Below are 60,948 nucleotides of genomic sequence, written 5' to 3' on the forward strand. Positions count from 1 at the left end.
AAAATAGAAAGTGACTTGTAATTGAAGTTTCCAAAAATGGAAAGTTTTGGACCTCAAGGCCACGTGTCCAAGGAAGCTTCAAATGAAAATTTGTTCAACAGGAAAGTTGTAGATCTTGTTCTCACCTTTCCAAAAAGTCCAAGAACTTGAAAATCCAATGTATGGTTGGAAAGTTATGGCTCAGTGAAATTCAAAAATGACCCGTAATCAGGAGGCCATAACTTCCACATACTTTGTCCAAATTGCAAGTTCTTTATATGCACAAACTCCATTTGACATGTACTTCAAGGGTGCATCATTGGATTTTTCCAAAAATGGCCAAGGCAAAAAGTCACTTTTCAACTGGACAGCTGAATTGGACTAGGGGCAAAATGGTCCAACTCTCAAAATAATTGGAATTTTTGAATGGGACTTTTTTCTACACCTCATAATTGGCATTTTAAACTTGTTGGAATCATCATTTTATGGCTAAGGCATTTGGTTTGGAATTTGGTTTGAAAAGTGAAAATGCCAAAATTGGACAATTGCCATACACATGTGAATTTGAGATTTAAGCAACCAATGAAGTTGAAACAAGTTGCAATGGTTCACATATGATATTTAGAGGTTACATGAGCTGTCAAAACAGTTGGCAATGAGCTGTATATGGAAATTACACTTTTGCCCTCATTTGCAAAATTAGTCATTTCACTTACAATTGCATTTGGCTAATTAACATGATTAGTGGATGATTAAGGTACCATATAAATTCCAAAACACTTGTTAATCATAACAGAAATCACACACTCCAAGATTCAGATCTAGAAACCTCTCATTCTCTCAAATTCTCATCAAGAACTCAACACCTTCAACTTCACAATTCTTCCTCAATCTTGAACCAAAACACGAAATTCTTGTTGCATTCAACTCCAATCCCCTTCTTCTCCATCTGTTTGAGTTGCTTGGAAGGCATAGGGTGCTGCATCGTGACTGTTCCAAAACTCATCATCAATGGCAAATCCGAATTGTGGACACTAGGAGCAAAGGCAATTGAAGCTAGCATCTCTAATCACCTTCTCTATCCCTCTACTGTTGCTGTTTTAAAGAATTGAGCTCTAAAAGCACGTGAATCACTGCTGCCACTTCCAGGTTGGTCAAATTCGAATCTCAAGGAATGTTTAATGTTTATATGTGTTTAGAAGAGCGTGAAACGGTGATGATGATGATGTCCTTAGTTTTAGGAATGGATAACCGTAGCTCAAGAAATCTGGAAATGAAATTATGAACACAAACCCTAAGTGAGTCGATTCGGTTGATTTAGGAACTTCTAGTCAAAAATAGGATGATATTTGTGTTCCTCACATTGAGACGGTTCGAATGATACCATGCTTGTCCATTTTCATTAAGATTTGATGTTCTTCGAATTTTTTGGTTTTCTGGAAATCGCGTGCGAGAAGATGATGAAGCTTTGCGCAGAAGGCTGTTTGATCTTCCAAACCGTTTGAAAATTTGAATCCGGCGTTTCCCGCTCCCGCCACTTCTATTTACAATAATGCCATTATTCAACTTTAATTATTTTAATTAATTCTAAAAATATTTTAACACATGAAAAAATTCATAAAAAATAGTAGAAAATTCCTAAAAATATGGAAAAATTTTCTATGGTTTCCTTGTTGAGTGTAGAATTTTTTTGACCTATTGGTCAAAGTTGTGCTTGGTAGAAAAATCATTTGACCTAGGGTTTCTTCCACATGTGTATATTTTGATACCTTAGACCAATTTGTTCATGAAATGCACATAATGTAAAAGAAATTCTTGCCAATTTTTGTGATGATTCTTGACTGAATGATGTTTATTTCCATATAAATTTCATGCATTTTTTATGCCAAATTTTAGAATTTTAGAACTTAGGTGTGACAATTTGTGTCACACCTCTTGATGTCAAATTGCTGGAATTATTTGAGTGACCTATACATGTTGAAATTGATTGAAATTTTGCATGATGCTTAGTTAACATGTTAGGAAGCTATGAGAATTTTTGTGGAATTTTACATTGCATTTTCAATTTGATCATGATTTTTCATTTCTGGTGGTCATTTGTGCAAGCTTGTATGACATATGTTGGTAGATTGATTGGGAAATGCTCATATGGTATTGTATAATCATGAAATTTGGTATGAATGTTCTAGACATATTGTGTGACATCCCTGTTTTGGTCTCATCCATTTCTTTTTTGTTTTCATTGAGTTATGAATTTTTGAAGTGGAAGCATGTATTGATGTTGTGATTTGGAGCCTATAATTGTATCTGTTTTTGTTGATTTTCATTGACATGGTTCTATTTGCCCAATTAAGCTGAAATTTGGTGTGCCATACCTGGATTAGGCCCTGTTTATGTGTAATTTATTTGAGAATTTTTGGATGTGTTTTGATGTGGATTTGAATGCAATACTTCTGTTTGTGTGCTTGGTGGTTCATTTGAACTAGTTTGCCTTATTTTGTGCATAGCATGAGCATGATGGATGATATAAACATGAGACCAATGATGTTTGCTCTTGTTTGATGTTAATTTGAGATTGGTTGATGAATACCTTGCTGTTTTAAATTTTTTCTTGCTTTTGGACCCTAGGCTTAGCCTAGTGGTCTAGTTGCTAATGTTTGCTTGATTTTTCAGGATCAAAGGCATAATGCACATGAAGAATGATTCAAATCAATTTTAATTGATGTTGTTGATGTGTGTACACTAACATAACATTGTTTTGTAGGTGATGAAGCTTAGGCTTAAGCTTTGAGCTTGCCTTGTGTTGTGCATTGAGTTGTATATTCTGATTGATTGAACTTGCTGTTTATGGTTTGTCTGTCTGATTACTAACTGTGTTTGATTGTTTCCAGGTACTTTAGTTGCTCAGTTCCTTGTGAACTTTTGCTTTGCTTTGCTTAAGCAACTTGCATTGAGGTATAGTTTCTTGAACTTCATGTAGTCTGGAGACCCGGCTGTTACCGGGCCGGGCAAAATGTCTGAAGTCCTCCTTAAGAGGCAATGATTGTGGTTGTTTATTTTTAAGCCCAAGCAGGTGAAAGTCCTTTAAATAAGGCAATTGGTGGAAGGTAGGGGTATGCAGTCTACCCCCCACTATTCTGTGAGTCTTCTCCTTGCTCCCATTACATGGTTGTAGCATTGAGATCAAAAGCCCAAGATCTGTGCAGTGCACAATCGAGTCTGAGTCACTGAGTATAGAAGGGTTCCCCCATTCTGGACCCATGCTCATTTGTCAGAAGCTCTCCCTGGTTAGGGATAAGAGCTGTGAGGTCTCATCCTCACTTCACCCATCATCTGCTTCACCTTAGCCTCGTAATGGCAAGGTTAAGAGCAAACACAGCCCGTACAGACGACTTGCTTAGGCAGTCAAGCCTATTGTGTGAGCCCTCTTGTTTGGCTATAGTGCGTGCTATGTGGATATCTGATTGACATGCTTGTTTGAGATGCCTATTCTCATTTGATGTATGATATGATTGTGTGCTTGTGTGCTAGCTTCTTTCCTGGTTAGGATAGGCTTATGTATGCAAGTAGGATAGAAAACTGAACTTAGGGTTAACGATGCATGACAACATTAGGCTCGAGTCTCAGCTCCCTAGTTGTGTGTCTTTCCCCGGTTTCTGGTTAGCAATTTAGTCCCTTTCAGGGGAACTACATCGCCCTGATCCTCGTTCCAGACGAGGTATGTAGGCAGGTGGTCGTGCGAGACCACTCCGGGCAACCTTTTTCTTTTTTGCGTGTGTTTACTTGTTATCTGATTGTATGTTTGGGTTCGGATGCCGACGTAAGCCCAGTGATTGGCTGTCGGGCTCCACGTTTGCCCTTTCGAGTGTGTTTTGGTTCGGATGCCGACGTAATTCCATCCAGTGGTTGTTGGGCTCCATGTTTGCCACCCTTGCTTGTTCGCGTGTTTTGTGTTGTTTGGCGTGCGTAAGCCGAACTACAGTGGCTCTGATTCTTGTTCCAGACAAGATATGTAGGCATAAGGTGCGACGCCTTATCGAGCCCGTTTCTCTTAACCCCACCTGCGTTCCCTGTGTGTGTGTGTGATGTTTAGCAACCTTTTCTTTTCTTAGAACGTGGATCCCGTCGAGTACGACGGACGTGAGGGGTGCTAATACCTTCCCCTTGCGTAACCGACTCCCTTACCCTTTCTCTCTGGTCGCAAGACCATTTCCTTTCCAGGTTTCGCTGAGCGTTTCCTTTCCCTATCTTGGGATAAATAACGCGCAGTGGCGGCTCTGTGTGTGTTTTCTTTTGAGCCTCGCCGGTTGATTTTTCGCAGGATGCGACAGGTTGCTCGGCAAGGTAGTCTGACAGAATACTACCTTTGATGGCCTTCTGCGACGTGTACTGGATATCATACTCTGTTAGGATCATCTGCCAACGCGCAAGACGTCCGGTGAGAGTCGGCTTCTCAAAGATGTATTTTACTGGATCCATCTTAGAAATCAATAAAGTAGTATGGTTCAGCATATACTGCCTCAGTCGGCGAGCAGCCCAGGCCAAAGCACAACAAGTTTTCTCGAGCTGCGAATATTTGATTTCACAGTCGGTAAACTTTTTGCTAAGGTAGTATATGGCATGCTCTTTTCGACCAGACTCGTCATGCTGTCCCAATACACACCCCATCGAGTTCTCAGTCACTGAAAGGTACATTATCAGAGGTCTCCCAGGAACTGGAGGGATAAGGATTGGAGGTTTCTGCAAATACTCTTTTATCTTGTCAAAAGCTTTCTGACAATCATCATTCCACCTGATTGCTTGATTCTTTCTTAGCAATTTGAAAATTGGTTCACACGTGGCAGTTAGGTGAGATACAAACCTTGCAATGTAGTTCAATCTCCCTAAAAACCCACGAACCTGCTTTTCTGTTTTTGGTTCAGGCATTTCCTGAATAGCTTTTACTTTTGCTAGATCAACCTCAATCCCTTTCTCACTGACAATGAAACCCAACAGCTTCCCAGATCTCACCCCAAACGTACACTTGTTCGGATTCATCCTCAGTTTGAACTTTCTCAGCCTGTCAAACAATTTCTGCAAGTTCACCAGGTGCTCCTCTTCTGTCTGAGACTTCGCAATCATATCATCCATGTACACTTCAATCTCTTTGTGCATCATGTCATGAAAGAGAGTCGTCATAGCCCTCTGATAGGTAGCACCGGCGTTCTTCAGCCCAAATGGCATCACCTTATAGCAGAACGTGCCCCAAGGTGTAATGAATGTCGTCTTTTCCATGTCCTCTGGCGCCATCTTAATCTGATTATAACCAGAGAATCCATCCATGAAAGAGAAAACCGAGGATTGAGCCGTGTTATCAACCAATACATCAATGTGAGGTAATGGGAAATCATCTTTCGGACTCGCCCTATTTAAATCCCGGTAATCGACACACATTCTGACTTTACCATCCTTCTTCGGCACGGGAACGATGTTGGCCACCCACGGGGGATAAGTAGTTACTGTATCACCTCAAATTTGCACCCACCTTTTGTACATTCATTTCATAATAAGTCATTAACATTACATAGTCCACTGCATAGCATTGCATTGTCCTTTGCCCAAGTGCAAGTCATCAGACAAGATTAGGTCAACTGGTCAGGAGATCTAGTCAAGCAAGCAAGCAGGTGCATTTTTCAAGAAAGTAAAGCCCTAAGGTTGGTTCATTGAGTTCACATGACCTAGGGATCATTTTGAAGTGGTTTAGCCAAGGATTGGATGATCAAAGCTCAACAGTCAAGCTGAATTTCATCTGAAACCCTAGAAAGTCAACTGTGCATGAATTCATGGATTTGAAGGTGGGAGATGGTTTGAAAGGCCTCATTCATGTCCATGCAAGTCTCATTTGACATGTCAAAGATCAACAATGAAGAATTTGAGGTCAGATGAAAAGTTTCCAAAAATAGTAAGTGACCTGTAATTTCAAACTGCCAAAAATGGAAAGGTCTTCTCCTCAAATTTACATTATCATACAAGCTTCAAATGAAATTTTGTCCAACATAAAAGTTGAAGATCTTGCTCTCACCTTTCCAAAAAGTCCAAGAACATCCATTTCTCATTTGTGGTTGGCAAATTATGATCAAATCATTGTCCATGGATTTTGAACTTCAAACTTGGATAACTTTCACACCAATTGGCCAAATCATGTGGGGTTTTTTGCCACATTCTCCTTTTAACATGTTCTATCCAAATCATTCATTACATTTCACCAAAAATCATCACACAAAAATGGCATTTTTCACTTGATTTAAATTTGAATTTGGGGGGAAAAGGTGATTTTCAAAAATATGCATTTTCCACACATGATTTCACTTGAATTTGATCTAAAACAATATTTGGAGGGTGTTTGGCTAATAACTCGTGCATTGTAGCAGGTTCCATGCACATGAGGGGTGTTTGATCAATTTGCACATAAACTTGCATTTTCCTTAGTCCTTGCATTTTTGGCTAAGTGAGATTAGGAAGTTGATTAACAGCACATATATAAGGATAATGCTAACAGAATTTCTGATTAACATTCATTCATCTCAGATCTAGATTGAAAATTGCAAATTCTCTCAACTTTTTCTCTCCATTTTTTTTGCAAATCTTTTCATAGAACTGGCATTGTGCTTCACTGATCCAGCATCTACAAGCATCATTGAGCTTTCTGCAAGCAAGGATTCATCAATTTCGTGTTGTTTCTTGGACTGTTACATCGAGCATCATCAATGGCAGCTTGAATTTAGAGCATCATCAAGCATAATTGAGCTTCGAATCTCCATTCATTCATCTACTGGAGCACCATAGAACTTCTGTTTTCATCTTGCAAGGCTTAAAAACTCCAAATCCAGCTCTGCAATCTCTTGAAGGTTGGAATTCGAACCTTATAATTGTTGAAATTAGGCTATGCATTTGATAGATCTTTGATCCAGGAGCATGCTGCACTTTATAGTTTTGATTTTCATTAAGAATTGAGTGAGATATTGTGAATCTAAGTTTGAGATGCAAAACTTATCTTGCTCGATCTGGACATGTTAGCTTGAATTAGGTGAAATGGATTTGAGAATGTTGTTGTACGTGGAAGGACGAGTGTATTGATGTATTCATTTTTGATTTTGGTGAAAAATGTTCATGACCTGGGATTTTCATGATGAACACGCGAAGAACCCTAACAATTTTGCTCCCAGACTGCTATTTGATCCGTTTCCTGCGTGTGTTGCATGTTTTTGGTGTTTGCGTGCCATGAAGCCATTCACACATCGCCACCTGTATTAGTGAAACGACGCGTCTCACTTGAAACGCGCCAGGTTTGAATGTGAACGCAGCTCGAATCCCGGCTCCAGCGTTTCTCATATTGGCTTTGCATTTTTTCTTCATCATGTCATACATGTTTCACATGCCTTGTTCATCATTTTTTCATTTTTTCTTTACATTGAAAAAATTCATATCTCAATGAGTATTTGTCCAATTAACATGAGGTTTTTTCCATTGTGTTCCTTGTGATCTCTAGTATTTTTTGATGATTTTTATGAAAATTGTGCACGTGTGGAATCTGTTTGGGCTTAGGGAATGTTCATACATGTCATTTGTTGCACCTTGCTTGCTATTTTGATCATGAAATGATGATGCTTAATCCAATGGAGCTGAAATTTTACATGTGTAAACTAGACACCTTTAGGAGACTTTTGGTATAGAGTTTGTGATTTTTGCATTTCTGGTTTGTGAGATATGCTCTGATCATTGGAGGTGTGACAATGTGTGTCACACCATTTCTTGTCCAACTTGTGGATTTTCATTACCATGCCATATGAACTTGAATTGATCTGAATTTTTGCATGTTGACTCTTCTGGATAATAAGTTTGCTTGTGACTTTTTGTGGATTTTTTGAGTGCATTTCTAATTTGTTTGAGATTTTCTCCCCTGTTTGACCAATTGTGGACCTTTTGTGAGTCATGATTTTATATGATTTGTGAAATTCTGGATGTTTATTGGATGGACTTGAAATTTGTCATGTGTGTTATAGACATCTTGAAGTTTGCCATGGCTTTGGTTTGATTCATTTATCATGTTTGGTTTCTGTTTTGTGCTTGCTTGAAGTGGATGCATGATTTGGTGCCTTGTATGAGCTTGTTTGAGCATGCTTTGACTTATGGATTTTAATTGACTTGCTTCCCTTGGTCCAATTGACTTGAAATTTGGTGTGATGATATTTTGGTGTGTTCTGTTTAGACATGAATATTTTGGAAATTTATTGAATTGTTTTTAAGTTGATATGGATTGAATCATTCTGTTTGGTTCTATGAGCTTCAAATTGCATGCTTTGCCTTCTATGCTTCATGAAATGATATTGGTTGATGATATGAATATGAGACCACTTGGATTTGTTTCTTATTTGATTGATCTTGGTTCTTGAGAATTTTCATGTTCTGTTTTGGTTTATTGCTCCCATTTTTGACCCTAGGCCATGTCCTAGTGGTTAGTGCTTAATGTTTGAGCTTTGTTTCAGGTCAAAGAGCACAATTGCTTATGCTTGATGATGTGCACTCAATTGGAGTTGGTCCATTGCTTGTTTATGACTAACCTTGAGTTTGTTTTGTAGGTTTTGAGACTTGTACTTAGGCCTTGTGGCTTGCACCTTTGTGCATTGCTTTGTTTGATTGTTGTTCGACTGTGTATAGTTAACTGTTGACCACTGTCTGTTTGACTCTTATTTGAGTTGTGTACTGATTATGTTAGATTGTTTTCAGGTACCTTAGTTGCTATAGTTCCTTTGTGAAATTGCTTTTGCTTTGCTTGCTAGCTTGAGCATTGAGGTATAATGTCTCTAACTCCATGTAGTCTGGAAGACCTTGCCTGTTACTTGGCCAGGCACTTGTCTGAAGTCCTCCTTAAGAGGCAATGTTTGTGCTTGTTTATTTTTGTCCCCAAGCAGGAAAAGACCTTTGATAAGGCAATTGGCAGACACAAGAGATGTGCAATCCATCTCCTGTTATTCTGTTGAGTCATCCCTTTGCTCACATAACTGGTGTTGATGCATTGTGGATATTAACCCAAGATCCTTGTACAGTTGTACAGTTGAGTCAGTGTCATAAGTGTAGAAGGGTTCCCACTTCCTGAACCCACACTTCATTGTCTGAAGCTCTCCCAGGCCAGGGATAAGAGCTGTGAAGTCTCATCTTCACTTCCTATTTCATCTGCTTCACCCTAACTCTCAATGTTAGGGTTAAGAGCTAACATCACCCTGATACAGTGGGCTTGCTCTTGCAGCCTAACCCTTTGTTTGAGCCCCACTTTGTGTGTATATAGTGTGTGCTATTTGTGTGATTGTTTTGCTTTGCCTGTGCTGAATAGGATAGCTTGCTCCCCGTGCAAGTTAGATAGCAACCTTAACTTAGGGATGATTTTGCATGATAACATCTAGGCTCGAGTCGTAGTCTCCCTAGTTGTGTCTCCCTTTGTTATCTGGTTAGGCTAGTCCTTTGTCCCTGCGTAGGGGAACTACGTCGCCCTGATCCTCATACCAGATGAGGTACGTAGGCAGGAGATGAGCTGATCTCTCTGGGCGCCCTTTTTGTTTTGTCTTTGTGTGTGTTAGGAGATGGATGTAAGCCCAGCGATTGGCATTCCGTATCCTCTTGTTGTGTGCTTGGAGTCCGATGTAAGTCCAGCGATTGGCATTTGGTTTCCAGTGTGCGTGAGTTTGGTTCGGAGTCTGATGTAAGTCCAGCGATTGGCATTCGGATTCCATGTTTGCCCGTTTTGTGTGTGGAGCTTGACGTAAGTCCAGCGATTGGCAGTCGATTTCCTGTGTTGTTTTGTCGTGCGTGCGTTAGCCGAGCTACGAGTGCTCTGATTCTTCTTTAGAAATCCAAGAGGATACGTATGCATAGGATGCGACATCCTAGCGAGCACGTTTTCCCTGGTCCGAACTACGTCGACTCTGATGTCTATGCTTGATAGACTACGTAGGCCCAGGATGCGATATCCTGCCGAGTCAGTTTCTTTTGTTTTCTTGTGTCTCTTTCAGCCAGTGTGTTTGTTTGAGCAGTGTTTAGCAACCATATTCCCTCCTTTTGTGCGTAGATCCCGTCGAGTACGACGGATGCGTAGGGGTGCTAATACCTTCCCTTCGCATAACCGACTCCCGATCCCATTCTCTTTGGTCGCGAGACCATGTTCTTTCCAGGTTTACTTCGAGCGTTTCCTTTCCCTCTTTTGGGATAAATAACGCAAGGTGGCGGCTCTGTTGTTTTCGTTTCCCGCCGGTTTTTTCGCGTAATGCGATAGTTACTGACAAGAAACCCGCGTCCAACTGCTTCTGAACCTCTTCCTTGATCTTAACCGCCATATCAGGACTCGTTCTCCGAAGCTTCTACTTGACTGAAGGACAATCTTCTCTGAGAGGTAGCCTATGCACCACAATATCGGTATCCAACCCAGGCATATCTTGATACGACCAGGCGAATATCAACCACATACTCTCTCAGCATCTCAATCAACCTTCTCTTGACATCTTCTTTCAAAGCAGCCCCGATCTTAATATCCTTTCTGGCGTCCTCAGTACCCATGTTAATAATCTCCAACTCCTCCTGATGAGGTTGGGTGACCCTTTCCTCCTGCTTCAATAATCTGACCAGTTCTTTAGGGAGTTCACAGTCTTCCTCACTCTCCTCTTCAGCTTGGTAGATGGGATTATTGAAATCATACTGAGCCATAACAGAACTGTTCATAGTGGAGTCCGTAAGATCACTTCTGCATGTTTAATGCTTTATTTTAGAAAAAAGAGTTCAAGAAAGTCACAAAAAACAAAAACATTGCCATTTTTATTTTTGAAAAATGAAAAAACAAAAAGACAGGGATCACAAAATTGTTTGCAAAACGTCCTTTATTAATGATATCATTGAAAAACATGATGAGGCCCTACAATGAACCACTACGCCTTGGGCAGAACGTAGGGTTTTGTGCAAAATGAAAAACAAAAGAAAATTACTCTGTTTGAAGAGTAACTTGGACCACTTCTTCTGTTGTCCAATTGTTGATTGACTCCCCTGGTGCACACGGGCGAACCCAGTTGTCCAGATCACAATCACTGTCACAGTCTTCACCACCGGTTGCAAAGACGTCACCATGATTCATCAGCCCAACGCTGGTGAAGGAACTCGGCCCTCTCTGCTCAATCTGCTCCGCCTGCAGAGGTTGATAACCAATACCGAACTTGTCTTCTTTGACGGGCAGGTCCACCATCTTGCCCCAGCCTTCGGCATTGCCCGAGTTGACAACCTTCATGGCCTGTTTGTAGGATGCAATTGAGGCACTTGGCTTCTTCTGCTCAGCAAAATCCACCCTCTCAAGAGCAACGGTCTCAAACGTCTGGCATAAAGTTTCATGGATCTCACCATCCACCTCCACATACTTGAAAGAGGATAGGTGACTCACCAGAATGTCCTCCTCGCCGCACATAGTCACAATCTGACCATTCCAGACATATTTCAGCTTCTGATGGAGAGTTGACGAAACTGCCCCAGCCCCATGTATCCAGGGACGCCCTAATAAACAACTATATGCTAGTTGGATGTCCATCACATAGAAAATAATTCTGAACACCTCCGGGCCAATCTTCATTGGCAATGTGACTTCACCAAAAACAGACCGTTTGGATCCATCAAATGCACGAACGATTAGATCGCTGGGAGTGAGGATAACCCCTTCAACATCTATCTTGCTCAAAGTCTTCTTGGGCAACACGTTCAAAGAAGAGCCATTATCCACCAACACATGTGACAATACTGCGCCTTTGCACTCCATAGTGATATGCAGGGCTTTGTTATGGTTGCGACCTTCAAGCGTCAGATCCAAGTCTGTGAACCCCAAACCGTGTCTGGTACTGACATTAGCAATGACCCCCTCCAACTGGTTGACAGAAATCTCTTGAGGCACGTAAGCCAGATTCAACATTTTCAGCAAGGCATTACGGTGTCTCATGTCTACCTCCCTCTTCAATCGGATGTCTTTATCTCTGAGTTGCTTTTCCAGGTCTCGTATCTTCTTCTGGTAAGTAGCTTCAGCTCTCTGCAACCTCAAGCACTCCCGGTGTTCTTCATTCAACAAGGTCTCCATCTCCTCATAGGACCTCTTCTTGCTCTTCAATCTACTAGCATCTTCACCCCGCATGCCTTTGAGTTGATGAGCCAAGTTCAACTTATCAGCTTTGGCTTTATAAAGCTCCATCTGGGTATCTTGTTCCTTCTCTTTCAACCGACGATTCTCCATCAAGGCTTGCTTATACTGCTCAGCAAGGATCAAAGGTGGTTGCACTTGCAGAGACTCCATCCTATCATAGGGTAACAACAAAGTCTTCACTCTCTTCTGGACCCAATCAATGTAATCAGGCATAGCAACGGCAAACTTCCTCCCCAGGACAGATCCATCCTTGACACCAATGGTCTTCCAAGCTCTTCCTACTTGCTCCAATCTAGCAGGGTCATTCCGCTTCTCAAAATACACACTCTCTGCTATCTCAGCATCAAGTGGTCTTCCATTCATCACAAACCCCAACTGGCGAAGAGAAAGAACCGGATTGTAACTGATGCAACCCTTAGTCCCTACAAGTGGCACATTACGAAACTCTCCACAACTCATGATGACATTACGCACATCCATCCGGTAAGATTGCCACCTGATATCATAAGAGGTAAGAGACATAACCCTCTGAGTCCACTTATGAGTGCTCTGAGCGTCCATAAAAGGTCCACTGACTGGCAGAAGAGACAAGAACCATCTGAGCAACAAAGGGAGACAGCATCTGATAGCTCCACCCTTACCATGCCTACTGTGAATAGCATAGTAAGTGTCAGCTAACAAAGTAGGAACTGGGTTTCCTCCAAGGAAAATAGTGACAACAGTATAGTCCACAAAATTGGGCATACTCGGGAACAAGACGACTCCATAGATCATAATAGCTAACTGAGCATGAAAAGCTTCCCAATTTCCCTTCTTTGCTTCTTCTTTAGCCATCCTCAACAAGTACTTCAAAGGCAACCCCACGACGTCACCACTGGATTTCCAATTGTCACTCACTTCTTTGACACTCAGATGAAGAGCTCTGGCAACAACCCTGAAATCAACCTCCTTTGGAACATCCAAGAAAGGAACCTGGTATCTGATCGGGACATTCATCAGAATGGAGTACTCCTCAAGAGCGGGTGCTAACTGATAATCCTGGAAAGTGAAACAAGGAGCTCTGGGTCATAGAACTGTAGAAGAGTCTGCAACGGTACTGGATCTACCACCATCTTCAACAGTGTCAACAAATCCCCATACTGATCAACAAACCCCTTCTGATTACCGCCGGTCACAAGGTTGCTCAACTCTATCAAAGATGTCAATGGCTCACGGTGAAAACTATAGTTGCAGGTCTTCCTCTTCAACTCTGGAACGGTTTCCATCTCTCACAGTGAATAGACTCCTGAATGAACCTGAGAAATGATATGCATGAGGAGATTAGCTTTTTTTCTTTCCTTTTTCTTTTCTTTTTTCATTCTTTTTTTTTGCATTATTTTTTCGAAAATAAATATGCTATGATGCAAATGATGCAGACACGACTGGCTGGCTGTGTATCTCGGAGCACAGGTTCAAAGCTTCGGTTTGAATTCGGAACCACAAAGTCATCTGAGACCCAAAGTCATATGAGACCCCAAACTGCAGAACCAAGTCACCAACAGGAACCAAGAGTCACCAACAAGTCACCAACGGTACCTGTAATAATGATCATTCCCTCCCCACTCACGGATGTCATCTAGGCCAGGGTAAAGATAAGAGAAACGCAGGATAAACAACCCTTTCATAGAATATCATCATGTACACACCCGATGTATGCACCGATAATACCCCATCAGGATCTGAACTGCTCGTGATATCAAGTTCCGCTAAGTGGCGCAATACCACCCGCTTCCCAAGAATCACTCTATTCCTAGGTGTCCTAGAGTTCACTCATAGCCTGGGTATTGGGCCTTTTACCTCTTGTAACTCCCACCCCAACAGAGAGACAAACACAACACAACCAGCACAGATGAATATATGATGAATGCAAACATAAATGCAAACATAAATGCAATCATAAACAAATAAATGCAATAAATGAAACAGCAAAAGCAACCAAACCCTATCCTAAAGAGCGCTAGGAGAGACTCGCTTAGGGAAGATGGACCAGCAAGAGGTCAACTTCTCTATATCCCCAGCAGAGTCGCCAGTTGTCGCATTACGCGAAAAAGCCGGCGGGAAAACGAAACAACAGAGCCGCCACCGTGCGTTATTTATCCCAAAAGAGGGAAAGGAAACGCTCGAAGTAAACCTAGAAAGAACATGGTCTCGCGACCAGAGAAAGATGGGATCGGGAGTCGGTTATGCGAAGGGAAGGTATTATCACCCCTACGCATCCGTCGTACTCGACGGGATCCACGCACAAAAGAAAGGAAAAGGTTGCTAGAAACTGATCAAACACTGCACAAGGCTGGAAGGAAACACAAAAAAACGAAAGAAACTAACTCGGCAAGATATCGCATCCTGGGCCTACGTAGTCTGTCAAGCACAGACATCAGAGTTGACGTAGTTCGGGGACAGGGGAAACGTGCTCGCTAGGATGTCGCATCCTATGCATACGTATCTTCTCTGACCGGAGAAGAATCAGAGCACTCGTAGCTCGGCTAACGCACGCCAAACAAAACCAACACAGGAAACCGACTGCCAATCGCTGGACTTACGTCAGACTCCACACAAACAGACAAACATGGAAATCGAATGCCAATCGTTGGACTTACATCAGACTCCGAACCAACAAAACACACACAGGAAACCAACTGCCAATCGCTGGACTTATGTTAGACTCCAACACACACAAAGGGTTGAAAAAGGAAAAAGGCGCCGAAGAGATCTGCTCATCTCCTGCCTACGTACCTCATCTGGTATGAGGATCAGGGCGACGTAGTTCCCCTACGCAGGGAAAGAACTTCTAACCTAACCAGAGACTGGGAAGTGACAAACTAGAAGGGAGCCTGACTCGAGCCTAATAGTTATCATGTAATCCACAATGGCCCTAGTTTGAGGTTTCTATCTAACTTGCACAGGGAGCAAGCTATCCTAAAGATCACAGCCAAACAAACACAAGCACAATAAATAATCACACACACTATATGCAAGCAATTGGGCTCATACAAGGCTAGGCTGCAAAAGCAAGCCAACTGGAATGGGGTTTGGTTAGCTCTTAACCCTAACATTGAGAGTTAGGGTGAAGTAGATGAAATGGGAAGTGAGGGTAAGACCTCACAGCTCTTATCCCTGGCCTGGGAGAGCTTGACTCAAATAGAAAATGTGGGAATTCAGAATGTAGGAACTCTTCTCCACAGGTGACTGACACAACATAATCTTGGGTTATTATCCACAATGCATCAACACAAGGTGTGTGAGCAAAGTGAATGACACACTGAGTAGCAGGAGATGGGTTACACATCTCTTTTATCTGCCAATTGCCTCTAAAGAGGTCTTTTCCTGCTTGGCACAAAATTAAACATTCACAAGCATTGCCTCTTAAGGAGGACTTCAGACAGGTGCCTGCCCACATAACAGGACAGGTCTTCCAGACTACATGAAGTCAGAAGAGTTATACCTCAATGGTTAAGCAACCAAGCAAAGCAAAAGCAAGTTCAAAAGAACTCAAAGCCACTTAAGTACCTGTTGAAAAATCTAAACCAATCAGTTCAACTGTACAGACAAACAATCAACAAGCAATATCAAACAGACAGACAATGTTCACAATGTGCAAGCCACAAGGCAAACTCAAATGAGTTAACATCAACCTACAAAACACACAAGTGTTAGTAATCAAGAGCAAACATCAATGCTCAAATGAGGAAGCATCATCAACTATGGACTTGGATGTTTAAACCTGAAATCAAAACCCACATGTAAGCCACAAACCACTAGGTCAAAGCCTAGGGTCAAAGATGGAGAAAAAAGTCAAAACAGAACCTCAAATTTAACATGAATCAACCTTATCCAATCAAGAATAAATCTCAGAAAGTCCCATATCAAAATCATTAATCATATTCATTTCATGAGCAAAACATGGCAAGGCATGCAAATGGTAATCACATTGAGACATCAGAAGAAACAAATGCACATCAAATCAAAAATGACTCAAATAATCTTGACAAAATTCATGAGTAAACAAGACACATAACATGATCATCACACAAAAAATCAGAGGCATTGGACATCATTAGGCATGGCAATCACTTTGATCAATCAAGACAAGCACATGTGTGACACAAATTGTCACACCAAGTTAGCATGAGCATAAAACAGAGTGGGAGCATGGAAAAAATCTCAAACCAAAGCCAAAATATCATTCAACATGTCTAGAATCCACACACAAAATTTCAGAAGCATTGGATAAGAAACAAGCATTTTATGATCAAATGAATAAGGCAATAGCATGAATGGATACATGTTCAATCACCATAGGACAAATCAACTTTTTAATCAGGCACAACTTGCAATTCAATAATCATAAAAAACTAGACAAGATAAGGAACACATAGCAAAAAATTGGAGATTAATTGGAGCATTTTTCAATTTATGGTGATTTTTTGAAGTTTGGAGAAAATTTGAAAATTAAAATGGACATAGCATGGCATTTGTGGAGGGAAAGGAAGAAAATGCATTGCAAATTAAAAAACGTCTTCGCTCAGACTCGAACCATGCGCACTTTCAAAATTGGCGCGCTCCACAAAACGACTTCGTTTTGCCTTAAAACCCTAAGCGCAACAGGAATCCGTTGCTGGATCATGGAAAACCGTGACCTAAGCAATATTCGTAGCTAATTGGAATTACACATGCAAATTTCGTAGCTAAATGGAAGCAGAGTCCTAGCAATTCTGGAAACACCAATGTTCATGCAAGGACGATGAAGATCATGAAGATCTTCATCTGGAATTTCCAGAATTCCAAAAATATGTCCAGAAATTGGTAAAACCTACATCAATCGACTCATCTTGCTACATACATCAAGGATCAAGCAAGGATTCATGCAAAAACACCGTAACATGCTTGGATCGAAGGAATCAAAAATCAACATCAAAACTTGAAATGCATGGATCTTTGTGAATATTGCGCCAAATCACTCCAAATTTTCATCAGCATTATCACCAATCAATGAACTACAAGAATATCACGACTATTTGCAAAATAAAAGAGATCGAAAACTCACCTTCTTGATGAGCAGAACTGGAATTGGCTCGTTTCAATGCTTGTGAAGGTCCAGGAATCTTCTATGATGCTTGTGGATGTGATTGGTGATGAATTAGAAGCTCCAATGCACACGAATTCAGTTCAATCTTCAGCTGCCATGGATGCTTCAATATTTGCACATAGCTCAATATGCCACGATTTCCTCTGCTTCCACGTCCAAATCCTCTCAACAGTGCCTCAGGATGATGAATTGATCAATAGAAATTGCTTATGCTTGAAGAAATTTGGAAAAAGTTTGAGAGAAATTTTTTGAGATTTTTGTGATTCTAGATCTGAAATGTAACTTCTGATTAAAAACAGTTATGATTAAGTATATATACTCCATACTAATCCTGTTTTAATCATGTTTAAGCTTAATACCAATGTGATTAACCAATTTAAAAGTGTATGTGCAAAAATGATATTTCCACTTCATGCACCCCCATGCACGTGAACAATGCATATTCAAAGCCCAAAATGCCTTAAAATGAGTCCATGCACATATTAGAATTGGTTTGGTATGCTCATGATCAATTAAAATGATTTTATGCAATTTTCTTCTAAAAACTTCATGAATAAACCAAAGGCCATGCAAATGAAATTCATGTTAAATAATGATATGCTTGGAAAATACATGTTATAAGGATCAAAATGCCAAAAGAACCACTCATTTTGGAGTTTTGGTTTGAAAGTTATGCTCATTTGAATTTTTGAACACACTTTGCCATGATTGGACCATAACTCCTTAACCACACATGAGAAATCCATGATCTTGGATGTTTTGGAAATGGGAGAGAATGATCTTCAACTTTCATGTTGGACAAAATTTCATTTGAAGCATTCTTGATGATGTAATCTTGAGTTGAAGTTGGTCAAAAAGCTTTCTATTTTTGGAAATTTCAAATTACAGGTCACCTGCTATTTTTAGAAAGTCTTGATCTGACTTCAAATTCTTCAATATTGATGTTTGAAATGTCAAATGAGACTTGTTTGAACATGAATGAAGCATCTCTAACCACTTCCCACCTCCAAATCTACAGTTGACTTTCATGGGCCTCAGATGATTTGCACATGGACTGATGAGTTCAGAGCCTTCAACACTTGGCCAAATTGCATCAAAGTGAACCTTGAATCATGTGAACTCAATGGAACAACCCTAGGGCTTTGATCTCATGGAGAATGCTCTTGTTGCCTTGCACAGTTGAATCTCCTGACCAGTCTTGACTGATGAGATGTATCATGCTATGCAATGCTAATGCAATGTGAATGACTTAAAAAATGAAATGTATATACAAATGGGAGGTGCAAATTTGAGGTGCTACACATAATTACATAAAACAACATCCTCCTTGGGAGGTTTAGTTTCGTAGAAAGAAACATGCATAGATTCTTCAATAGTTAAAGTTCGTTTATTATAAATTCTATATGCTTTACTAGAGAGATAATAGCCAAGAAAAACACCTTCATCGAATTTTTCATCAAACTTATCAAGGTTGTCTTTGTCATTGTTTAAGACAAAGCATTTGCATCCGAAGATCTGAAAATGATCAATGTTTGGTTTCCTTTCTTTGAAAAGTTCATAAGGAGTCTTTTTCAAAATAGGTCTTATAATAACTCTCTTACTTACATAGCATGTCGTACTTACCGCATCCGCCCAAAAATATTTTGGAAGATTCAAGACGCTAAGCATTGTTCTTGCAAGTTCCATAAGTGACTTATTCTTTCTTTCCACCACTCCATTTTGTTGAGGAGTCCTTGGTGCCGAGAAATTGTGAAAGATCCCATGTTCTTCGCAAAATTCTTCGAAAGAGGCATTTTGGAATTCTCCGCCATGGTCGCTTCTTATGGAGGTAATTTTTAGTGATTTCTCATTTTGGATTTGCCTTGCATACTTCTTGAACGCCTTGAATGCATCACTTTTCTGCACTAAAAAGAATGTCTAAGTATATCTAGAGAAATCATCAACAATAACTAAAGCGTATACATTACCTCCGAAGCTTCTTATTCTTGATGGGCCAAATAAGTCCATATGCAACAATTGTATTGGCCTTGAAGTGGACACCACATTCATAGGTTTGAAAGTTGACTTGATTTCGTTTTCCTTTTGACATGCATCACATAATTTATCTTTGACAAACTTCATCTTAGGCAATCCAATGACAAGATCATGCTTGACTAGTTTATTCAAGTGTTCCATATGAATGTGAGCAATTCTCTTATGCCATAGCCATGCGTCATTGTTGCTCAGATAAGACATTTTACCTTCAAAGATAAATCATCAATGGAAATCATAAATATATTATTAAATCTCATACCTTTGAGTTTTACCTCATGTGTGACTTCATCTTCAATCAAGCACTCATCCTTGGTGAACTTGATTTTGAAGCCTTTGTTACAAAGTTGGCTAATACTTAGAAGATTGTGCTTTAGTCCTTCAACATAAAGGACATCTTCAATAGATGTGAAAGGTGGTGCTCCAACTTTTCCTATACCAAGAATTCTTCCTTTGTTGTTATCACCATAAGTAACATAACCCTTGGCCTTTAATGTTAGATTTGAAAATTTTTTAATGTCTCTCGTCATATGCTTGGAACAACCACTATCAAGATACCAAAGATTTGATGTGGTTTTCAAGCATACCTACAAAACAAATTAAATTTTGGTAGGTACCCAAATTGCTTTGGGTCCTTCATAATTAGTGCCTTTCTTTACCCACATGTAATACCCACTTGCTACGCTAAAATTTCTAACATAGCATGCATTAGGTGTATGGCTAACTATTCCACAATAAAAACAAGTAGGTTCAAAATTGCTTATATATCTAGGAACATAAGATTTCTTTTTAGCAAATATTTTCCTTTTAGGATAGTGATGAATAACTTTTGTTTTGGTCACTTTCTCTTTGGTAGATTGTTCACTAGCCTTGACAAAAATAGTTTGGTTATAGCTTGGTTTAGAAAATTTTGAGTAACCAAGACCACTTTTGTCATTTGAATATCTTTGAAGGCTAAGAACATCTTCCAATCCAACTTGTCCTTTCTCATATCTTTCTAAAACTCTTTTTAGTTGGAAAATTTGAAATGAAAGTGACTCACAATTTTTACATACAAAATCATGTTTTTCACTAATCATCTTTTGTTTTTCATCATTGACATCTTTTTCTATTGTCACGACTTTTTCTTCTATAGATGAAATTTGTTTCTTTTGAGATGATATTGTTTTATACATAATTTTGCATTCTTTAAGAAATTCATTTATAGCACCTTGTGCATCACTATCATAAAGAGAAAAATTGTTACTAACCTCATCTTCTTCATCATCAGAGTGGTGTGAAGCCATTAATGTTAGATTTACACATTCGTCGCTTTCCGATTCGGATGAAGAACTTATCTCATTATCTTTCCATGAAACATACACCATTTTATTCTTGAATTCCTTCTTGCCTTTAAAGCCACCTTTCTTGAATAGTTTCGGACAATCCGGCTTTATATGACCTTGTTTACCATATTCATAGCATGTGATATCTTGTGTAGATGTGGAAGCCTCCATTTTCCTGAAAGATTTATTTATATTTGCATAGTTAAATGATTTATCATTTTTACCAAAGAACGTACCAAGTCTTTTAACAAGAAGCATAAAATTCCCATCTTCTTCAGGATCATTATTTGTTTGTTCTTCTTTTGACTCGACCTTTAGAGCGATACCTTTAGACTTTTTCTCTTGATTTTCATGTTGTTCAAGTCTTTCAAGTTCCAATTCGTGTTCCTGAAGTTTTTTGAACAATGATGCGAATGTCATGGTCGAGAGACTCTTCTTCTCGGATATGATTGTTACTTTTGGTTGTCATTCTCTTATCAATGATCTAAGCACTTTAAGGTTGACATCATCATTTGTAAAGGCCTTTCCGAGTGCAGTCAAATGATTCATTAAATGGATGAATCTCTTCTGCAATGCAACAAAGGATTCTCCGGGCAGTATTTTGAACATTTCATATTCTTGATTCAGTGTGTCTAATCTGGATCTTTTAACTTCAACAGTTCCTTCGCGAGTCTCCACCAAAGTGTCCCATATTTCTTTAGCTGATTGACATTGAGATATGCGGAAGAACTCATCCATACTTAATGCACTTTGAAGAATATTGATAGCCTTCTTTTCATTAAGTATTATTTCTTATCGTCCTCATCATATAAGCTTTTAACCTTATGAGTGCCTACACCATTGACCACACGAGTAGGATTATGCGGACCATTTTCAACGGTTTCCCATATACCATCTCCTTGTGCTTCTAAATATGCTTTCATGCGGATTTTCCAGAAGTCGAAATATTCTCCCGAGAATATAGGGGGTTTGTTGCTACTACCACCATCTTCGAAAATCGGGAAGTCATCTTCTGGATATGAGGAGCAAGTTACCAATAACCCGCTCTGATTTCAAATATAAGTTTAGTATGCGCCTAAGAGGGGGGTGAATTAGGTTCTTTGAATTTTTTTCCGATTTTATGAAAACATGTTCTTTCTTTTCTGATTTGGTTATGCAATGATAGTAAAGTGCTGAAAGTAAAGAACACCAAGACGTATACTGATTCCCCTCACAATCCGAGAGTACTCCAGTCCCCTTACCACATGTAAGAGATTTTATTATAGTTAGATCTTATGGACAAGATAGCCTAGTCTTTCTATACAGACTCTAACAAGAATACCAAGAACAATCCTCTTGTATTTTTCACTAAGTCCACTAAGAGAACAATCCTTTCTTAATGACTCTCTTGTTTCCAACAGTCCTGGACAACAAGGATAATAAGGACAATATGAATTTTTTACAAGTTTTTTGATAGATGAAATAATATATCAATCTATTGATTGATCTTCTCCTTTTAAGTAATCAATTTTCTTTATGACATACAAGTACTCTAAGGATGATATGGATGAAACCATGTGAATGTATATGAAAAAATTGTGTAGAAAGTTTCACCAGAAAATTTAATCAAGAACACTTGAGAGAATTTGAAAAGATGAAGAGAAAGATTGTTTGAAATGTTTGTGTAAAGGAGGTGTGTTCAAAATATGAAAATATGTCTTATATATAACCCTTAGACACCTTTCTAAATGGTCATAATTCATGAATGGATGTCATGCTTCAAGAACACATTTTAGAAAAGGTTTTCATGAAGGAGTGCATTTCTTTCTGCCACTGGTTCAGTGATAATCGATTACCCAATATGGTGTAATCGGTTAAATCTGAGCCAACGTTAAAATTTTTGAAAATTTTAACTGTGTAATCGACTACCCATATCATGGTAACCGTTTACCTGCTGTAAAATTGGTCACAGGAGGCAGCACACACAACTGGTAATCGATTACCTCAAATCTGGTAACCGATTACCACCAAGACAGAAAGACAGAATGCAGTAAAAATGGAATGTAAGGCCAAATGAAAAATGTTTAAGAGGCCTAAATGAAACATGATATGCATGTATGAAAACCTTGAGCACTTGAATGAACATAGAGAGGTTGAGAACTTAATACCTTAATAATTTGATCAAATCAATAGAAATCTTCAAGACTTGAAATCTTTTATAAGTGAAGCTTGTGCATGAGCTTTAGTTTTGAACCATTCTTTTTGCGATGCATATTTGCTTGTAGAACATGTCTTCATCAAAACACTTTGAGAAACTTGTCTTCACATAAGCATGTCAGATGATCTAGGTTATTGCACTAGAATTGAACATGGGTGATGAAGATTTCACCTGGTCAAATAATCATTGAAAAAAGATATAAAATATGTGGGTTATATATTTAGATGGTTTCAATGTTATTTGTCATTCATCATTAGTTAATGAAGACTTTCATGACAAGAACATGTTATGGATTTGATGTCATGGCGTGGTAGATGCAGAGAGGTTGTTTTATATCACTTTAATAAGTTTTGTGGGTGATAAGGGATAAAAATGCATTTGATAATTTATGGTATGGTGCCAAGAGCTAATTTACCCGAGTATTTCTAAGGTAAGGCCATTGCCAAAGCAACTTATATGACCCACATATATCCATTCACAAGGATGCATTTTTAGAGTTTTGGTGAAGGAAACTTGTAGACAACTATATTTTGAAGGTCATTGCAACTTTCTTGTTTGCGTAAATCATGATACTCCAACTTTATGGTAAGGTTATTAATTGTGTCTTCAATGGCTATCCAAGAAGTGATAAGGGTTATGAGCCATTAGAAGTGGAACATGAATGATCAAAGTTCATTATAAACAGGTGTATTACTTTTAGTGAGATGTGCAAGAGGAGTAACAGTAAAGATTTGGAAATGAAAGTAGTAAAAACTATGGCGAAGAAGACTCAATTTAAGGTGGAGGTTCATGTGATGGATACTAGTAGTAGTGATGGAATATTTATAGTAGATCTGCAAACAAAGTGAGTCGAAGTTGATTAAATAACCATACATGTGCGCTTACTAGACTGCCCAATAGGAAAATGTGGTTGAGAGTAAGTGGCAGGATCAAGATTTTTGAATGAAGATTCAATTTGGAGACAACAAGGTAGTTTATAGGTAAACATGTTTAAAGTCAAAGTGGAGAATTGTAGAAGTATGTCTATAAACCTCAAGTGATGAAGAGAAGAAAAATATGTTTTGAGATTGTTAAAATCCAAAGGCGTCAGAGTTGTAAAAAAAGCTGTAAATATATAAATAGTAGAAGTCCGCAACGTTGGAGCCGAATGGGCAACAACGCCAACGGGGTTTCAGGTGGCGAAGCCCATTGTCCTTGTACAACGGAGTCGGATGGCGATCAGCGAAGGTGTGACGACAGTGGCAGTCCACATAGTGCGGTGACGATGATCTGCAGAAGGCGACGAACTGAGTTAATTCGGTGACGACTGTTAGTTGGCATGATGTGACGACTACCGCATCTGGCAGGCGGTGGCCCTTAGTAATGGGTTAGGTTCGAGCAGTTTATAGGTATCAAAACAGTTCAATTGTAGGATATTTTCGTTGATGAGCCGTGTTTTAAACTATTATGGATATATTGAGTTTCAAACTGTTTTGAATATGTATATTTGTCATTTTGTTATTAAGATTTCAAGAGTGAGTGAAAATATGGCAATCATAATTAGAGAGATAATAGTAGAAATTTCATGAAATTTTAGAAATTTAGGAAGTCTTTGCAGATGTTTAGGGAATTGATATAGTTTGCATAGTAAATTTGAAATTAAAAAAAAAAATGACAATTTTATTATAAACATGTATTGAAAAAATTGCGTAATATATTTTGATGAAAGAATGTCGACACTATAGCGCTTATTTATGGCATTTTACAAAAATGTCACCATGATGAAAGAATGTCGACACTATAGCGCTTATTTATGGCATTGCAAAAATGTTACCCCCGTAGCATCCTACTTGTCTTCTCACAGTTTCTCGGTAGCATCCAACTTGAGTTTCTCTTTCACGTTGTTTCATTTTCGTTTTTGTTCTTTGAACCGCTTCCAATGGTGGTACTAATTCACCATCATTGACGCTCGTTCTTTTTTGTTTATTTTATTTTATAACTAGGGAACTCTAGTCACGGCTTCAGTTCAGCACCTGGTTGGAACAACTCTCCTCTTCTCTGGTAACTATCAGAACCAAATTCTCATCCACTAGTATATTAGTATGTGTTGTTTTCTTAATCCCTATTTTATGAGATCAATGTCAAGATACTCCATTTTTTACTCTCTATTTTCTTCAATCATAATATTTTGAGAATATAAAGTCATTTATGTGATATTTAGGGGATCCAATTAATTTATATACGCTTCCAAAATCTTCAAAATTATACTGATAGGGAGGAAAACTTAGTGCGTCCTAATTTAAAGACTACCCCACTTTAAACTTGATCAACTATTTCACTGATTGCAGTGCTAGCATCATATTAGTATCTTGAAACGAGAAAGCAATGTTATATTATCATGGGTGTTCATATTCAAAATCGGTGTATAAAATTGCAAATCAATTAAAGAAGAACCAAAATCTGCAAGAAACAAACAAAAACCTATTTATTTATTATATACATATCATAAAAAATTGGGTTTTTTTATGATAAAAACAGTTGAAAATATACTAATATTAGTAATGCTCTACTATCACATTCACACCATTGGACTCTAGATATAAATATAATATAATATAATAATTTATGCAACATAACACATGATAAACTTCAACACAGTAGCTTATTAAGGTGGCGGGATGATGCATAATAAAAACCATGCCTCTTACATGCAGCAAAATCTTATTCCTAGCTCAAGCACAATCATAAGCACTTATAGCCTATATATTGGCATCGTGATCCATTGTCGTGACTCTACCGAGTTCAGAGTAAGAGAAAACACATACAACACCGATATTCAACAATCAGTCCTCAAACAGATAATCATAGAAAAACAATATAAGTTATGACCATAATCCATAACCTGTAATCCACTAGTATCTCCTACTAGGGTAGCGATCACCAGGGTACCGATCACTAGGGTAGCGATCCATAAAGCGACCTGAAGGACACTCATATGCCAAGTGACCACGGCCTCCACAATTGTGACAAATCATCAAGGGGCCCATGCAGTCACGGCTCATATGACCCAACTGTTGACAGTTCCTGCATACGACATCACGGTAACCACCACCACCCGCTCCACCAGCACCACGGAAGCTGCCTCTGCCACTGTGATCTCCAATAATGTTTGATTTTGGACATTGTCTAGCCACATGTCCAGAAACATTGCAGACATTGCAAATTGGGTCATTTGGACAATCACGTGCCAAGTGCCCTGTTTTCCTACAGTTATTGCAAGCCTTCTCATTCGTGCATTCAACAGCAATGTGGCCCTGCTTATAACAGTTATGGCACAACCTTAAGTCCCCTGGGGGCATTGCTGGAGCTGAGCACTCCCTGGCACGGTGGCCAGTTTTACCACAGGTGTGGCAAATGCCCTCATTTGGACAACTGCTGGCCATGTGGCCAGGTTCTTTGCAATTCCAGCACACTGATTTTGTGGAGCATTCAGAAGCAATGTGCCTGATTAAGCATAAAGGGAAGAAAATAAGAAAAACTAGCCAACCAAACCATGACACTTGTTAGTAAATATCAGATAGTTAACAATTTAACATAGCCGACTTCTAAAAGAAATCAAGTAGCATTTTTTTACTTCAAATTTGGATGTCATAAAAGCCATATATTTCAAATTTAATTTTATCCTAGAGCAAAGACTGAAACTGTAGAATGATCATGAAAAAGAAAATGGTATAAAGAGGCTTAGACATGATTACAACAGTCACACAAATTTTTTCCATTACATTTTAGTCAAACAAGGAATTAATATTTTCCATTAGATTCAATAAGGAAAATGGCCTTCATACATAAAATCAAAAATAAAATGGCATCATATAATCTAAGTATCAGTTCAGATAGATGTAACAACTGAAAGTATACGCAGATGAAGACTGTAGAGGTGCAATTATGTACTAAGCAGTGTTAAACAGCGGAATTTAAGCAAATCGCTATTGTTCCATGGTACAATTTTTAGTAAAAAATACTGTGAAATAGCAACGCTGTAGCACGGTTGGGTAGTGGAGTATAAACAAACTGTAGTTTTCTACAATCTGCATTTGACAACATTGGTATTAAGTGAATCAATGGAAATCATGAGCTCTTTTTCAATCGTTTCAGGCAACACATTGAAAGACCAGAAACTTCAATAGCATACCATATCAAGCTATTATTCAAGTACATCAGCATAAAGCTAAAGAAGAAGCTATAATCAATGACCTAGAAAGGTAAAAAAAATATAATGAGCAGAAGATAAATATAATATGAGAATTGCCTAAGTCAACCACAGTCCATAATGTGACACAAAAATGAATTGGCAGAAGATCCTAAGGTTGACATTATGGACATGAGAGCAAGGTTCATCAAGGGAAAGTTTCATCAGAAAAAATGTAAGTAAAGCATGTCAATGCTAACAGGTATCAAAATCTAAGAAAGAAAACGTAGCTGAAGTTCAAAATGAAATGTCCACAATGAATATGTTAAAAACTTAAATTATCAACTTTAATTATGCAAGGTCCAAATTAAAGATAAAGGAGGGTTTTGGAGAGAAGAGAAACGGACAAAATAGATAAATTTTGAATTTGGATCATTTATCAAAGCCCTCGAAAACCCTCTGTTAGACTCTTCAGTTACAAAACTGATATTAAATTATTAGGAGTTAAGTGGGACATTATTAGAATAATTATACTATTAATTAATAGTGTTTAGGTTTAGAATAAATAGGGGAAGACATTGGGGTGTTGATTATCTTGGAATTGGATAGGAAAAGGGGTCATTTTGGCATTGGGAGGTGCAGGCCCTCGAAGTTCTGCTGTACAATTGTGTAATTCAAAGGGATTTTCCCTATATGCTTTTATATATCAGTTGGTTTCTATCAACTGGTATCAGAGCACTTCTGATCCGGGAGAGGAAATTAAAAAAAAATGGAGTTGTCATCAAGAATAGAAGGAATATTTGATCTTGTTAATGAAGTGTTGAAAGAAGTTAGAGATTGGAGAAGAGAACTCAAAGAGTTACGACTAGAAATACCAACTTTTGAAGGACCCGATGTTGCTGGATGGATTATCAAGGTAGAGAAATATTTTAATAAAGGAGGTGTATGAAGCTGTCACATGGTACCAATTATGGATTTTGGTCAATCTAAGTTCCACTTGGGGAAATTTTAAAGAGGCGATTCTCAAGAAATTTTGGTCAGAATTTGATTTAGCATAGAATCGAGCAACGCAAATGAGAGAAATGAGATTCAGCGATGAACCAAATAAACGGCCACCGCCACAATGATTTGGCCAACAGCCGCTGTTGCTGAAACCTCGAAACGTCGAGTATCACATGGTGATTGTTGTTGTTCCTAAGATAAAGTCTAGGAAAGAGAAAGCTCCACTATTGGTGTCACCGTCATCCCTACAAACGATCATGAGAAAATTGACCGCAGTGAGCAGATCTGATCCAGGAGAAAATTATCCTATTTCTTGTATAACTCAATCTTTTTGCTTCAAGTTATGGGATCCGGGAGGATACATTCTTTCACCTTGAGGACAAGGTGAATCTTTAGGGGCGGAGTATTGTTAGACTCTTCAGTTACAAAACTGATATTAAATTATTAGGAGTTAAGTGGGACATTATTAGAATAATTATATTATTAATAGTGGTTAGGTTTAGAATAAATAGGGGAAGACATTGGGGTGTTGATCATCTTGGAATTGGATAGGAAAAGGGGCCATTTTGGCATTGGGAGGTGCAGGCCCTCGAAGTTCTGCGGTACTATTGCGTAATTCAAAGGGATTGTCCCTATATTCTTTTATATATCAGTTGGTTTCTATCACCATTTGATACAACTTTTGAGTTCCCCCATAATACGGGATTTTGTATTATAAGAATAAAAAACTCCTCAAGACCCTCCCTTCCAAAACCTTCAATTATTTCCATTTCATTCTTTCTTTTTTCAAAATTCCTCCCCTCCCCTTCTAAACTCCCAAATAAAACCTAAGGAAAGCAAACATCAAAGAACAGCATGCTAATAAATAAAAAAGGAGACTGAATTCCATACCCAGGAAGGCCACAATTGTGGCAAACTGCAACATTAGGGCACTCTCTAGCATAGTGACCAGGTCTCTTGCAGTTCTTGCACAAATTGTCTCGGCTGACAAAAAAAAAAGTTATGGTTACTGTGCTGAGAAAAGCACACGCATTCAAAATGTCAAATAGCTTGATAAAAAGAACTCATCAGAGCAGCAGGTAGAGTGTGAAAATATCATTTCATAAAAAAAGTATATAAATTGGCTCAAGGATTTTCAAACAGCACTATAAACATTTAAAGCCTCTTTTAGCACACAGCACAGTTTCATTCTTCTCCAACCTTACAACCAGAACATTTGAGTAGGAAAAGATAACAGCAAATAAATAGTTTGAAAAAAAACCTGAAACCCCGACTTGAATCTCTCCTGTAAGGAGCATCACGATAGGAATGTCGATCAGAGCGAATCTTACGGATCCCTGGGCTACGACTCCTACTCCTGCTTCGGCTTCGGCTGCGGCTGTCTGAACTCATTTTCACTTTCTTTCTTTCTTAACTTCTACCACAAGTGATCAGCAAAACCACCTCCACCACAACCTACACAATCAGCCACTGCCTCCTCCTGTCCACATCACAACCACATCCAAGATCATCCTTAAGCCTAGCCAAACCCCCACCTCCCCTTCAAAATATAAAAACCAAAATTCCAACAGTATAGAACATGAAATTTCAACAAGCAACCCATCTCGCATCAATCATGTCACCGTACTCAGCACCCAAAACTGGATAGCAAGTCTCTGTGTCACAATGTTCATAACATTTACGTACTTCTCAAAAACCAATAATATTCCCAATATAACATTAACTCTAGGTTTTGAAAAACATTAGAAAGTCAAACCACTCTTTGATCAATTAAGCTAACCAGGAAGACTGTATGCTTGGCGAAAGATACAATACAGATTCACATAGAAATTCATCTAGAGACATAACTTTTAGGAATCCTTTTCCTTTAGTGTTAGAAAGTTTGAGAAATATATGACATCATTTTTACATATTGCTTAGAAGTTAGACTATTTTAAACTATCCAAGATGATCTGATTTGTTTCCTTCTTTAATTAGGATCTTTGTAATTATTAGACATCATAACATGTAAATAGGAAAAAATCCCGTATATATATTTTGTATTTATCAATTTTAATTAAAACATGTAGGTGAACACCTATGTTTTAGCAAATATAAGGTTAAATAAAAAGAAAAATTGATTGTTTTTTTAAGTTAGTATAAGGCTATCTGCAGAGCAAAATCAAGATCGAGCAATATAGCAGCATCTACGATATGGAAACAACAACTGGGACATAAGACTGCATTGCATCCCCAGTCAATCCAAGACACATTCATTATTCTCATTTCCACAAACAATTGCAGATTAATGTGATACAAGATAAAAACCGACACAAAAACCATTACTGTTTTCTGGTGGTTCTTAACAACCCCCAGTAACCCCGCGAGGACTTAATCCAGGGAACTCCGTCGCAAATAACATAGAATTTAGGATAAATCCTACTTAACTGTCCTTGAATGTTTCTAGTATGGGTAGAAATAAACATTCATAGAATAGCATCCTGCAGTGGCGGATCTTTGTAGGGACATAGGAAAACAATGAGCCACGGCCTCTCCAAATTTTCATTTTTAATAGGTAAGTACACATCTTATAGGAACATGGGAGTATATATTAGAATTTGCGCACACCGCATTAGTTTAAAAGGAAACCCAGCAGAAAAGTAGCACTACTGCAACTATCGAACTGCGTGTTCGAATCCAGAAGGGTTCTTTTTTAAACATAAAAACTGTGAAATAATGGGATGTCATGCAAAATTAAATAAAACTAACCACTGAACCACTAACAAAACATCTAAAATAATCGAAAAAATATGTATACATTAGAATTATAGGGACATGGGAGTATATATTAGAATTTGCACACATTGCAATAGTTTAAAAGGAACCAGCGCTACTACAAGTATCAAGAAATAGGGTGATGTCACGGAATCGAACCTGCACATTGCAAGTTCAAATCCGGAAGGGATCTTTTTAAACATAAAAGTGTGAGAAATAGGGTGATGTCACGGGATCGACCAATAAAACATCTGCTAAAATAATCGAAAAATATGCATACATATTAAACAAATTAGCCCCCTCACAGATCTTCCATGGAGTTTCACTTACAATTCGACCTAATCCACTAGTGCTACAACTTATTCACATAAGTATTAATGAATACCAACATTTTAATTTTTACTAATTTAAATATGTTCCTTTAATAGATGTCATTAACCAATGGAGGAGAATTAAGACTTCACTCTTTTAGAACTCAAGTACTAAGCATTGCAATAATCAAACAATCAAACAAAAACTGCAGATTTGTTTTCATAAACGCAATGAAAATACGCAGATTACAAACCATTACGATATAGCTAAAATTGAAGTAAGATTTTGAATCGGAACCCTAAGAAGATCCAAAAACGTTTGAGTGAAAAATTAAGGGGAAAGTATACAACAGATACGATCTTAACCCTAACAGAGAATCGAATCGCATAGGAATGAAACAACGATTAATAGAAAATGAAGAAGAGAAAGGGTAAAAAGAAAGAACCTTGTTTTGAGTTCTACAGCTTCGGCGATTATGAACGGAGTTGAAAAGAGAATACAAAGGCAAATAGATATAGATCTAAGGTTCGATATTTTAAACTTTGTTTGGTTGAGTAGAATTTCAAAACAGAGAAATGAAAGGGCAGAGAAACTGGATGTTTCTATTGTTTGGAACAGAAAACACAGATATAATAACTAGTGTTTGTTTCACACGGGTTTCAAGGATTGAAATTATTTCTTGAAATGTGATATTGAAAATGCAACAACTTCATCTTTCTTTTAAATTTTTAAAAATTATTTTCAGATATTTTTTTTTTAAGAATATTGTTGCACATAAATTATTTCATAGTTAAAAAGTGGGAATTCAACATTTCCGTATAAAGTTTAATAATTATAATTTTTATTAATCACTAGAGGGATCAATTGACACCGATGTCAAAAAAAATATTAAAATCATAACTTATCCGTTAAATAATATTTGATCCAATGGTTTTTATTAACCCAATTAATCATTTATGTGTTAAATATTAATTTTAATATCATATCTTATCCCTTAAATATTATTTGATTCAATGGCTTTTATTACTCCAATTACCCATTCACCTCTCAAACCTTCTTACCATTTTCTTCTTCCGCATTATATTAATTTTTTCATTCTTTCTCAAACTAAACATATGAGACAAAATTCTAGATTATGAGAGTAAAAAATATTTATCTCCTTGGAAGACAACCTCGAACTCGATGACATCCCAAACAAAAAGAAAAACCATCAAGATTTTATCGCAGACCTCGCCAAAGAAATCTTTCCCATTGACGTGTAATCACAAGTAAAACTCTTAACCGCCAAACTAGCAATAACATCCTCATTACATTTCATGACTTTGAAGTGAATTTTTCTCTTGGAACAACAACTTCTAGATGATCTTTGAAGGGAATTAGTTTGCCACAAAAGATTATGTTGTCATGGGTTGTTGAAGCTGTGAGTTCTTCGCTGAAAAACTCAAACAAGTTATCATCATCATGATGGTGGTGATCCTTGTTATAATTGGGTTTTGAGATTTTCCCATCTTCTTTGGAGAAATCACCCCCATTAAGGTGAAATTGTAGAATTTGAAAGGTCACGAAGGGATAGAGTTTTATTATCATCGTCATAATGATAATCATATTGATCTTACAGCATATTACTTTCTCCATTCCCTACTTCTTGATCTGAGTATAACTCTTTAGCCATTATTGATACAAAAAAAATAAAAAAAGAATTTCCCATGTGGTGTCTTATTAATCAAGTTTTTGCAGGTGGAGATGACACTTCAATTAGGGATATGTCTGCTTGCTACAGGCTTGGTTTGAGGCATGAACTTTTGGAACAAGTGTTGTTTAAAGATGTTCTCGGTCCGAGTAATAGTTTTGTTGAGCTTTCTGCTCAGGCAGGGGCTCCTTTAGCGTATTCGAATTCAAGATATAGTTTTTTTGGAGAACCAAATTGTTTCTGGTGTGTCGAGCTCGCAGTTCGACCAAAGCTATGTGTTACTTGGTCATCACAATATGTATCATCAACATCCATATAGCAATTTCATTCATGACAATTACCAAGATCCTCTAGGTAAAGGCATTAAATTTTGGTTTGGTTCCAGGATATACATTTAGTGTTTTGACAGATGATTTTGAACACTTTACTTGTTAAGAGTTGAAAGGTCAAAATTCTGCACTTTAACTTGCGTTTGGGAGTAAAATCCTAAATTCATTTCCAATTGCTATGTAGGCACAATATCCACTATTATACTCAAAAAAAAAAATAGTTCTATATATTATGTGAAACCATGTGGTTCTAACTCTGGCGTTACGATGTCATGCATCATGCATTACATGGCTTATTATGGCTAGACCAATTCTCAGGTTGCCATGCCTCTAGAAAATGTCATCACAGCAAAAGGCATGCCATGTTATTGATCTTAATGAAATACCCCAAATAAAACCGAAAATAAGGAAGAACCACCCCAAGGTGATAAAAGAATGACAGCCGAAAAACCAGGAAGTCGGCCACTCCAAAGTCATATCAATCAAAAGAAAACTCAACTCAAAAGAAGAAGTATGTGAGAAAGAAATACTTAAACACAACTCCAACATAAGTGACATGGGAATGCACTAAACAATTAATACATGATGAGTCTGGCGGCCAAAAGGATGTGTAGAAGGTCCTTATACTTTGACATACCAGAACTACCAAGAGATGGAATTTTGCATGCATAGAAGAAAATACAACTACGCGTTTTGGTGGAGAAACTGGCATAGAGGTCCAGGAAACACAAGCTCTAAATATTAAGTGCTCTAATAGTTGTAGGATTTGTAATTTGTAATATTTGTGAAAAATATTGAGTGCTTGTGGAAAGAAATACATTACGGTTGTATCTTATTGAAATTATAGGTTAATGTTTTATATTCTTTTGTACTTTTCTTCTATCATTTACTAGTTAGCATCAATTTTTATATCAATAACAAATATGAAGGTTAAATATTCTCTCAATATAATCTGGATAAATATAATTTAATTATAATTTAATCATAATTGTCTACTACATAAAATATCAAAGTGTCTACTACATATTCTTTTTCCTATTGCATAAAAAAGAATTTTAAAAAGTGTTTATTGCATAAAAAAAGTGTTTGTTACATATTTCCTGTTACATACAAATGTGTCTGCTACATGTTGTATAATTCTTCTCATCTTCATTATCTAAAGTTACCTGTAATTCAAATTTGAAAAAACTAAATAAATATATAAGAAAAGTAATATGAAACTTCAAAAAAAGACATTTTAAAACATTTATCTCTGATTTAAGTAGGTAGATTAGCTACATCTTGACTTATTTTTGGCTTGCAACTTCTTCGATTATGATCATGTTCTCCACATAATTGACACGATCGTTGTTTTTTCAGAAGTCGATTCATTGACAACTCTAAGCTACTTTTAATTCGTTTTGATTGCGAGACTCGAAAGTCATCCTTTTGTCTTCCTTTAGTTTGTGATACTACAGGATCTCTAATAGTTGATTCAGGCCCATCATTTTCATGTCCACTAATCAGCACGCCAGAATAATTTGGCTCTTGATTACTAGTTTCAATATATGAATTCATCACTATGGCCTTTTTGTATATTTGTTCCAACTCTAATACTATAAATATGCATGTTTTCTCATATTTTGCAGCAAGATCGGGTAACAAGCTTGCTTGATTAAGAACATGCAGACTTCACAAAGTTGTTGGATTATCGTTGTCAGATACATAATGGTTTTCGCTAATATTAAATCCTAAGCTTTTATTAGCGTCCTTTGTCCAGCGGTGCAAAATATACTTATTTGGAATGTCTACAATATTTTTTGCTTGAAAAATCACAAGGATGTGCCTACATAATATTCCCAAAAATTCAAAAAGTTGACAACTACATTTGGCATCCATTTTATCAAGATTTACACTTACAGTAAGTCAGTCTTGAGAATTAAAACAATTGGATACCTTATATGTAGATTGAGATCCATTTTTATCAACTTTATTCTTTATTAACTGACTAACTTTTGCTAGCTCATCTTGAAACTTGTTAAATATGGTTCTGGTATAAATAGTTGCAGCATGCTCTTATATTTTAGAACCAACATTTAAGATGCATGATCGGTGTCTCGATTCAAAGTCTTCTTTTCTTTCATTCTCGTAGAGACATTCGACTGCTTTGTGAAATTTCACAATAAAATCTCGCAGTGTGGTTGAAGAATCAACAAAAGAATAAAAAAAAAGCATTTATGCTCTCACTTCTTTGAGTAGTGTTCATTCCGGCAAAAAAATGTATTTCTATTATAAATAGGAACCCACCATTTTTTCATACCGTATAAACCTTGAAGCCATTCATTATTTCCCAAATCATACTCAATCATTATACGATGCCAATCTTCTTCAAAATCTTTTACACATGATGAATCATGAATACACCTTTTCAGACCAAGCTTAAAAATCAAAGTTTTATGGTATATGTGTGAAAGTTTCTCTGGAAATATTTTCCTAATATGCCATAAACATAAACGATGTCGAGTATGTGGAAATACCTTGGATATAACAACTTTCATTGCCAAATCTTGATCAATAATTATTGACACTTGACTTTTTCCTCCCATTGCCTTTAGCCAATTTTTAAATAACCATGTAAATGATTTCTCTGTTTCATCTTGCAACAAAGCACAACCAAATAAAATAGATTGGTGATGAGGATTTAACCCTGTAAAAGATGCAAACGACATGCTATACTTGTTTGTCTTATATGTTGTATCAAATGTAACAACATCACCAAAAACTTTATAGGATAACCTTGATCTTGCGTCAACCAAAAAAAAAATCATTCGTGCATGGTTGTCACATTGTATTTTGCAAAAGAAATTTGGATTTCCAACCTATTTTTGCTTACAAAAGTTAAATACACTTTGAGCATCTCCAACATCTAAATTTCGAGATCGAAGATCCGTAAGATAATTCCAACAATCTCTATTAGAGAAGGTTGAATCCTGATTGTTAAATAATGCAACAACTTTTCCTGTTGGCAACCCCTCTTGATCAAACTTTTTAACAAGGTTCTTTGCAGCGCCACTTATTTTCTTATGACATCTAAGATATTTCGCACTCTTGTGTGCCTTTGAAGTAACAAGTGTAGTCTTACAACCAATCATCAAAGTCGAACACCTTTTCTCACGTTTACTTTTGATTGCAATACTTTCTTCATTACATATATTATTGATTATATGTTTTCCAACATTAGAGCACACAAGTATGCATGAATTGTGCTTACTTGAACGCGTACGAATTCCAAATCCTTCTTTCTTAGCGAATTCTCTGTAGAAATTTTTAACATCCTCGAGAGAGTCAAATTCCAATCCAACATACGGATAAGTGTTATGAGGCTCAATGGCAATATGATCATTGTGTGAAAAAATATTTGACACATTTTCATCACTATTTTGAACCTCATTGCCCTGAATGTAAAACAATAAAAGTTAAAAAACTTATACCAAATAGAAAACTTTCAAGTATTAAACTGTAAATATACTATTTATATAGATTACCTCATTGTTATCATTCATGTTTTTCAAAGAATTGGAAATTGACGTTTCTTCAAACTCAAACACAGAGGAGCTATGCAATTCAATAGTTGACTCTCTCCATGCTTTAATAATGATCAAAGCTTTGTTGCAGTTTGTATCAACAGTTTGAAGATCATAAATAATCCTCACCATATAATCAAGAACCACTTCTTCAGTTACCTTTGATAATGTAGTGTCATAGTTCTTAAAACATGTTTCTAATAAAACCATAGATAGATACTGAATTGAAGGACATTGAATCATAATTTGTTTCTTTATTTCACAGACCAATTCCATGGCGCTGACCTTCTCAGTGTTGACCCATTGGCAGATGGCGAGATTCATAGGCCAATTAGGTTCTTTAAGAACCTCAGAGGTTGCATCCTCCACAATCTTATGAATTTGGTTTGAATCTTGGAGAGACTTTTTATTGTTAAAGTTCATTCTCACACTCACCCGATAGTGATTTTATTGAAAAAATTGGGGGAGAAATCGATTTGATGATGAGAAAACTTCAGAGAATGTGCAAGGAGGATGAATGACTGAGTTCATACAAGTGATGTAACACGATTAATTTTTATCCTGGTCGTAGATCAAAAAAAGGAAAAGCACAAAAGGTTTAAGAAAGAAGAAAAAAAAATTCATGAGTGGAAAGGTTTGAGAGGTGAATGAGTAATTGGATTAATAAAAGTGATGGATCAAGTAATATTTAACGGATCAGATATGGTATAAAAATTAATATTTAACACATGAATGATTAATTGAGTTAATAAAAACCATTGGATCAAATATTATTTAACAGATAAGATATGGTATCAAAATTAATGTTTGACACCAATGTCAATTGATCCCCTCCCTATATATATATATATATATATATATATATATATATATATATATATATATATATATATATATATATATTATATATATATATATATATATATATATATATATATATATATATATATATATTGCACTAACCGTATAAATTATATTTATATTAATTAAAAACAATTATTATTCCATCTAAATTGGATTGTAAAATTACTTATATGAGTTGATATTTTAGAGTGTTTTGGATGAAGTAATTGCAAAATTTTAAGCAATTCAAATTATTCAATTGAAATACATTCATTTTTAAATTATTTTATTTTGATGGAGTATTAAATGATTCATTTTTAAAATTGTAGGATCATTTTCATAAATTTTTAAAAATTTTGGGCCAAATTTAAAATATGAAAAATAATGACCAATTTATAATTTTTGAAAATTTGAAGGCCCCAAGTAAAATTGGAAATATATTAGGGATTTATTTTTAAAAAAATAATTTTTTTTAAGATAAATGTGAAATTTTCATAAAACACGAAGACCATCTTGCAAAATTTTAAAAGTTAATAATAAATAATTTATTATTCACATTATATTATATGGAATGAATGAGCAATTTTAAATTCTTTACTTTTTGATGTCATTTGAAATTCTTTAATTTTAACTTGAATCAAATACTATATAGTTTTACATCATTTTAACAATTCTTCATATTTTTTATTCAAACAATGAATTTTGATTAAATCATTTTAAATTTCTTCAAAAATTGCTTTTCTTTATTAAAATGTTTCATTATACACACACACACACATATATATATATATATATATATATATATATATATATATATATATATATATATATATATATATATATATATATATATATATATATATATATATATATATATATATATATATATATATATACGCGCTTAATATTTTAGAGATGGTCGATGAATAATATGGATAAAATATTTTATTTTCCGATAATATCTATTTTATTTTAATTAATTATTATTTTTATTTAAAAGATTAAAAATTTACTTTTAAATGTCAAAATTCCCTTTTTTTTTTGTCCATGTCACAAATTATTTTGTTCTTTTTGTATGATTATTTAACACAATTCAATTTATACGATTGTTCATTTTACAATTAAGTAATTTATTTTAAATTTACATTTGCATTTTATATAATATCAAATAAATTTTTCTGTGCAGACGCACGAGTATCTTATTAGCTGATTTATAAATATCTGTGTGATTAATCTTTTAACCCCACGTGTAAGGAAGACAATAGATAAAGTTTGAACAGAATACTGGAGTACTCGTCCACGTACTTGTATCATGTCTCTTTATCCGCATTTATAATAAAAAATAATCGTTCAATTATAATTTATTATGGAATTTTAAAATTTTAACATAAAAAAATTCAATTATGGTATTATTAAATAAATAAATAAATATTTGTTTATACTAAAATATATACAGATTTATTATAATTTAATATATATATATATATATATATATATATATATATATATATATATATATATATATATATGGTAAATTAACACGTGTATATAATAATAATAAAATATATATAAATATATATTATAAGAGTATAGAATATAAAGTGGTTACTAAGATACTCATACTCACGTTACTCACGTTCATACCCGTTTATAATTCGTCCATATCCATTTTACGGATTTTTACTCTACGAATAATTTTTACAAGTAGCCACTAAGGATGAGTCCAATTTTCATCCCTATTTAAGGATAACAATTTAACACTCATCCCTAATGGATACCTACAAAAATACTTACCACGCGTAGTATAAAAATATGCAAAAATCGGACTCGAATAATTATTCACTTAAATAAATGAGGATTGATGCGAATATAAACACCTTAGTACCCATCATATCTCATACCCGCACAATATATATTTATATATTTTAATTTATATTATTATATAAAAATAAATATCTATTAATTTGTAAAAATATATCAATTTTAAATATCTAATATAAATGTGTGGTTTTCTCAAATCCCTATTTTATGAGGCCAAAAGCCCTACAATGTTTTCGCTAACTCATTGATAACAATTTCAAAAAATTACAATTAGCTTATGTTGACGTGACAGATACTCAAGTCAACTCTTGCGAGACACGCTAAAAAAACCGATAAACACAAATGAACTAATACTAAAATTAGTATCCTCTCACACCATTGGACTCTGGGAATAAATATGATATATCATATAATAATTTATGCAACATAACATAAACTTCAACATAGTAAGCTTATTAAGGTAGCAGAATGAAGCATGACAAATACCATGCCTCTTACAAGCACCAAAATCCTATTCCTAGCTCAAGCACAATCATAAGTACTTATAGCCGATAAATTGGCATCATGATTATTGTCACGACTCTACCGAGTTCAGTGTAAGAGCAAACACATACACCACCAATATTCAACAATCAGTTCTCAACCAGATAATCAGAGAAAAGCAATGATATAAGTTATAACCATAATCCATAATCCATAATCCATAACCAGTAATCCATTAGTACCTCCTACTAGGGTAGCGATCGCTAGGGTAGCGATCTACAAAGCGACCTGAAGGACACTCATATGCCAAGTGACCACGGCCTCCACAATTGTGACAAATCATCAATGGGCCCATGCAGTCACGGCTCATATGACCCAACTGTTGACAGTTCCTGCACACAACATCACGGTAACCACCACCACCCGCTCCACCAGCACCACGGAAGCTTCCTCTGCCACTGTGATCTCCAATAATGTTTGATTTTGGACATTGTCTAGCCACATGTCCAGAAACATTGCAGACATTGCAAATTGGGTCATTTGGACAATCACGTGCCAAGTGCCCTGTTTTCCTACAGTTATTGCAAGCCTTCTCATTCGTGCATTCAACAGCAATGTGGCCCTGCTTATAACAGTTATGGCACAACCTTAAGTCCCCTGGAGGCATTGCTGGAGCTGAGCACTCCCTGGCGCGGTGGCCAGTTTTACCACAGGTGTGGCAAATGCCCTCATTTGGACAACTGCTGGCCATGTGGCCAGGTTCTTTGCAATTCCAGCACACTGATTTTGTGGAGCATTCAGAAGCAATGTGCCTGATTAAGCATAAAGGGAAGAAAATAAGAAAAACTAGCCAACCAAACCATGACAATTGTTAGTAAATATCAGATAGTTAACAATTTATCATAGCAGACTTCTAAAAGAAATCAAGTAGCTTTTTTTAAAACTTCAAATTTGGAAGTTGTAAAAGTCAAACAACCTATATTTCAAATTTAAATTTATCCTAGAGCAAAGACTGAAACTGTAGAATGATCATGAAAGAGAAAATGGTATAAAGAGGTTTAGACATGATCACATCAGTGACAAATATTTTCCATTACATTTTAGTCAAACAAGGAATTGATATTTTCCATCTGATTCAATAAGGAAAATGGTCTTCATCCATAAAATCAAAAATAAAATGGCACCGATATAATCTCCGTATCAGTTCAGATAGATGTAACATCTGAAAGTAGAAGCAGATGAAGACTGTAGAGGTGCAATTATGTATTAACCAATGTTGGTTAAATAGCGGAATTTAAACAAATTGCTATAGTTCCACAGTACAATATTTAGTACAAAATATTGTGAAATAGCAACGCCATAGCACTGTAGTGTAGCGGAGTATAAACAAACTACAGTTTTCTACAATCTGCATCTGACAACACTGGTATCAAGTGAATCGAGGGAAATCATGAGCTTTCTTTTCAAAAGTGTGCTTATGTATAGACGTCATAAGTATATTTTAATATTTAGAAAATCATAACATAGTTTGAATTTGGATAGTTTATCAAAGCCCTCCAGAACTCTTCGACACAACTTTTGAGTTCCCTCATATTAGGGGGATTTTGTATTAGAAGAAAAATAAACTCCTTAAGAACCCTCCCTTCCCAAAACCTTCAATTATTTCCATTTCATTCTTCCTTTGTTTCAAAGTCCTCCCCTCCCCTTCTAAACTCACAAACAAAACCTAAAGAAAGAAATACATCAAAGAACAGCATGCTAAGTAAAATAAATAAAAAAAGGAGACTCAAATCCATACCCAGGAAGGCCACAGTTGTGGCAAACTGCAACATTAGGGCATTCTCTAGCATAGTGACCAGGCCTCTTGCAGTTCTTGCACAAATTGTCCCGGCTGCGGTGAGAAAAGCACACGTTCAAAATGTCAAACGGCTTGATAAAAATAACATATCAGAGCAGCAGGTAGAGTGTGAAGATATCATTTTATAAAAAGTAAATAAATTGGCTTAAGGATTTACAAACAGCACTATAAACATTTAAAGCCTCATTTAGCACACAGCACAGTTTCATTCTTCTCCAACCTTACAACCAGAACATTTGAGTAGGAAAAGATAAACAGCAAATAAATAGTTTGAAAAAAACCTGAAACCCCGACTCGAATCTCTCCTGTAAGGAGCATCACGATAGGAATGTCGATCAGAGCGAATCTTACGGATCCCTGGGCTACGACTCCTACTCCTGCTTCGGCTGTCTGAACTCATTTTCACTTTTTTTCTTTCTTAACTTGTACTACAAGTGATCAGCAAAACCACCTCCACCACAACCTACACAATCAGCCACTGCCTCCTCCTGTCCACATCACAACCACATCCAAGATCATCCTTAAGCCTATCCAAACCCCCACCTCCCCTTCAAAATATAAAAACCAAAATTCCAACAGTATAGAACATGAAATTTCAACAAGCAACCCATCTCGCATCAATCAGCACCCAAAACTGGATAGCAAGTCTCTGTGTCACAATGTTGATAATATTCACGTACTTCTCAAAAAACAAAAACATTCCCAATATAACATTAACTCTAGTACCCAGCAATAAGCAAACAAAAAGTGCATATTTGTTTTTCATAAACGCAATGAAAATCCTTGAAATCATTAATTACTATATAGCTGAAAATGAAGTAAGATTTTGAATCGGAACCCTAAGAAGACCCAAGAACAGAGAAAATCCAGACGTAATTAAGGGGAAAGTATGCAGATACGATCTAAACCCTAACAGAGAATCGAAGAGAAAGGGATAAAAGAAAGAACCTTAGTTTGAGTTGCACAGCTTCGGCGATTTTGAACGGAGTTGAAAAGCGAATAAACAAGGTGCGATCTAGAGCAGACGCACACGATTTCTCTTAAACTTTGTTTGTTTGAGCAGAATTTCAAAACAGAGAAATGAGATGAAGAGAAATTTGGTGTTTCTATTGTTTGGAAGAACATGGATTTATAAATATATCTATGAATGTGAGATTATAGGTCTAAAAATATGATATTGAAAATGCAATATTATCATATTTGTTTAAAAATTAACTTTAGGTATTTTTATTCTTTTATGTAATTATTTTTTTGTTTAAAGAGTGGGAATCTAAAGTTTAATTAATTATAACTTTGCAATACTAATCACATTTATTTTTATTTTATATTTTTTAAATTAAATAAATATTATAAATAGTTTTGAGAAATTTTCTTTTTGGCCAAATACTTGTATATTCATAGAAATAATACTAAAAATAGAATTCCAAAGAATAATATTTTATAACCTAAAACAAACGCATCCTATAAAATTATATTTTAAGTATATACAAGTTTTTGATCCAGACCTATTTTTAAGACTATTGTTTCGTTGTGAAATTAGAATTTATGTCGATCGATGACGTAAGACTCTGGAATTGGTGAAGTTAATCTCTGATACGATGGCGTGGGTAGATATGCAAGGTTATCACACTAAGTCAGTTCAGAGTCGAAGATGAGTATAGTAAAAAGTAGATATATAAAAGTGTACCTTGACTCTCACATGTGCATGTGCTCACTTTATATGTTGGCTAATCTTGATTGGACTTGTGTATGATTGGACATTTGTACTGAGCTTTTGGTCGGTCCAGAACAGTTGCTTCCAACGCTTGTCGGACGTGAACTAGCCGAGAAGTATTCAAATTCGTGGTCGGTCTTTATTGATGACGTCCGACCATAACGGAAAGAAGGAAATACATGGATCAGATACGAAAGCAACTTCATCATTAACCATCGGTCATTTATCATTAGCTAATGAAGACTTTCATGACAAAAACATGTTATGTAATTTGATGTCATGGTGTTGTAGATGCATGAAGGTTGTATTATAGCACTTTAATAAGTTTTATGGGCGACAAGTGATAAAAATCCATTTGACAGCTTCTAACATGGTACTAGGAGCTGATTTACTTGAGTATTTCTATAGTAAGGCTGGTGCCAAAACAACTTATATGATCGACAAATATATATTCACAATGATAACCTTCTAAAGATTTGGTGTAAGAAACTTATCAACAACTGTATTTTGATCATTAAAATTTTATCGTTTGTGCAAATCGTGTTACTCCAACTTGATGGTAAGGTTGTTAATTGTGTCTTCAATGGATATCCAAGAGATAAGAAAGGGATATGAAATGTGAAAAGTGGAATCTGAATGATTAAAGTTCGTCATAAGCAGATGTATTATTTCTAGTGAGTCGCGCAAGAGGAGTAAGAGTATATATTTGAAAATGGAGGTATTAGAAACTATGATGGAGAAGATTTAGTTTAAGATGGAGGTTCATGTAATGGATACTAGTAGTAGTTATGGAACATTTATAGTGGATTTGAAAATAAAAAAGTCAAAGATGGTTGAATAACTATATATGAATGCTTGCTAGATTACCCAAAAAGGAAAAGATGGTTGAATAACTATAAGTGCAAGTGACATGATCAGGATTTTTTCAAATAAAGATTCAATTTGGAGAGAGCAACAAAGTAGTTTATTAGCAAACATTTTTAAAGTTAATGTGGAGAATTATAGAAGTAGTTTTAAAATCTCAAGTGATAAAGAGAAGGAAAACATATTTCAAGACTGTCAAAAACCAAAGGCGTCAGAATCGTAGAAAAGCTTTAAAGATCTAAACGATAGAAGTCGACAACGTCAAATTCGAAGGGGTGGCAGCGCCAACGATCGGGTGGCGAATCTCATCGGCATCATACAACAGAGTCAGATGGCCATCGACAAAGGTGTGACGACTATGGTAGTCCACGTAGTACGGCAACACTCGGTAGTAGGCAAGGTCCAGACATTTTACATAATCGAGTGATCATCGACAAAAGTGTGAAGACAATGGTGATGCACATAGTGCGCGATCCTCGGAATAAGGTATTGATTTAGTATGCGTTATTTTCTTAATTCTTATTTTATAAAATTAAAGCCCCTGTTATATTAGTACATTATAAGACCACATGTGAAATCAATTTTTTACTCTTCCTTTTCTTCAATCCTAATATTTTTATAATATAAAATCTATTATGTGATGTTTAATGGATTTTCTTTTAATTTATATTAAAGTAATTAAAATCAGATCGAATAACTGGTCTATCTATAGATTAAAGATTTTAAGATTAGATTGGGATTGAATCCAGTTGAATCGTTTATAAATAAATAATATTTTTTGTTTATAGAAGAATAATGTACCAGAATAATTTTATTTTTTAAAATGATATAAAAATATATTAACAATTTCATAGTAATTAACATTTAATAATTTAATTAATTTTATATCCTAAAATTTTATATTTTATTATTTAGAAATATTTAAAAACTGTTAATAAATAAAATAACCCATGTATTTATAATGTCCCAAATCTCCGGTTTTTTGATTAAAAAATATATTTTACTCTTTAATAAATTAATTAATTTTAGTTAAATTGAAGAAGGAAGAATAAGGTTATACCGAAGAATATTTTTATTAAAAACGAAACACTTATGTTTTTATAAATTAAAAGCAAAATCCAATCCAACTTAAAACCTTTGATTTTCCAATTTTTGACCCGATCCTATCCGACCGACTGTTCCAATCCAATTTTCATTACGATGATTTATATACACTTTATAAATTCTATGTCCAGATTTAAAGTCTACCCCACTTTAAACTTGCTCATAATTATAGTGCAGTATAAAGAATAAATTACTATGCACTGTCAGTATAAAAAGTTTTACACGGTTGATTCATCACCATCATCCGTTTGCATTACTTTATAGATTTTTAAAATAAAAGTCAAAATTATTTCAATATCCAACGTGATTAACTGACACTATGTATATAATAATTTGTGCAACATAACATATACATATCATAAAAAATGTTTTTTTTATGATAAATACAATTGAAAAAATATTAAAATTAGTAATACTCTCACACCATTGGCCTCTAGGTATATAATAATTTATATAGCATATAATAAACTTCAACATAGTAGCTAAACTTCAACATAGTCGCTTATTAAGGTAGTAAGATGATTCAAAACAAAAATCATGCCTCATAAGCAGCAAAATCTTATTCCTAGTTCAAGCACAATCATAAGCACTTATAGCCGATATATTGGCATTATGATCATTGTCGTGACTCTACCGAACAATATTCAACAAACAGTCCTCAACCAGATAATCATAGAAAAACAACAATATAAGTTATAACATTAATCCATAACCTGTAATCCATTAGTATCTCCTACCAGGGTGGTAGCGATCACTCGGACAGCGATCCACAAAGCGACCTGAAGGACGCTCATATGCAAAGTGACCACGGCCTCCACAATTGTGACAAATCATCAAGGGGCCCATGCAGTCACGGCTCATATGACCCAACTGTTGACAGTTCCTGCATGCGACATCACAGTAACCACCACCTCGGAAGCTGCCTCTGCCACTGTGATCTCCAATAATGTGGGATTTTGGACATTGTTTACCTATGTCCAGAAACATTGCACACATTGCAAATGGGGTCATTTGGACAATCACGTGCCAAGTGTCCTGTTTTCCTACAGTTATTGCAAGCCTTCTCATTCATACATTCAACAGCAATGTGACCCAGCTTATAACAGTTGTGGCATAACCTTAAGTCCCCTGGAGGAATTGCTGGAGCTGAGCACGCCCTAGCACGGTGGCCAGTTTTACCACAGGTGTGGCAGATGCCCTCATTTGGACAACTGCTGGCCATGTGGCCGGGTTCTTTGCAATTCCAGCACATGGATTTTGTAGAGCATTCAGAAGCAATGTGTCTGATTAAGCATAAAGGAAAAAAAATAGCCAATCAAACCATGACACTTGTCAGTAAATATCAGATAGTTAACAATTTAACATAGCCAACTTCTAAAAGAAATCAAGTTGCTTTTTTTACTTCAAATTTATAAGTCGTAAAAGACAAACAACCTATATTTCAAATTTAAATTTATCCTAGAGCGAAGACTGAAACTGTAGAATGATCATAAAAGAGAAAATGGTATGAAGAAGCTTAGACATGATTATATCAGTCACAAATATTTTCCATTACATTTTAGTCAAACATGGAATTATTATTTTCCATCAGATTCAATAAGGAAAATGGTCTTCATCCATCAAATCAAAAATAAAAATGCACTGATATAATCTCGGTATCAGTTCAAAAAGATGCAACAGCTTAAAGTAGACGCATATGAAGACTGTAGAGGTGCAATTATGTATTCAGCAATGTTGTTAAATTGCGGAATTTAAACAGATCGCTATTGTTCCACGGTACAATATTTACTACAAAATATTGTGAAATAGCAGTGTTGTAGCACTGTTGCATAGCGGACTACCAAAACTGCAGTTTTCTACGATCTGCATTTGGCAACATTGGTATTAAGTGAATCGAGGAAAATCAAGAGCTTTTTTCAATCGTTTCAGACAACAAAACCGATGCCTCTTGAAAGACTGGAAACTTCAATAACATACCATATAGAGCAATTATTCAACAGCAACATAAAGCTAAAGAAGAAACTATAATCAAGGATTGAGAAAGGAAAAAAATAAATTGAGCAGAAGATGAATATAATACGTGAATTGCCAAAGTCAACCACAGTCCATAATGTAACACAAAAATGAATTGGTAGTAGATGCTAAGGTGACATTATGGACATGAGAGCAAGGTTCATCAAAATAAAGTTTCATCATAAAATATGTAAGTAAAGAAAGCATGCCAATGCTAACAGGTATCAAAATCTAAGAAAGAAGTTCAACATGTCCACAATTAACCTATTAAAAACTTCAATTATCAACTTTAATTATGCAAGGTCCAAATTAAAGAGAAAGCTCAAAGACCAACTTCTGTCCCTCTCCACAGTAATTTACTATGGCTCTTTTTGGGAGTTTGGAAAAACATTAAAGTCACACCAGTCTTTGATCAATTCAGCTAACCAGGAAAAGTGTGTGCTAGGCATAAGATACAATATAGATTCAAATAGAAATTCATCTAGAGACATAACTTTTAGGATTCATTTTTCTTTAGTGTTAGAAAATTTGAGAAATAATATGACATCACTTTTACATCTCGCTTAGACTATTTTAAACTATCAAAGATGATCTGATTTGAGAAATATCTTTTACTATAACTGCATTTATTTAATATGAAAGTTCTATTCTGTCAAATCGCTTCTGCGTCTCAAAATCTCAACACCTAAGTAATCAAGCGGGCCCGGAATTGCCACATGAGGCTTTCCAACCTTGACACGAACAGCAGATATGTCTTTGTGAATTTCCAAAGTGGAGATTGCAATTTTTTGGGCCACTGACTCCAGAAGATTTTGAGCTGGTCCTTCAATAACTTCCTTAGCTATACTGCATCAACCAAGAGTGTATGTTTAGTTTAGCATTGAAAAGCTTTACAAACCTATGTTTGACTCCAAATAATTACTCTTATTTTGAGAACAAAGGTTATATTCAGATACACGACTAAATAAAACATTGATCATATAAGAAAAGATAAAATAAAGTCAAAGTCTTTTAAAAAAGCTATAAGTTGTTTTCATAAGTTATCCTCAAGAGTTTATATAAACAAACTTGAAACAACTTATATGTGCCATAGCCTACTTGTATAAGGTCTCCTAAATAGTTTCATAAGTGCTTATGAGAGTATATATAAAATAAAACCAAATTAAGCACAAATTATTGATAAGATCACTCGAAATGGTGACTGACCGATATAACTCAACATAACTAAAAGAATCAGACAAGTTATCAGATTTTCCAGCTGGTTTGAGATCCATCCAAGCATCTATATCTACAAAAAACTTCTGCCCCAAAGTCCTTTCTTCCTTCAAAGCTCCATGAAAACCATAGAAACTTAGCCCCTTTAGAACCAGTTTATCTTCACCTATCAGTGCATCAACACCTTCCATTTTATGCTTCAATTAAACAAACTCCTACTTAACAAGCATATATAAAAAAATGTTGTGAGTGCAGAAAACAAGATAGACAGAAAAATAAACTCAATTAATAATAAAGTTCAAATGCAGTTTTAATTCCTCTATTTTGACTACATTAAAATTTGAGTCACTTGATTTCTAAAACTGAGTTTTTTTAGCTTCATCGTTCTCTTTTGTAACAACCAATAAGAACTCAAGTACCAAGCGCAGATTTGTTTTTCATAAACGCAATGAAAATCCTTGAAATCATTAATTACTATATAGCTGAAAATGAATCGGAACCCTAAAAAGACCCAAAAATTAATGGGAAAGTATACAGCAGCTACGACCTTAACCCTAACAGAGAATCAAATCGGAATGAGAAAACGATTAATAAAAGATGAACAAGAGAAATGGGTTAAAAGAAAGAACCTCCTTTTGAGTTCCACAGCTTCCGTGATTTTGAACGGAGTTGAAAAGCGAATAAACAAGAAAGAAAAAAAAAGTTCTTATCTCACCTAGGCAGGATGGGTTTGGTTTGAGAAAAAGCTCTGAAGAGACAAATAGATGAGAGAGCCTAAGAAAAGAGAAAAAAAAAAAAGAGAAATAGAGTTGATTTGAAGTATTGATTCGTTTAGGAGAAAGAGAAAAGAAAAAAAAGTGTTCCATAATTTAAAAATACTAAAATGCATCTTTGATAAATAAGTTTTTTTTAAAATAATCATAATTTAAAAATATCTATCAAAATAATCACTTTTCCAAAAATATCTAATATAGACGTCAGTTGCATTGGCACATCTAATGAAAATGTTATTCATTTGCGCCAAATGTACTGACGTCTCCATGGCCATGACGCCATTAAAAGTGGCGCATGCATGTGTAGGCGTAACATGCAATGGCGCATGCATAGTCCATTCTACGTGTACGGCAATGCATATGGCTACTGCTCCACCGCTCCATTTATAAATACACAACATCACTCTCCCACAATTTTTACACATCTTCTAACTATCCCATTCAATTTTCCTTCATTCTCCTTCCATTTTTCTTTAAAATGTATTCATATTCATACTTGTGTCCTTATATTCACAAGAGAAATGTTGATTTAATTTTTTCAGCAGTGCAACCTCTGATGAAGATCCGACTTTGGAATGTAGATACGTTCGAACATCTTAATAGGACCTTGAATCGTTGGTTAGATGGAGAAATTGCAGATGATGAAAGGATCGAAAAAATTCAATGGCTTGATACGAAGTTCCACCAAAATGGAGAAGTTCGTTTTTGGGTCAATGTTAAAACTGACAGACACGTTCACATGATGATGTATACTTCTCACAAAAGTGTTTTGATGGTTGTAATCGCATAATTATGTTGTTTATGTGTTGTATTTGTTTGTGATGTCATTTTATTTGTTGTAGTTACTTTTGTTGTTGTTTAATTATTGTATTTGTTCTGCTTATCATATGAAATGAATGTTGTTTTTAATATAAAGCAAAAGAGTTACAATTAAAATTATGTTGTTATGTTTGTTCCAACACTATGACAGTTTATACGATTATGATCGGGATGACGACATGAACTACATAATCTAACCATTTTATTCATCGTATCCATTTCGGTTCGAATACGGGTGTTGTTTAGGCAACCATTTTTCTTTCTTCGCAATATTTCATTGTGCCAAAGAATGCCTCATTGATATGCAGACTAGTAATCCTCTTTTGCTACCACCGAAAAGCTAATTTTGTAAAAATTGCAAAGGTTTATGACTTTGTAAAAGTCGGATAGTAAGTTGGAATAATCATGTTGAACCTTTGAACATGCCGCTATGACATGGGAGCAGGGCATACGAAAGGCTTGGAACTTTCCGCAGTCGCACCAACCTTTATTTAGTTCCACTCGATGGTGTCCCCTCGGCATGCCTTCATTGTGATCCATTGACTCAACAATATTGTATCAACCTTTAATACGGTCAAACACCATGACCACGTGTGTGTTAGCTTTGACAGCTTCCTCTTTAATGAATTTCATTGAGGCATCACTAAACAACTGCCCAAATTGTAACATTGAACTCTATTTGGAATGCATGATCTCAAACAGCGTCCCTAGTCTAAAATAGGTTGCTTGCACTAAAGAGGTTATTGGTAGGTTTCTGATGCCTTTAAAGACAAAGTTCATTGATCCACAAGATTTGTTGTCATGTGGCCTTATCGTTGACTGTTGTCGTAGGCCCTAGTCCACTTCTCCAATGGAATATTGTCGATCCACCTTACTGCATCCGCGTTTGACAATCTGATATCTTCCCGGTAGTGTTTGAAAGAAGGTTATGTTAATGCATACCCTGCTTTGACAATCTTCTTCCGCAACATTCTGTCTTTGATCTCCCGCATGAAAATTTGAGCGATATGTCTAATGCAGTAGACATGCATCGAAGGAGGATCTTACCAGTCATTATTAATGTTTTTATAGGCACTCACAATTGAAGGGTGTCTGTCTGAGATCAAACATAAGTTAGGCTGAGGAGCAACGTGCAATCGGCGATTTTTCAGGAAAAAACTTCATCCCTCTGTAATCTCCCCTTCAACTAGTGCAAAGGCAATTGGAAAAATGTTGATGTTGTCATTTTGTGTCACTTCCATCAGTAGTTTTCCTTTATATTTATCGTACAACCATGTACTATCAATTTATATAATAGGTTTACAGAAAGCAAAACCTTTGATGCATGGTTGATACGCCCATAAGATTCGACGGAATACGCCATTACCATTAACACAAGTCCCGTCTGGGGTATACGTTGGCAACATTTCCAAATTGACAATAGTCTCTAGAGCATAATGCTTAAGTGCCACTGAGTTTTTTGGAAGTTCTTTGTATTACTTATTCTTATTTCCTAACAAAAAATTTATATTGTTTATTACTTATTTCTTAATTATCTTTTGTTAAGATCCAAAAAGATTTCGATGTCGTGTACATGAATATGTACCACACGACTCTTTGATAGAACCATATATACGAGGATGCAGTTTTGGTAATCTACTCAACATAGTCTCATATTCACTTGACTATAAATTTATTCTTGCTTTGTTAGAAAGATGGAGACCTGAAACCCACACAATTCACCTTCCTTTCGGTGAGTGTACCGTCACATTTGAGGATGTCTACATGTTATTAGGTCTACCTATCTATGATAAGATTGCAATGGTATAGTTAATTAAGATAACTCTATATGCGAGGAATTGTTGGGTGCCCCTTTGTGTGAAGACACAACTACGGGACAGACTTCTGGTCAACCTAGGGGTCAATGTATTAATTTAAAATATCTTAAACATTATTATTCAAGTATAACATCAAACGAAGAACCTACTGAGTATAAACAAAAAGTAACCTCAAATAATGATCAGAACCCCAATGGTACACCTCATTAATAACATACATGAATTCTCGATCATCACCGATAAAACCCATAACAAAACATGCATCATGGAAAGTATCATACTTTACGTTCTTAAACTTTTTTATTTCATTATAACTGTGTGGACCTTTAACGTGTGTTAGCATCAATCTGAGATAGTACAATTCCCTGGTTGTTGGAGGAAGCCATATTAGTTTGTCAATTGTGTAACCCTTTTAATGTGGTTTCCACTTTTTTTTTTCTTAACATAAACAAATTTGTTGTATGTTAATTGCCATGCTTCAGGATACTTTTGATTAACTTCAAACCATGATATGAACATCAATCCAGTAACACTTAGTTTCTTAAGTACGATGTTTATATGATCAATGTCAGTGTAGTATACTGAGTTTTCACCTTGCCAATGAAAATGTAGTATTTCTACTGTTGGTTTCCTACCATGAATTAGGAAGGAAAAAATACTCCAAGATGCCCCACTTGGAGAAATATACCTACAATCAATAAATTATATGATCTCATCCATATTTTACTGTTCAATGGGATTTCCATTTTCATTCAGGATAATGGCAATAGTAAAAAAGGTTACACAATTTTGCAAATGTATGAATGTTAATTGTGTGTGTATCTTTGATGTGACTTTGCAGGGCCGACAAGCATATAGTATGAGCATACTTATCTTGTGACAATATTCACGAAGGACTTAACATGGCATTTCAGAGTGATAAAGGTTGGCAAGGCATGAGATTGGTCAAAATTGACAAGGCATGGGGAAGTTCGAAGGTACAAGGATAGAGGATTTATGGGAGTGAAAAACAAAGTAGATTTAGGGGTTAAAGTGGTCAGCTTAACTTTGGTCAATTGTTGACCAAAAAGTCAACAATTGACCAAAGTCATTTTAGGTCATAAACGTGTAAAATTGTGTAGAATTTGATTTTGAATTTCTTGTAATGAAATATTTAATAGTTTTGTAATGAGATAGATCTTGAATAATGATTCATGTAGGCTTTCTCGATCATCGTCGCCTTCTCCTTCTCCGTTATGGCAACATCCATGTGTTTAAGATCCCTTCAGCGCTTTTAGCATACCCTATTGAAAAAGAAGGGCTTACATCTTCAAATGCCATAATCTAAAATCATTTACTCCGGTGAATTTCTCAATCTCATACTTTGATGATGGCATATTCTCCATGCTCACTGCACCAGTTTGTTGGGAAAAACAACAGTCCCAAGAAACAAATTTATTTTATGAGAAATAGAGAGTTTCTTGAAAACAAGAAATCTTTTCATTAAAGAAGAAGAAAAAGGATAAAGAAGAAGAGAGAAATATGGTTAAAATGATTATTCTATTCACTTTCGCAAAGAAGGTTAATTGTTTACACGTGAATCACAACCATCTCTCACTTAGCAAGTGGAAAGAACAACCTATTTATAAACTACTAGCACATGTATGTTATGTTCGACAATTAATCTATTACATGACATGCATATCTACTAGACCAATAAATCAAGTAAGATGCATGATGTAATATACACGATCAGACTTCAATAATAACATGTATGAACAGACTTCGACCAGTACATGCGAATTTGTCTCTGTCATATTCTGAAGCTACCCCTTACAGTTTGTGAGTTCGATCCAAAACTAGCTTATTACAATAAAGCTACACTCCTCAATTAACTCACATAGTTAAGAGTTTCTCTTTGTAGTTGATGTAAAGATGCATTGTGCTTAATAAATATTTTAGGCTATATGCCTAGTTAAACCCTAGTTTCTCTCGGAACATGCAATCCTTCCTCAAACTCCTTTCAAAAGTCCATCACTTCAATCTGTCATATGTGCCCCCCATGACCACTGCCACTTTGGTAAAGTGATCAATGTATTCGCGTAGGATTTATTTTTTCCCTTGAGTTATCCCATCGAGTACGACCATTGTTGTGGATTGTCTTTTCCTGATTGTGAGATGGACAATGGAACATTCATATAGACCCTCAAAAGAGTCTTTACTCCCATTAAACCAAACATTGATGATCTAATCAAAGTTAATGCAAAAAACTTGTACTTTACAACACTATGGGCTTGGTAGTAGTCCAATCGATCGTCCACATGTTCGACGCGTTCATACAGATACCTAATCCCACTGTAGCTTTAAAGACTTGGAGGTTTATCTAACGACCTAAAAATTCTATTGTCAAAAATACGCACAAATAAGGGATTTTATCTATGCTTTAGGGTCGAAACATCTTGTTTATACCTCTCCAACCTACTAGGACGATATATTTTTAGGGGAGTGTGGGAACTGCTCCCCTCTTCACAAACAGTGGAAAAATTATGGTGTCTTCGATAGTGGCGACGACTTATGGACCTTGAAGCTTCTCTTTGTAGCGTCACCGCTTTGATGAAGGTCAACTCAGGATTATCGACATGATTTCTCTGGGAGGTTGCTTCATGCATATTGATGTTCTTCGGATTAACATGACGTAGGCTCCATTCGATTATAAACTCAACCCATAATTGTGAATCCTACTGTTGTACTAGGTAACAAACACTCTTTAGTAGATCAGTGGCTCCACCGATATGAGGTTAGCTTGTAAGCTGAAATCTGGGGAGCGTTTCTTATCCGATAATTGCCGATAATGGTGAAGGTATGTGCGAAGGATCGCCTTGGGAAGATTGTTGCGATAATCTGAGGATCATAAGAGTTTGGAATGCTCACTTGCCTCATCTAGGTTGAAATACATATTGTTGTGAAGGATTGCACATGGATGCTGCAAAGACTGAAACGTCCACTATTTGAGAAAGAGGAAGTGGTTCTTTGGTATGTTCAGCAACAACGACATTAACTTGTCGTTGAACGACAAAGTGAGTGGCTTTGGACGCCATCATATTTGACAGATCTGAGAAAGGATCCGACGGAAAGGAAGTTGAGATTCAAGGAAAGTGAACAAAAAAAATGGAGATCCATACTTCTAACATATAAGATCAGAATGTCTAATGGAGACGATCTCAACTTCTAAAGAAAGAGATTTAAACTGCTAACGGAGGAGATTTGAACGTGAAAATGCACAATAATTAGATTTTGATTCCCACAAATATCGTCATTGTTCTATAATAAAACCAAAATTAACTCGTAGATGAAGAAGTAGAGTTTGCTACAATGAATCTGAACTTCCGATGCATTGAATTTAGAGCTAACCTATTATGTTAGTACTCCGGTGCTAATAAGAAAGTGAAAGAGAAAATGATTTCAAATACCTAAAAAATGATATCACTTTCCTCTTAACCCAGAGAAACAATTAATAAAAAAAAATGAAGTGAGACATAAATCACAATTATATGTCGAATTGATCACGACGATAAATAAAACTCTACTGAACAAAAAATATCTATTATAAAATGAAAATTTATAAATAAAAAAAGCAGTAAAATAAAATAAAAAAAAGTTTTGAAGTAGTTAAAAAAATATGGGAGCAACAAACAAAGGGCAGCGACGTTTGGGGCAAGCAAGCAAGCGTGAGTAGTTAAGATAGTTGACACAATCTTTGTCCCTCGAATTGCATTACAAAAAAGTGAAAATGGGTTTGTATAAACGTGCTTTTGGTTTGGGTTTAGGTTTGAAACCTCGCTTCACTAACATCATATCTTCCCGTAGCAGCAGCAGGCACGTTTCACAGGCAGTAGATTCCACCGTTAAGCGCGCATTCCTCGTCGATACACTTGCGCTGGTAATTCCATTCTTCTTCCTCCTTTTCCTTCAATTTCATTTCATTCTACTTTGTTTTGATTTCATGGTGGATTGATAATAACCCTAGGTACGGAATTTGGAATCCAACGGGTTTCCTTCCAAACAAGCAGAAGCGATTACTTTTGCAATCACTCAAGTTCTAAATGATAGCTTGGAAAATGTTGCTCAATCTTTTGTTACAAAATCAGATATGCTGAAGGTCATTTTAACTTTTTTTTTCTTCTCAATTCACTTGTTTTTGATGTGTGTATATATATGTAACTATGTTTTCTTTTGAAATTTTCTAGTCAGAAATGACCCAAGAAACAAATCTCTCAAAGTTCAAATCTGAAGTGCAAAGTTCTCAGGTACTACTTTTTTTATTTTCTTTTCCATTTATCCGCTAAAAAGTTAATTTCTTTATATAGTTTGCTAGCAAGAACTAAGAATGAATATCATTTTCAAGTGGTTCACACTCTTTCCGGTCTTTGTGAAAAGACCAAAATTTTAATTTATTGTTCCTGACTAGGTTGTCAATAGCGTGCCATAGCAGCATAGCGTAGTGGTATGGCCCCTCACCTCTATTGACGATTACGGTAATAGTGGCCGCTAAAAGCATTATCGTAGACTAGAGCCACTATGGTGGCACAATAGGGGTGCCATCGCGATTTGATGGCCGTTATTCTCAATTTGGAGCAAGATCGTAAGCCCTAATATTTTGAAACATGATTTTTTTAAGGGTATGTTGGCCTTTCCCGCCCTGTTATTGGTCTAATATTTAACCCCATGTGTTATGTTTCTTTGGTTTCACCGTTTTTTCTTTCTTTTTCTACATTGTTCTCTTCTCTCCTACGACGTCTTCCACTGCATCTTCTGTATTCTTCCTCTTTTTCATCTATTTCTTCAGCATTTTCCTCTGCTTCTTTATTGTTTGCCTCTGTTACTGATGCATTAATCTCTGAGATTAATATCATTGAGGAGGATGATAATGTTGTGCAGGAATACTTTTATAAATTGATTTTGATGGGATATGTGATGTTGCAAATTCTATTTTTAAGTATTTATGCATGTCGTTGGAATTTATGTTTACTATGTATATTGTTTTTTAATCCTCACAATAGTGGTCATCCCGCTATCTGCTATTCCGCTATAGCATTTTAGCGGTTCGGCGCTACGTGCTGTTATCCGAGATTAACAACTTAGGTTCCTGAACATTCCACAAATTTTGGAATAAGAGAGATGTTATACTTTAAGAGTTTGTTTTTAATGTTTCTATCAAAGAGGAATATGCTAGCAACACACTCAATGACACACATTTTTTCACACTCTCTTTTATTGGTTAAAATTCATATGAATCCTATCAAATTTATATGAAACCAACATGATTTGGTAAGGCCCATATGAATTTTAACCAATAAAAGAGAGTGTGTGTTAAGATAGTATGTTTTTAGCGCTCTTCATTAAAGAGATGGTTTAGCATTGATAATGGGAGTGGGACACAGGTCACCTGTTGTATAGACTACTAAAAATCTCAAAGTGTTGGAAGATTAATCAAGCATTCTCTTGAGGTTATTTATGCTTTCTGTTTATAGGGTGTTGAAAAGGAAGTGCTGAGAATCCTAGACTAGTAAGCCTTAATGCACAAACTGTGTATTGAAAAGCACATAGAAAACTGCAAAAGGCAAAGTGCGGTTGCTGCACGGACCTCTCTCACTTTTATTGGTTGTTAAATGTAAATATGTTAATTGACTAAATTTTGTAGTAATTAATAGGCTCTTGCAGCACTTATTTCATCACCATATATTGCTAGTTCATGATCTGATAAACTCCTGTCAATGTTTTGTTGTTCTGCTCTGTAGCCACTTCTCAATAAAATCACTTCCATCCTTGCTATTTTTAATTGTTTCTACAAAGCGAGGCTCTATAAGAAGTTATATGTTTATCACTATCATAAAGAGAAACCAGATCTAGTTTTAATTTTAAATTTAAGACAGTGCAGTTTAACATGACGTTGACACAGTGTTGTCCATCGCGGATGGCGATCCATGGCGGAGAGACAATATCCCTCCATACCTGCCACTTTACTGCGGTGTTATAGCGGATCATGGCGGAAAAACCCGCAATATCGGCTGGTATTTACCGTTGCAGTGATCCCCAAAACCGCCATGTATATCCGCCGTAGCAGCCATGGCACCACCATTTGATAACACTGTTGACAACAAGTTTCTCTTTCATTTGATTATTGGCAAGGGGTTCTGGAGTCTAGCATACATGTAGGTGATTGGATTCAATCAACATCACTCTGACTAACTGACCGAGTTGCATGAATCTAATTATGTAGAAATGTGCACCAACCCTATTACATGCATTATGTATAGACATCATTGTTATTTTATTCCTAAACAAGGCATTCAATGTAGATGCGTTTTACAATAAGAGGAAAAACTTAGATGCTAATTCTATTAGTCTATGTGTTACCACAACATCTCAACAGATGTCTAGGCATATTCTATCCAAAAAACGAAAGAAAAGAAGTGATGTATAGGCATACTATGAACTTTTCCTGTAGCTATATGTTCTCTACTTTTGAGAAGACAAGGAGGAACATTGTAATTGCTGAATTTCATTATTCCATCAAATGTTTAAGTGAATCTTTTGATGATTGGTAATGCAGGAACATCATTTTTCTTTGTTGCAACGCGAGACTGAAAAACTTCGTAATGACATAGATAAGATGAGAAGTGAATTGAGGTCTGCACCTTGGAGTTTTATACACAAATATTTTCCACTTGAATTAGATTTAATTTCCATTCCCTTAGATTTTATTATGATGCTTTTCGAATTATTTATTGTCTTGTGATAGGTATGAGATTGACAAAGTAACTGCCGGACAACGATTGGACTTGAATCTTGAAAGAGGGTAAGTGAAAAAATAAAAAATATTGTTCTATTTTTGTGGCCCTCTTGAAGTTGTAATCTTTATTTGGTTTAACCTTAAACCTTAAGTTTTCATCTTATTTATATACATTCAAATCTAATCACAGACGCATTCGAGATGAGCTCGCTAATCAAAATGCTGAAACCACCAATTTGACAAACAAACTTGATCGAGTAAGTTTATGATTTTGATTTATTAGTTGTTATTGGAATGAAGAGTGTACAATTTGGATTGAAGTTTATATTGCTTTCAGGAAATCCATGCATTGAGAGCCCAATTAGAAGCTGCAAAATATGATGTGATCAAGTACTGCATAGGTACCCTCGTCTCTATATCTGCAGTGGGTCTGGCTGTCATCCGGGTCATATTGTAGTCTTCCATGAATTCAAAGGTGAATTGTACTTCGGTCTCTATTTTCATTTTTTCATTGGCATTTCGGAAATCAAAAGAGTACTATTGGTTTCCATTGCTACAAGACCCGCAGTTCCATTTGTAACATTCTTGGGTAAGTTTTACAAATTACCCTCAACTTCATGTGCAGTATACCTGCCCTCGTTAAAATGCTAGAATTGATTAATTTAGGTTGCAATTGAATTGTACCAACCAGAAAGTAGATAGAATTATTATTTGTGGATTAGAAGATTAATGGAAGAAATTGAAATATCATTGTTATCAATAGAATGTTAGAATGGTTTACTCTTGAAGAGTTGTGTACTCTATGAGTTTCGGGCACTACTTTACTTCCCTCACTCGCTATTAAAAACCTCTGTTTTTTTGGACTTGTGTGCGTGGCTAGTCTTCAAAGAGCGAATGAGAATGGTGCATGTTTTCGAATCTGATTGTTGGGAGAAGGTATAAACTAGTTTTTAAGTCTCATGTTCTCTTTCAATGTGTATGAATGGATTTTATATTGAATTTAAGTCTTATTATGTGTTAAGAGAACATATTTACAAAATCACAAGAAAAATTGGTTGTGTTACTAAACTGATTAGTGCATTAGCTCTTGTCACCGTCAAATATGTAATTCTGTGTTAAACATGTTTGTAAGATACAAGATTTAACATAGTTAAAATCGAATGTATTCGATAGAATAGTAGTCGAATATAGTTTGTAATAGTTTAATCTGCATGTATTCGACAGAGTCGAATATACCTTGTCGAAATTGTCGGTTAGTTATTTTAAGATTGTATGATGTGCAAGTAGACTCATTATAAATAGGGAGGTACCCTGCATTTGTAAAGTGAGATGAGATAGAGAGAATTCATTGTTGTGAACTCAGAAAGCGAGAACCTTTGTATTCAGTAAGAATCAATAAACACCTTCTCTTCTCCCCAAACCTAATTTTTCTTTACTCTTCTCTTCCCCTTTTCTCTTTCATAGATTTCATTTTATTCTTCAAATCATTGTGTGACAGAATTGTCTTGCAACCAGAGTTATCAATTAGGACTGTGATTGCCGCTACCCCGGATGATCCGGCCAACCACCCCACAAGAAGAAGGGTGCGGTTGGGCCAATGAAATTGCGGGCGATTTCTTTGCTCGAGCGGACCGCAGGTTGCCGGTCAAACCCGGGTAGGGCGGATAGATTGGTTTTTTTGTGTGGACTTTTATTTCTGTGCATTAACGATTTTGATAAGGAGGAGAAGATATACAGTTACACTCTTTCCGAAAAGAAAGAAGACGAAAAGGTAGAGGATAAAAGTCTAGATTTTCATTTTTTACAGATAAAAAAAAGTTGAAAAGTAAAAAAAGTAATTAATTTATAATTTTAATTGGTATACACAAACATGGTAAAATTTTTTTTACACTATTAGTAAATCACAATCACAGATTTATTTGAAAGATTTGACTTTTATTTTAAACATTTAAAAAGTAATTCAAATGGATGATTGTGATGCATTGACGGTGTAAATTTTTTTACACTGACAGTATATAATAATTAATCTCCTAGTTTATTAAGTATCGCACCTCAACATCTCCATACGGCCGAAAAATACTGAATTGAAACTTTAATAGAAGGAATATTGCCAAACATTCTAGTAAATTATCTAGTGAATAGGCACAATAGCCACATCTAACTGCATACATATTGAAT

The 60,948-nt window shown here is 35.8% G+C and overlaps 7 protein-coding genes across 24 annotated transcripts; 2 read left to right on the forward strand and 5 right to left on the reverse strand.

The window, feature by feature from the left end:
- Window positions 1–24,569: 24,569 nt before the first annotated feature.
- LOC127084956 (uncharacterized) lies at window positions 24,570–33,982 on the forward strand. 12 transcript variants are annotated; one of them, XR_007788847.1, is made up of 4 exons: window positions 24,654–24,706; window positions 24,839–24,896; window positions 26,991–28,410; window positions 32,830–33,982. XR_007788847.1 is itself a non-coding variant. In XM_051025492.1 (3 exons), exons 1-3 carry the CDS (start codon window positions 24,590–24,592, stop codon window positions 33,099–33,101), a joined length of 447 nt encoding a protein of 148 aa, XP_050881449.1. In that variant the 5' UTR covers window positions 24,570–24,589; the 3' UTR covers window positions 33,102–33,982. The 12 variants fall into 12 exon arrangements, 1 of the variants encoding a protein (XP_050881449.1); XR_007788849.1 differs by having other exon boundaries at window positions 24,691–24,896; window positions 32,830–33,136; window positions 33,296–33,982; XR_007788850.1 differs by having other exon boundaries at window positions 24,691–24,896; window positions 32,830–33,136; window positions 33,418–33,982.
- Window positions 25,479–31,780, reverse strand: LOC127084953 (zinc finger protein GIS2). 2 transcript variants are annotated; one of them, XM_051025486.1, is made up of 4 exons: window positions 31,538–31,780; window positions 29,288–29,681; window positions 28,918–29,010; window positions 25,479–26,339 (listed from the first exon to the last, which is right to left on the reverse strand). In XM_051025486.1, the coding sequence occupies exons 2-4, from the start codon at window positions 29,416–29,418 to the stop codon at window positions 25,748–25,750; spliced, it is 816 nt and encodes a 271-aa protein (XP_050881443.1). In that variant the 5' UTR covers window positions 29,419–29,681; window positions 31,538–31,780; the 3' UTR covers window positions 25,479–25,747. The 2 variants fall into 2 exon arrangements, with proteins under 2 accessions (XP_050881443.1, XP_050881442.1); XM_051025485.1 differs by having other exon boundaries at window positions 29,288–29,506; window positions 31,538–31,778.
- A 1,455-nt stretch (window positions 33,983–35,437) lies between the features above and the next one.
- Window positions 35,438–37,309, reverse strand: LOC127084951 (protein FAR1-RELATED SEQUENCE 5). Its single transcript, XM_051025484.1, has 2 exons — window positions 36,636–37,309; window positions 35,438–36,545 (listed from the first exon to the last, which is right to left on the reverse strand). The coding sequence occupies exons 1-2, from the start codon at window positions 37,095–37,097 to the stop codon at window positions 35,970–35,972; spliced, it is 1,038 nt and encodes a 345-aa protein (XP_050881441.1). The 5' UTR covers window positions 37,098–37,309; the 3' UTR covers window positions 35,438–35,969.
- A 2,413-nt stretch (window positions 37,310–39,722) lies between these two features.
- On the reverse strand, window positions 39,723–42,777 carry LOC127084954 (zinc finger protein GIS2). 2 transcript variants are annotated; one of them, XM_051025487.1, is made up of 4 exons: window positions 42,628–42,777; window positions 41,961–42,167; window positions 41,620–41,712; window positions 39,723–40,633 (listed from the first exon to the last, which is right to left on the reverse strand). In XM_051025487.1, exons 2-4 carry the CDS (start codon window positions 42,077–42,079, stop codon window positions 40,057–40,059), a joined length of 789 nt encoding a protein of 262 aa, XP_050881444.1. In that variant the 5' UTR covers window positions 42,080–42,167; window positions 42,628–42,777; the 3' UTR covers window positions 39,723–40,056. The 2 variants fall into 2 exon arrangements, with proteins under 2 accessions (XP_050881444.1, XP_050881446.1); XM_051025489.1 differs by having other exon boundaries at window positions 41,961–42,328.
- Window positions 42,143–46,583, reverse strand: LOC127078415 (cellular nucleic acid-binding protein homolog). Its single transcript, XM_051018875.1, has 2 exons — window positions 46,333–46,583; window positions 42,143–42,227 (listed from the first exon to the last, which is right to left on the reverse strand). The coding sequence occupies exons 1-2, from the start codon at window positions 46,581–46,583 to the stop codon at window positions 42,143–42,145; spliced, it is 336 nt and encodes a 111-aa protein (XP_050874832.1).
- A 26-nt stretch (window positions 46,584–46,609) lies between these two features.
- On the reverse strand, window positions 46,610–49,432 carry LOC127084958 (dihydroneopterin aldolase 2). Of its 4 annotated transcripts, XM_051025496.1 has the most exons (4): window positions 49,219–49,422; window positions 48,581–48,804; window positions 48,106–48,220; window positions 46,610–46,644 (listed from the first exon to the last, which is right to left on the reverse strand). In XM_051025496.1, the coding sequence occupies exons 2-4, from the start codon at window positions 48,778–48,780 to the stop codon at window positions 46,630–46,632; spliced, it is 330 nt and encodes a 109-aa protein (XP_050881453.1). In that variant the 5' UTR covers window positions 48,781–48,804; window positions 49,219–49,422; the 3' UTR covers window positions 46,610–46,629. The 4 variants fall into 4 exon arrangements, with proteins under 4 accessions (XP_050881453.1, XP_050881452.1, XP_050881450.1 ...); XM_051025495.1 differs by lacking the exon at window positions 46,610–46,644 and having other exon boundaries at window positions 47,857–48,220; window positions 49,305–49,432; XM_051025493.1 differs by lacking the exon at window positions 46,610–46,644 and having other exon boundaries at window positions 47,857–48,220.
- Window positions 49,433–55,628: 6,196 nt separating this feature from the next.
- Window positions 55,629–59,558, forward strand: LOC127084955 (protein FMP32, mitochondrial). 2 transcript variants are annotated; one of them, XM_051025490.1, is made up of 8 exons: window positions 55,629–55,705; window positions 55,805–55,917; window positions 56,005–56,136; window positions 56,225–56,284; window positions 58,591–58,667; window positions 58,780–58,836; window positions 58,961–59,027; window positions 59,108–59,558. In XM_051025490.1, the coding sequence occupies exons 1-8, from the start codon at window positions 55,657–55,659 to the stop codon at window positions 59,225–59,227; spliced, it is 675 nt and encodes a 224-aa protein (XP_050881447.1). In that variant the 5' UTR covers window positions 55,629–55,656; the 3' UTR covers window positions 59,228–59,558. The 2 variants fall into 2 exon arrangements, with proteins under 2 accessions (XP_050881447.1, XP_050881448.1); XM_051025491.1 differs by having other exon boundaries at window positions 55,675–55,917.
- Window positions 59,559–60,948: the final 1,390 nt, after the last annotated feature.

This window comes from Lathyrus oleraceus, chromosome 5 (genome assembly GCF_024323335.1).
Source record: "Lathyrus oleraceus cultivar Zhongwan6 chromosome 5, CAAS_Psat_ZW6_1.0, whole genome shotgun sequence".
Lineage (NCBI taxonomy): Eukaryota > Viridiplantae > Streptophyta > Magnoliopsida > Fabales > Fabaceae > Lathyrus > Lathyrus oleraceus.

Coding starts and splice junctions, on each gene's coding strand:
- LOC127084951 (XM_051025484.1), bottom strand. CDS start 37,097: ATGAACTTTAACAATAAAAAGTCTCTCCAAGATTCAAACCAAATTCAT. Junction 36,546..36,635: donor ACATGAATGATAACAATGAG/GTAATCTATATA, acceptor TTTTACATTCAG/GGCAATGAGGTTCAAAATAG.
- LOC127084954 (XM_051025487.1), bottom strand. CDS start 42,079: ATGAGTTCAGACAGCCGAAGCAGGAGTAGGAGTCGTAGCCCAGGGATC. Junction 41,713..41,960: donor GATTCGAGTCGGGGTTTCAG/GTTTTTTTCAAA, acceptor TTCTCACCGCAG/CCGGGACAATTTGTGCAAGA. Junction 40,634..41,619: donor CACAACTGTGGCCTTCCTGG/GTATGGATTTGA, acceptor ATGCTTAATCAG/GCACATTGCTTCTGAATGCT.
- LOC127084956 (XM_051025492.1), top strand. CDS start 24,590: ATGGCATTTTACAAAAATGTCACCATGATGAAAGAATGTCGACACTAT. Junction 24,707..24,838: donor TGTCTTCTCACAGTTTCTCG/GTAGCATCCAAC, acceptor TTTTATAACTAG/GGAACTCTAGTCACGGCTTC. Junction 24,897..32,829: donor AACAACTCTCCTCTTCTCTG/GTAACTATCAGA, acceptor AAGTTTTTGCAG/GTGGAGATGACACTTCAATT.
- LOC127084958 (XM_051025495.1), bottom strand. CDS start 48,780: ATGGAAGGTGTTGATGCACTGATAGGTGAAGATAAACTGGTTCTAAAG. Junction 48,221..48,580: donor AGTTATGTTGAGTTATATCG/GTCAGTCACCAT, acceptor TGGTTGATGCAG/TATAGCTAAGGAAGTTATTG.
- LOC127084953 (XM_051025486.1), bottom strand. CDS start 29,418: ATGAGTTCAGACAGCCGCAGCCGAAGCCGAAGCAGGAGTAGGAGTCGT. Junction 29,011..29,287: donor GATTCAAGTCGGGGTTTCAG/GTTTTTTTTCAA, acceptor TTTTTTTGTCAG/CCGAGACAATTTGTGCAAGA. Junction 26,340..28,917: donor CACAATTGTGGCCTTCCTGG/GTATGGAATTCA, acceptor ATGCTTAATCAG/GCACATTGCTTCTGAATGCT.
- LOC127078415 (XM_051018875.1), bottom strand. CDS start 46,583: ATGGCCAGCAGTTGTCCAAATGAGGGCATCTGCCACACCTGTGGTAAA. Junction 42,228..46,332: donor TGCAATGTTTCTGGACATAG/GTAAACAATGTC, acceptor TATATTTTGAAG/GGGAGGTGGGGGTTTGGATA.
- LOC127084955 (XM_051025490.1), top strand. CDS start 55,657: ATGGGAGCAACAAACAAAGGGCAGCGACGTTTGGGGCAAGCAAGCAAG. Junction 55,706..55,804: donor TTTGGGGCAAGCAAGCAAGC/GTGAGTAGTTAA, acceptor GTTTGGGTTTAG/GTTTGAAACCTCGCTTCACT. Junction 59,028..59,107: donor TGACAAACAAACTTGATCGA/GTAAGTTTATGA, acceptor TATTGCTTTCAG/GAAATCCATGCATTGAGAGC.